Raw genomic sequence first — 60948 nt, forward strand, 5'->3', positions numbered from 1 at the left:
ATCATTTTTTTGTGTTTGAATTCTTAATTATATTGTTTCACATTTGAATTCAAGTATGTTGATGAGTGCCATCGGCATGTGTCATCCACTTATTCTCTTTTTTTAAAAAAAAAAAAAAAACAAATTAAGCCATTTATTTGTGCTATTTACATCCTCTATTTTTTATTTTCTCAACTGACTGTACGTTTTTCAATCCATATGGTTGCTTGGTTTGATTATTTCTCAAGTGGCATGACTTTGCTACCATGTCAGGTTTACTTACAGATGATGGCAGTGGTTAAATCCTGTAGAATTTGAGACTTGGCCGATGACGATAATTGGAGCCTCCATTGAAGTACAAATGTGTAAGAAACCTAATTTTTTATTATTATTTGAGAATGTGGATTGGTATGTTGTGATAGAAACTATACTTCGAGCTTTTTTTTTTTTCCCCCTTCTTTTTAAGACTCGATAACTCAAGCAGTGCTTAAAGCTCAAACAATTACATTTTTTCTAATTTGTTTTGTTATGCATGTGTTTCAGTTGAATTGGGATTTTAATGAATCAATTTGATTTTGGTAATGCTCTACATTTGAATGACGGGGTTTTTTTTTTTTTTTGTTTTGCTACTGTTAATCACTCCATTCATCTTTGTAACAAAATTATTATTTTTCTTTAGTTAGTGTTTTAGGTGTGATTTTTTCATTTTGAAAATGCTATACTTTGTAGAGTATGGACATCTATGTTGATTCTCTCTGATAATGAACTATGAAAGTGATTCGAGCCTTGACAGAGTCACCTAAGATGCCGTTATTTTCTTTTACTTACTCCATGTATAATGGACATCCATGTATATTTTCCCTTGCACTGTCTACAAACAATAATGATATTTTGATTAATTATTTTCTTTCCTTCGTTTCGATTGTTATATTTCTATAATGCAATTTCTAATATCTGATTTCCTCTTGCTGCAATTTAACAATTTTTTGATTTCTTTGATAATATTTTTCATTAAAGTTTTGATAAATATGTCATTTCCTTTCTACCTCTAATCGTTAGTTTTCTCCCAAGTTTTAGTTTGTTACTTTATGTTGTTTTCGTATTGTGCTATGTTTTTTGTTGGTGGTCATCAATTTTTAGGTTCTCGATATAATCAAAGGTATAAACCCTCTCACACAATTTTCTTTATTATATCTATTTCATTACTCATATAATTTTGATAAAAGTTAAATTTTTTGGTTTGTTATGTATTGGGTCTTCGGTGATTATTGGGTTTATAAAAAATTTCTCCCTCCCCCCATTTTGTAGTTATGTTTTAAACAAAGTTCTCTTTCCATTTGCATAAAAGATGGAAGCAAAATGGGACTAATGAGCAGTAAACCATGATAAAAAAATAGTATTGCTCAAACTTTTTGCTTTCATTTGCTTTTTCCACTATAGATTATTTTTCTCAATTTTTCTTTTCTTATGGAGCTTAGTAAAAGGGTGTTGTAGTAGTTTTTGTAGGTTTTCTGTGAGTGGTTTTGGTGAATGTAAAGTAGTGAAATGAAATAGAATGGATTGGTATGACCTATGAGTAACCTAATAATGGAGTGGTTTTGGAGCTTATTTGATTGACTCATGCACTGTACACTAGATTTCTTTTCTCGTCATAAGAAAATGTTGGCTTGGCCATTACACATTTTGGTGATTGTTGGGAGTATGTGTTGACGATTTAAACCAAAAAGAAAATGTGCATAATGAGGATTGAAAAAATTGAAAAAACAAAAAACAAAAAAAAGGGAAGATAAACATAGAGAAATCTCTTTTCTTTTTTCTTTTTTGGTGAACACAGATTAATCTTAGAAACAAAATAAATGCCTTGCTTAAGACAATATATGTTGGTAAATTTTGAGTTACTTTGGGAATAACTTTGTGCTAAGTTTTGGAATCCCCTAAGTTTGGAATTGCAGAGTACAGGTTGGTATACATTGTTTGATATTTAATTTTCAATTTAATTTGTTGAGATTGCAGAGCATTTGTTGGTGTGCTTTATGTGGTGTTCAGTAATTTTTTTTTCTTTTTATTATAGAACGTTAACGAGTATACAATAGCGCTGATTTTTTTATTTTGTTTAGGGGGAGTTGCTATTTTATTTGAGTTCTATACAGCGTGTGGTACAAGTAAAATTGTTACAAGTTCTTTAAGAAGAATAATATTTCTTTATATTTTCTTAGTATCTTTAACAAAAAATGACACAAATTTCCTAAATTTCAACATAATATGTATAAATTACAACTGCATTTTAATCTCAACATTATTTACACCGTGCCTTTAGACACGGACATACAATGTATATATATAGTGGTAAGTATTCTGGAATCAAACTTTTTGCACCAAAGCTAAGGGACAAAACCCTTGTCGTTATTTTATTTTTTTTTTTTTTGTCGAACACCATTTTCTTTCCTCCGTAAACTGAGAAAACGATGACCCAGATTTCAAACTCTTCCTTTATACAAACACTGTACCACGGCTTTGCTGCGTTTTTTTATACAAACCATGGAAACCCACCTCTTCTCTCTCTAGAAAAAGTGAAGACCCAAGAACCAAAGCCTTTTATTTATTTATTTATTTATTTATTTATTTTCATTCATTCGCCAAACCTCATAGAGCTCTGCTTTGTTTTCGCACCCAGTGAAGATCACCGCCGCCTCTTCTGTAAATCAAGAAAACAGAGGCCACGACGAAACTTTTTTTTTTTTTTTAAGAAAACAAGCATCAAACCAATGCATCAAACTAGTGCTTCGTCTATCTTTGTCGCCACCGAGGATCACTACCGTTTGCACCCCGCCCACCGCAGCAACTCTGAACATGCCGACCATAGTTCTAAATCGCGGTATCGGGTAACGTAACGGTATCGATCGCGGAGTATCGGTATCGGTATCGGTATCGGGCGTCGCGGCTGTGAAATTTCAAAAATCATTAGCAATCCATCTAAAACTCAATTTTATGCATTTTTTGACTCTTTTAGCCTTAATTTGTCACATTTTAATCAAAATTTTGATATGTAGAGGCACTTTCTTGACTCATTTTCAAGTAAATGATATGTATTTATTTTAGTCTCAACCTTTTATTTGGCATATATGTTAAACTTTTAATATAAAATTGATGTGAAAATATTTTTTTACTTATTTTCAACAATGAAATACTTCCACATGCACAACAAATTAATAAGAGAAAGAGGGATTTGGGTTTGATTGAGGAGTTGGGTTTGGTCCGATTGAGTTTTTCTTCACAGGTTTGTAACACATTTATGGTGTCCGTCCGTGAGTCTGTGTATGTATTATTGTCCGTGAGTCTGTGTATGTATTCCGTGAGTCCGTGAGTCTGAGTTTTTCTTCAAAGGTTTGGTCCTTTTGCTTTATTTTTGTAGGTACTTTGGTCCATTATTTTTTTTTTTTGCAGGTGCTTTTGCTTTATTTTTTCTTTTCCTCCAGGTGCTTTGCTTTGCTTTTCCTCCAGGTGATTTGTTTTGCTTTTCTCAATTGTTTTTGCAAGTCTTAAGGATACCGTGCTTTGCTTTGCTCAGTAGCCACACTCATACATACACAAGACACCGTGCTTTGCTCGTTTTTCAACCGTATTGGCATGTATCGGACAACAAATCGCTTACGTATCGGATTCAGCCCGATACATATCGGGAATCGGCCGCTATGAACGTGAAATTCAGTCTCGCCGGTATACCGGTGAGTATTCGACTCGGCCCTACCATTTTCCGGTACGAACCAGCCAGTACGGCACGTACCGACCGATATTTAGAACCTTAATGCCGACACTGCAACCCGAGTCGCTGCTTGCTCACACCGATGCCAGCTCTAGTCCATCTTCAGTGTCCTACTTCGACCTGGCGACACATTTTTCTCAAAGATTCAGACACACCCACTGAAGTCCACCATCGCTTGCACACCGCCTGCTGCCGCAGTTCTGTTAGAACACCAACCTTTCTAGTGTTTTCCAGTACCCCATCGCCCAAAATATTATCTGTAGATCTATCCATTCCACCCGTGAACCAAACGTGGACCGATCCTGTGCACGCGACCAGTCAACTCGCGCAGCCTGTGTGCTTTTCGTTCGTCACTTGCAGCCTCGCCACCACTTCTAGTCGCGCCTGGCCAGCGCCGACCAGCAACCCACTCAATGCAGCGTCGGTCTACCCAGCTGCTCTGCTCCCACACTAAAATGGCGAATCAACAACAAATATTGACTCGTCCATGGATCCTCGAAGCTGTACCTTTAATGGTAGTCGTTCTAATAGCCGCTCACATCTTGGCTCTGGTTTATTGGATTTACAGGTTAATACTGAGAAGCAGCCTCAGAGAAGAAAGGAGCACTAGATCCAGTTCAATTTTCAATAACAGAGAAGGGAATCATCAAGTCAACAGTAGTTCTGACGGTATAAATATATATTTGGAATCTATATTCTTGGCTTTTGGGCTGCATAGTCACTCCAACAAAATTAACCTTTTGCGGTATTATATTTACGGCATAAATGCATGTTATAGTTAATACATTCTATGACATATTTTATTTTTACAAGTTATTAATGTTTGTCAATAACAGCATATATATCATATAAGTTGTTAATTCATATATTTATAACATGCAAAAATATGCTGTAAAAAATATATGTTTTCATGACTTATGAAAATATGTCGTAAAGTATTTGCACTTAAGACGGCATATATTTCATATTATAAAATATGATAACTTTACACGACATATTAATGAATGTCGTGAAAACTTCTTAAAAAAAAAAAATTCAATCCAATTTTTTTATAGCATGCAAAAGTATGTTGTAAAAAACATATCAGCAATGATTGAGGGCCACAATTTTTGTGGCTCAAATGGCTCAAAATTGCTAAAACGACGTCGTTTTGAGTACAAAACAACTTCAAAATTGCCAAAACGACGTCGTTTTGGCAATTTTGAGCCATTTGAGCCACAAAAATTGTGGCCCTCAAACATTTTCCAAAACCTATATTGTCACGATATACAAGAATATGTTATAAAATATTTGTACTTAAGACAACATATATTTCATGTCGTAAAATATTAAATTTTATATTTTTTTTAATTTAGTGATTTTTTTTAGAAAATTAAAAAATATTTTCCTTCTAAGTAAATAAAAATTATTTGAATTTAAAAAGTAAAAAATAAAAATAAAAAAACTTACGCCACACTCCCTCTCATTTTAGATTCATATCTAGTTTTGTCTCAAATTCTCTCATTCTCTGGAGAAATTATATTTTAATTATAAATAATAAAAATAAAATTCTAGATGTTCTTAAATATTTATAAATTTTTAGTAGATATGAGAAATTTTTATTTTTATTTCCAATAAACTAGAAATTCTAGTTATAATCTAGATTTTTTTTAATACAAAAATAATTTATAAATTTATACTTAAATCTTTTTGTCTAAAATTTTCTACTCCAAATTTTTATTTATTTGTTAATATTATTAGAATTACACATTCTTTGGATCCCAGATTTTTTATTTATTAATATTGTCATTTGCTTTTTTGAACAGATTTATTAGCAATCTTTTTGTTTTTTTATTTATTAATCTTTTTTTTCAACATATTTAAGAAGACATATTCATATTCTTAGGGTGTGTTTGGTAACGTTTACGTTTTTAGTTTATATTTACAAAACTTTTATAAACTGATTTTTGTTTATTTTTTGAAAAACATAAACTAAAAACGCGTTTGGTAATTGACAAAATGTTTAAAACATTTTAAAAATATAAAAAAGAGTAAGAAATGGCAAGTGGCGGCGGAAGACGATGGTGGAAAGTGGTGACGGTGGGTGGTGGGTGGTGGTGGTGGTGGTGGTGATGGATAGGTGGGTGGGTGACGGTGGCGGGTGGTAGGCGGTAGCGGCAGGTGGGTAGCGGATGGCGGGTGGTGGTGGTGGCGGGTAGGTGGCGGGTGGTGGTGATGGGTGGGTGGGTAACGGTGGCGGGTGGTAGCGAGTGGGTGGTGGTGGCGGGTGGTGGTGGCAGGTGGGTGGCGGATGGCGAGTGGTGGTGGGTGGTGGGTGGTGATGGTGGGTAGTGATGGTGGGTGACGGTAGCGGGTGATGAGTGGTAGCGAGTGGGTGGTGGTGACTGGTGGGTGGCGGGTGGTGGTGGGTGGGTGGGTAACGGTGGCGGGTGGTCGGTGGTAGCTAGTGGGTGGTGGTGGTGGTAGTGGGTGGTGGGTGGTGGGTGGTAGTGGCAGATAGGTGGCGGGTGGGTGATGGGTGATGGTGGTGGTGGTGGGTGGTAGGTGGTGGATGGTAGTGGCGGGTGGTGGGTGGTGGTGGCAGGTGGGTGGTGAGTGGTGGTGGCAGGTGGTGGTGGGAGATGGGTGGTGGGTAGTGGTGGCGGAAGACTGTGGTGGAAAATGGTGACGGGTGATGGCTAGTGTTGGGTGGTAAAAAAAAAAAAAACTGAAAACTCAAAATGAAAACGCATTTTTTATGTTTTTATTTTTTGGCCAAATTTATAAACTAAGACCATTGATTTATAAATCAAAAATTTTATCAAACAAGTTTTTATTTAAATTTTTTAAATTTTAGTCAATATAAATAAAAAATTGAAAATATAAGTGTTACCAAACGGCAACCGTTACATGCTTTTTTAACAGATTTAAGAAGACATATTCTGGGCTTTTATATACGTCTCTCTCTCTCTCTCTCTCTCTCTCTCTCTCTCTCACTCAGACACACAAACACACGAGCACCGCCATCAGCCACTGCCCCCCCGATGATGTTAGTTACACGAGCAGCAATCTATTAATTCCGAGCCACAGTGATGTTAGTTACACGAGCACCAATCGATTGATTTCGAGATTGGCGATTCTGATTCTGAGCCCCTTCCACGGATTTGATTTTCTTTGTGAGTTTCTAACTTATTCAGTTTCCATTTGATTAATTCGGTATATATTGTTGCTTGCATATCTATTTTTTCTGGTTTCTATTCAATTAATTCTGTGAGAGCCTTGAATTGCATCCCTTATTCGATTAATTCAGTTTCTTCTCTCTCATCTCTCTTTGATTTTGATTTGATTTCTAGGGTTTTGATTTTGATTTCTAGGGTTTTGCATTTTCAATTCTCTTGAGATTAGACTTTGGATTGAGGATGAGTTTATAGCCATTGATTTTGTTGACATATTAAGAATCTATTTTACGTTGCTTGCCTAATCAACTAATCAAACGATGTTTGTTGTATCAAAATTGTCTTTTGGAAATTGTACGTAATTAAGTGTTCATTGTATCAATACACTGTATGTAATCGTCTTTTGGAACTATGTTACATGGACTCGCCACTTTGGGGCGAAGTACCCGTGTCGACACGACACGACACGGGTGCGGGTGTGGGATCTGTGTCGGATTCGTTTATTCTCTATCGGACACGGCTCACAGCAAAAGAAATGAAAGAGGTGAGAGCAAGAGATAACCTGGTCGAATGATCTAGTCGAAGCTCCATCCAGTCGAAGCTCCATCCGGTCGATCCAGTCGAAAATCGAAGCTCCGTCAGTCGATCGGACAGCCGAACCCCCCCAGACGACTCTCTCTCTCTCGCTTTCTCTCTCCCTCGCGATTGCAATCGCGATCGATCGATCGATTGCTTCCTTCTCTGCGCGCCTCTCTCGCGTCCTTGTCTCTCTCTCTCTCGTCCTTCGCTGATATTCCTTCACATCTATATTCGTATATATCTATATAAAATAATAATAGTTAATAACTATTATTATAATAAATATAATAATAACTATTGTCTATATCCATTCGTATATATCTATATAAAATAATAATGGTTAATAATTATTATTATAATAACTATAATAATAACAATTATTATATATTATATAATAATTATTGTATAACATATAATATATTTATAAGGTAGTATATACTTATATATATTAATAAAAATAAATAAACACATATATGTAAAATAATTATTTGTTATTTATATAATATAATTCATCTTAATAAATATATTTAAAATATATATATATATATATATTTAACGTATCCCCGTACCCGTATCTAAATTTGGATACATATCCACGTATCCTTAATTTTTAATTTTAAAGTGTCTGACCCCTAGATACGCACCCGCACCCGATCCTCGTACCCGCGTCCGTGTAACTTAGTTTTGGAATTAAGCATGTTTTGTAAGCGTCTTTTGGAATTAATATTTAAATATTAATCTAAATATTTAACATATTTTTACATCATAAAATTTGTCATTTAAATTCCATTTCCATTGTATATTTATTATTGTTAAGATGCATTTTTCCATTTTTATTAGGAGTTTTTGAATGAGAAGAATTTTCATGCCCTCTAGGAAGAGTTTTTTTTTTTTTTAATTTATTTCATTTGGTGATGTATGTGCAATTCAAGAAAAGTTTGCTGCATTTGGTGATGTATGTGCCTTGAAGAGAAAATAAGAATGGGTTATATTTGTTTTTCATTTACTTCTTGTTTTTCATTTGTAGAGACTTACATGATGCAATTGGGTGCCATGTTTTTACTTTAAGGAGAAATTGTGCCTATTTTTGGTGCTGTTCATTAATTATAAGGCATTAAGGTTTAGTGGATTAGGTGGATGATTTTAGGAAAAATATTTGGTAGGTTAAAAGACCTAAAATTATCATTGTAATAGTTGTAGTACAAGCCAAGGCATTTGCTTCAGGATCGTTTTTCTGACTAGGGTCAGCCATGGCCTAGAAACATCTTAACAGTTTTCTAACATGGATGCTTACACATACACCTTCCTACATAAGTATGATGTCTTTGACATTAAGGGTTTTTTTAATGATTATTGTGGAATAATATATTCCCAAAAATTCTATTGGTTTTTGTAAAAAAGAAAAGTAAAGTTGCCTATGATCTTTATCATGTTGGATAGGATGAGGTTTGAAAGGTTCCATAATTGTGGGGTTGTCCATTGTCTAGGGCTTAGAATTAGGAAAAAGTTGCAGAGATTATTTAGATGTAATCACTTTTTCTTTCATAATTGCTCTTCTGTTTTTACATTTATGTCCTGTCTACTTTCTTTTAGTAGACACTGTCTTCTGTCAGATAATTTGTGCTCTTTGCTTAAATCGTATGTTCTTTAAATGATGCTCCCATCCTCTTCCTTCTCCTTTACCTCTTCTAGTTTTAAAGAAATTACGTATAGAGTGGATTTGCTGAGTATAATGTTCCCCTCTAATGGAAAATGAAGATCAAATATGTCCCATGTAGCTCAGACCAGAGTTGGCCTTTTGCGCTTTGCTATTCCAAATCTAATACTTGTACCAATATCAAATTTTAACACTGCTAATTACACCATTGTGCTGCAGCATATCAGTAACTTTAGCATGGGGTGCTCAGAATTTTTTCTTATTTGTTTCCTATTAATATAAAATAGCTCCGATGGGTGGTCATATAGCTTTCCAAATACCTTCAAAGGGTTCTAATTGTTTCAGCAGATCTAGACATATTGGCTAGCAGTTCTACAAAATTTGATAAAGAACTTCCTCCAATATCCTTAGATGGAAAACTTATTGCATATTGGCTACTTTTCTGATAGTTACACTTTTGTTAAATGACATGATTAATAGTTATTAAAATTGTTTGGGTCCTTAACTTGTGATTACTTTAGATCCCTTCTCTGGGTTGGACCTGCACTTCTATTTTCAACTGCCACTGCCATCAGCGTGCTTGGGTGGGATGGAAAAGTGAGGACAATTCTTTCCATTAGTATGCCCAATGCAGGTATCACACGTTTCAGTTACTTAAAATGTTTACTTTCATATTTGAGGTTCCTCAGCATCATGTTATTTTCTCTACTCTTGTTTGATCTATATATCAACAATTGCAACACTGTACTATACCACTACTTTTCTGAGCCATCAAGATGAACTTCTGTACAGTGCTGGTTGGTGCATTGAATGATCGATTGTTGCTCACAAACCCAACAGAGATAAATCTGAAACAAAAAAAAGAGGTTGAGATAAAGAGCCGTCTTGTTGGGCTTCTCAAATAACATCCTGGTTTTCCTTTCCCCTACTAGTAGGCATGTTTGTTTTGTCACATATACAACTTCTTTGGATATTCAACACTTGTTGGATTCTGTTATCCTTTTCATTTCTATTGTTTGGCTTATAAAGATTATATGTAAAAAGCACTATCAATGTAGATTATTATTTCATTAAGAAGCATCCAGTAAACTGAAAGAAAATTAACAAAGGAAAATAACGATTTCGATGATAAGTTGAATGGCTTGTGATATGAAATTGGCTGCTCAAGGTTGCCATGGCTGCTCTGCTTCAAAGCTCTGTTTCTTGTTTCTCAGCTGAAATGGGTTAAGCAACCATGTAGATATGTTTTTAATTTTGTTGCCATAGCTATTTCTAGTTTTCAAGATAAGGTTCCTGTGCCTTTTGTTTTGATAAGGCCTTGTTTGGAGGGATTGTACAGACAGTGACATTATTGATGTTTCATTTTCTGGATTTTACAATGAAACTAAGACCAAGTGGGGAGGGTACCAATGACAACAGAGATGGCATCCGGCAACATTTTTTTGTTTTCTGTTTTTTTTATTTATCATTATTATTTACTTTTTTGTTTTCATTTTGCGAAATATAAAGAACTGTTGGACAATCTTCACTGTATTTAAAAAGATTAAATTTTGTTGTGTACAAAACAACAACAAGAATAAAAGAAATAGAGAAAATGAGAGAATTTGTTTGATTACAAAAATCAAACTCAAAATAAAAATAAATAAATAAAACCACAGATTTTATTTTGTTACAAAAACAAAAATAAAATCTGATTAAATAAACATAATAAAAACAGAATAAATTAAACAACTTACTTGGTTAATTTATTTGAATAACTTTTCTGATCAAGTCCAGTGTTTAACACTGTGTCCTTAAGACAGATTCGTCCTCTCCACGGTGCTTTCAGAATTTGGACGTCTATCTCCCAGGATGAAATGATCTTACCACAAACAATAGCAGCCCTACAAATTGTTTGCCTTACGAACACACTAAGTGTTTACACTCTTTCTTTCGGAAATAAAATGCAGCAAGATGAAGAATATAATTTGCAGAGGATGGAGTACGAAAATTGGAATTAAAATCCAAATGGGAGGCTAGTCTATTTATAGATGTAAAGGTGGCTTTTGGTTTTGAATTGAACAGGTATGAAACCTGTTAGATTCAAATTTAAACAGATTTGAATCTGTTTATTCAAACAGATAGAAACGGGAAGGGCTCTGTTTGGATGAGCAATAAATCCAAAACAGTTTAATTCTGTTTGAAAACGGGAAGGGCTCTGTTTGGATGAGCAATAAATCCAAAACAGTTTAATTCTGTTTGAAAACGGGAAGGGCCCTGTTTGGATGAACAATAATTCCAAACCAGTTTAATTTGAATTCTGGATTTTATTTTAATAAAAATAAAATTAAATTCAAATGTTTTTTGCCCAAAAAGATTAGAAGCCCAACCACACACCACGCACCCAAGCCCAGCCCAACCGGACGGACGGCGGCGGCGGCGCGCGTGTGGTGATTTTTGGGTCCAATGGGTCTAGCCCATAACCTCTCCCTCTAAAACACTTGGGTACCCCTTGGGGCACACCCCAAGTATCTCACCCTAAGCCTTGTAAACCCTTTCAAAACTTCCCACCAAATCAATGTGGGACAAGCCAATTTACCACCTTAAGGAATTTCCACCAAAACTCCATTTCCATGGAGCACACTTTGGCTTCAATTTCCCATTCACTCGGTAATGGTTTTGAGCAACCAAATATACCACGTGAATCACAACGCGGCATAGAACGCGTTACCACTTTGACCCGAGTAAATCGACACTCGGGGCCCACCTAAAAAATAGACCGAACTTAGGAAAAAATTCTGGTTTTATCCAGAATTTTATAACCATTTCCAACAAGAACACATAAACATAACACCCTGTCTATGAGGGGAATATTTGGGATTTTCTTAATTCAAACTCTTATTTTCTAAAACTATGAACATTAACATTGTGAAAGTACTTTTCTCTTACTATCTAAATGTAGTTGCATCTTTGCAGAACACACATTGGACACTGATCAGCCAAACCTTAAAAAGAAAAATTGCTGACCAGTTAGTATTGAAGAAAAAAAATGTTGTTTTGTTCCTACTTTTGTTGTGTTAAAGCATTTGTATGTCTATACATATTATGTATACAGTTTGGTACGAACTTAAGTTTTGTCGTTCTTTGTGATTTTCCAAAATTATCCCTCAAAACAAATCAAGATCAATGTAAATTTTGATCAGAAAATAAAGATAAGGAGACGACAGGCTACAAATTATATCCATACAGAAAGGTAAATGGAATTTTAGGTGCTCTCCTTGTTTCCTTGTTAAAGCAATTCTATTTTTTATGTCAAATTAGTTTTTAGTGAAGAACTGAGGGACTTATTAGAGATCCACTTGAATTAGAATGTCCATTTAATTTTTATAAATTCATCAGGTTGAGTAGACTCATAAGTGTGACCACCTCAAAATATGTATTCATCAAGTTGAAATTTTCTTTTCTGACATTGATGACATATATAAGTGAGTTCTTGAAGCTTTTTGACACTTTCATTTCCTTTGTTGAACTAATACTTGGTAAATGGGATGAATGTTATGTAGTATGCTTATATACTCTTAATTTTTGTAGGATCGAAATAATGGTGTGTTGAACTTAGAGAATGTCAAATGCAAGTTGTTGCATTGGGAGGGGACAAATTTGGTGGTTGCAGAAGGCCAAATTGGATCAAGGGATCCAAAGTCAAAGGTGCATCACGTGACTCGTGTTACGTTGGAAAGTATGGGTGAACCACGTAACAGTCAACATGTTGTTTTGTTCTACTCATGAAATGTATGATCTTCAAGATACAATAGGAAGTACAGTGGCATGGCCTAGTCAATTCATTCTTTTGGACTAAATATTAAACTAATTGATTTACGATTTGTAATTATACTTTTTGGATGTTTAAAGTTGTATTTTAGAGATTAGTGAATCTTATGATTGTGATACTTTTTTTTGTTTGTATGTTTGAGGTTGTTATTAGCTGATAGCTTGATATGATAGAAGTTGAGGATGAAAGTTAGTATGCAAGTTGTTTGGTGTATGGATATTAGATTTTTTTGCTTACCCCATAGTTGCTACTTCTGCTTGGTTTGTTAACAGGTTGCATTTTATAAGCTACTGTCTACATACTGTTAGGCAAGGTTATATTCTTGTATATATATTATATACTAAAAATAACATTCTACAGCATATAAAATTATGTCATGAAAGGTGTAATGATTTATGACATGCAAGAAAATGTCATAAAAGATTATATACAGCATACCAAGTATGTCATAAATATATTAAAAATGATATTTTACGGCATACAAAATTATGTCGTGAAAAGTGTGATGATTTGTGACATGCAAGAAAGTGTCGTAAAATATTATATACGACATACAAAGTATGTAATAAATATATTAAAAATAACCTTCTACGGCATGCAAAATTAGGTTATGGAAAGTATGATGATTTATGGCATGGCAAAAATATCGTAAAAAATCATATACAACATACAAAGCATATATCATTAATGTTTAATTTATTACTTTTTAAAACTTTATTTACATGCCATAAATAATGCTCAACTTTTTACGACATGTCATATAATAGCATTTGTGTGCATTCCGTGAAAGAGTTTTTATGACATTCATTGCAAGTCGTAAAAATTCAATTTTGTTATAGTGTATTGAGAATGACCTTAGTGATACACCTGGGAATGGGCCTTTTAGGGAGGTTGTGGTTAGTTTGGATGGTATTGTAGTTGGTGCCGTTTGGCCTTTTACTGTGATTTATACGGGAGGGATCAATCCCCTCCTATGGAGACCCATTACAGGGATTGGCTCTTTTGATCTCCCTTCTTATGATATTGAAATCACTCCGTTTTTAGGAACAATTCTAGATAGAAAGGTCCATGAGTTTGGATTTAGCGTAACGAATGCTTTGGATGTGTGGTACATAGATGCGAATTTGCACATTTGGTTGGACAAGAAGAATGTAAAAACTCAAGGACAGCTTCTGAGACACAAAAGCTCACCTGCTGTTGTTTCTTCGATATTAAATTTTACAGATCTAAATGGAAATTTTCTGACTAGTGCTAGTAGGTCCATATCGTCGACTGGTTGGGTGAAATCATCCCATGGGAAGATCACGACGAATTCAACTCAATCATTCACTTAACTTTATTGTGATGGGAGAAATGATAGGAATTTGCAGATTGTGAATCAGATAATCGATTTCAATGACAGTGTCAATATAACTATGCAATCTTCTTCTAGTGAGTTAATCGAATCATTTAAACGGTTTCCCCTTTATGCGTACTCTGATTATGTGGACCAAGGAGATGGAATTTATAGTGATGTGACGAATCTGAAATTGGGTCTTAATGAGAAGAGGGTTAAGGCTGATGATTTTGGATTCTTGGTTAGTTGTCTAAAAAATTTGCAGAATGCGCAGGGTGTCATGCTTGTAATAGAGAGCTCGGTAGTCAGTGGTATAAGGAGTATACAGCAAGCATACCAATATGATGGTAGTAAATTCTGCTATTTTAGAAATGTGACCAGCAAGAATTACACTATTCTTTATGATAAAGTGGGCAATACTTGCAGCAAAAAATATCAGCCTCATGAGGGTTTTGGGCTTGCCAAATGGTGGCCTTTTTCCTGCTCAGAGGGCCTTTTAGTGAGTAATGTCCCAATAAGTAAATGGCGTTGGATCATTCAGTTGGTTGATTCTTCAATTGCTTCACAAAGGACATCTCGTATTAGTGTTCTAGAGAATTTTGAAGAGTTGGTAGAGTGAATGACAAAGTGTGCTATAATCTTCAACTTTCGTGAATGTGAATCATGTTTTTTCATGTTGTTGTAAATTTCTAGTTATTTGTATGTAGATGCCCTCTGCTATCCTTCGAGTGGGCAATGAATTCTTTTCCTTTCTCCGTCTCCACGTACATCTTCACATTAAATTGTAAATGATGTGCTAGTTTCTAGTTGAAACTGACTTTTGGAAAATTGGGTATTGATACCAGTGCCATTTGTTCCATTGTTCTCACTCTCCCCTTTTTGTTGTTGTTGTTGCTGCTATTTTGACTACTAAGCATGGTGAAGCAACTACTTTCACTGTTGCTGTCATTGGGATATCTACCATAAAAGTTCTGCATCCCTTGAGGTTTTTGCAATCAGACGTAGTTTTCATATCTTCTGAATTCATACATTTTATTCTCTGTGATCCAAAATGATATGATATTAAAAATTTGCTATGTATAATGGAGTTTTGATCTCTAAAAAGCCTGGATGTGTGACTTTCTGAGGTTCTCCTAGGTGCTCAATTCGTATATGCTTTTAGTTTATTGTTTTTATTCAGCAGATTTGTCAATATATGCAAGAACTTGAATCCAATGTTTGGTCTCATAGTAAAATAAAAGTTGTTCCTACTATTCAAGCTAAAGCCTTTGAGCATTGTGCCAGGATTTTTTTTGGGTGAATATTTTTGTGCCAGGATGCATTGTAAAAGTAACTCATTACCTTCTAGAATTGCCATAACTCGAGTGTTCTTAGCAAGTATTGTTGCAAATGGATGCAGAAGTGGCTGCAGGAGGGGGGCCGAATGTAATAATCGTAAGAAATTCAAATGATCAGTGTTAGGTTTTTATTCTTGACAACCCCGTTTGACAAAACTCCTTTCAGTTGTATTTGTTTTTGCACTTTTTATTTTAGTAAGGCTATGAGTTTTTAGATGCGAATCCAACTCGAATTGTGCCTTGCAGATAAGTTTTGTGATGTTAATTCTTTCAAGATTGCCACTTCGCTAATTATGACGGGGATCGAGCTGCCCGGTCATCTCGTAAGGGTCCAGGGGCAGCGCCCCTTAGCGAGTTCGATGTAGCGCCTAAGCGGGGTCGAGGGGCAATGCCCCCGAAGCAAAATGCAAAAATACATTCAAAGTTGCCTGTCCGCTCGAGCGGACATTCTCCCACTCGACCAGAGAATGCTGAGTTCCATAAGTTTATTCGCTTGCAAAAATACTGGATGTTGTTTTTTCCCGCTCAAGCAGAACTTTCCGCGCTCGAGCGTAGATCACGGGACAGTTTTCTATAAATACGTGTTTCAGTCCAAATCTAGGGTAACGCCTCCAGATCTTCTTCTTGGGTTCTAGGGTTTATATCTGGGGTTATTTTGCTAGTTTTCTTTGATGTTTCATTGAGTATTCAACTCATGGTTTAAGAAGGATACATCAAAGGATTGTTTGTTTATTCTATACAAAAGAGAGAGTTGTTCTTCAGTGGATTCTGAAGAATTTAAGCCTGAAGCTTTGGTGGATTCTAGAATAGCTCATAGTGAAGATGATTCTGAGGTGAAGAAGGGCTGGAAGAGGCACATAGGGGTTGGTTCAATTCGGGCATGGATTCGCTCAGTAATTGAGAGTACACCTGTGTAATTCCTTTATGTCTTTTTAGTGGATTGTTTTGTGGTTTTTGCCCATGATTTTTTTTTATCACAATTGGAGGTGTCCAATTGTGGTTTTTTCATGTAAAATTGTTGTGTCGATTTGTCTTGATTGTTTGATTGAGATTGTTATATACTGCTTAAAATTGATACATCATCACAAATCAACATCTAGGGGGTTTTTAGATTTTTCAATTGGTACCAGAGCGGGTCGCTCTTTTGTTTTTTTAAAAACTTTTAAGTGAGATCTTGTTTGATTTGTGATAATGGATTCAACACGTGAGGGAAATTCTGTGGTTCGACCACCCCTACTTGACGGATCCAATTATTCTTTTTGGAAAGCTCGGATGAGATCGTTTTTGAAATCTATTGATGAAAAAGTTTGGTAATCTGTCATGTATGGGTGGACCGAACCAACAATTACCGTTGATAGAGTAACTTTTCCCAAACCAATTGATAAGTAGGACACAATTGATTACCAAAATAGTAGCTGGAATAGTAAAGTTATCAATCCTCTCTTTTGCGTTGTCACACCTGAAGAGTTTAGTCGAATTTGCAATTGTGAAGTCGCAAAAAAGGCTTGGGATATCTTACAAACTATTCATGAGGGCACTAATTCTGTTAAACGCTCAAAACTTCAAAGGCTCGCGTCTAGTTTCGAAAACCTTTCAATGAAAGATAATGAGACCTTTGATGAATTTTATGCGAAGTTGAGTGACATTGTAAATTCCAGCTTCAATTTAGGTGATAAAATACCGGGATCCAAGATTGTAGGAAAAATTTTGAGGTCCTTGCCCGATCGGTTCCAACTAAAAGTTACGGCTATTGAGGAGGCTCAAGATGTCGACAACCTCAAGCTGGATCATCTGGTTGGAAATTTCCAAACTTATGAGACACATAGGAATTTCAAAAAGAAACAAAAAGATACTATTGCTTTTAGTAGTGCTTATAGAGTTGGAGAGGATTCAGATAAGGATTGTGAGATAGATTCCAAGATTATGGCTGCTTTTGTTAAACAATTTAAAAAATCTTTTTCGAAAAAGAATCCTAATCTTTTGGAATCTACTCATACTCATAAATCTAAAGGCAAAGATAAACTCAAAATTAATTCTATAGCCAAGAAGGAGAAAGGAAAGATACAAGGGAACTCTAAAAGAGTCCAATGCTATGAATGCCAAGGATTTGGCCACTTTGCTTCAGAATGCCCCACTCGTTTGAAGAAGAAGAAAGCCCTCGCCATCACTTGGGATGATGAATCAGAATCTGATGAAGATAAAAGTGACAACAAAGATCAAGGCGAAGAGGGACATACACAATTCCTTGCTTTCACGGCGGCTTTCGAAATTGAAGGACAAACAGAGTATCCGAAGAGGTCGGTTGAGAATGCCACTGATGATGAATCCTCGGAGAGTGATGATGAAAAGCTTGAGCAAGCTTTATGAAAAGTTGTATAAGGAGTCTCTTAACTTATCCAAATTGAATGACAAGCTCACAACGAAACTCAAAGCATGTGAAAGTGAGAATGGAAAACTTAAGTAGGAGATTTCTGAGGTTAGGATTGATGCCATCAAGATAGTTGAAGATCGACAAGTTCTTTGTGCAAAACTCTTGACTTGTGAGACAGAGAGGAATGAGCTAGAGCAAATCTATGCAACGTATGAAGAAAAGATTGAATCTCTTGAGATGTCTCAAGTTGCTTTGGAAGAACTAATGATCAAGAAAGAGGAAGAGCTCAAGTGTGCTATGGCTACCATTGGTCTTTGGAACAAAGTATCAAAGACTTTGGAGGATATCATTAGGTCTCAACAAATGTGTTGTGACAAGAGTGGCATTGTATTTGGTGATAACAAAGAGCAAAAACAGAATGCATCCACATCTCATGATACAAGAACTCAAGGGCAAGGGGAGCACAAGATTCAACGAGAGGAAAGACTTCTCAATTTTCCTAAAGTTGGTAAGGTCAAAGAAAAGAATGTACACCCTGTACACCCTGTGTTTATTTGTTATTATTGTGATATGCACAGTCATCTTCGCCTTTATTGTTATAAGTTGCATGGGAGAGTGTCTTATAGAGATGGAAGAAATTCCAACATCTCATGGGGTAGTAGACACTTCATTGGTGGTAATGAGGTTAAGGGTCATATTAGACATCGTTATTTTGATGCGCTTGAGACCAAACATGGAGCGAGTTTGCATTTGCCTAGCTCTAGGAATAGGAAGTTGGAAACCATGTCAAGATGGGTTCTCATTGAAGTGGAAGGGAACCACAACGTCATGACACCACCCAAGAACCGCCATTCTCACAACTTTGTTCATACTAAAGCAGTTTGGGTGAGAAAATTTGACTTGTGTTAATTTGTTTAGTCGTTTTAGTTTTTGGATTTTTGTGTGTTTTTTTTCTTTTTGAGTCATTTGATATGTGCCTATTCGTTTTCTGTCTTGCTTTGTTTAAAAAAAAAAAATCCAAATAGATTTTCTTAGTATGGTTTTGCAAGCTTGAAATTTTTGAGTAGTCCTTGATGCATATTGGAATTGATGAGAACATCCATTACATGTTAATATATGTGTGCTTTCTATGGTCATTACTCATTTCGGAGTGTGTGTTCTTTGATTAGTATGTCTCATTTGTACACACTCTTGGATTAGCAAATTTTGGAGTCTTCCGGGTTAGTGATCATTTTTCGCTATGGACTTCTAGCATTATATCATTTGCTTTTCTAGAGGAATTGACCTATACTAGCACATCATGGGTGATGTTGAGTCTCTTAACCACCTTCCATCTTTTTGCATCTCCACGGCTTTCCCCTCTATTCTTTGGAGTCCAGCCATGAGGAAAAGGCTACCTCAAAGTCACCAACCAGGCTATCCTTATTATATCCATGCTTTTCTGGTTCGGTTTCCATACTCTTGAGCGTGTCAGCCGCCAATGAGTGTGAAAAAAAAAATGTGAAAAAGAAAGAAAAATGTGCAAAAGAAAGAAAAGAAAAAAAATGTGTGAAAAAGAAAGAAAAAAAAAGGATTCATTGATTGAGGGGGAGCCTCTGCTATTACTCAACAAATACCTCTTGATTCCTAGTGGTTTGACTTTCCTTCGTTGTGCTTAGATTCTCTTGTCAGAGGTCCAACTTTCATATCACTACTAGGATTTGAATCTAGTGTTTGTCGAACCCCAAGAGTCACGCACACGCTTTTTTCATGGGATCTATGTTTTTCACATAATGCCTCACTTTCTTTTATGAGGAATTTTCTAGAGGTTGTGCACATTGTGTTTTCAAGTAATTGTGCTTCTTGGATAATCTTGTGTGTTTCAAGGTACAAATCTGAAATTCCTTGCTTGCTCCACCATATTAGTTTTTGACGTTATCTTCTTTTTCATTGTTTTTAGTGAGGAGGAGTTTGGTTTTTCTTTACAAGAGTTTGTTAGCATGAACACTTTGATTTGTTTGAAAAGGAAGATTGGTTAGAGTTGTTTTGCATGTTGCTATGCACTGTTTGTTGATTATTTCCTCTTGCATGCTCCTGATATTTACATCATCATATCATTGCTTGTGTGGTTTATGATTTTGCTTTAGTTGATTGAGCTTCCTTTGTCAATTCGTGACAAAAAGGGACAGAAAGTTGTTTTTCATGTTTTCATGCTACATGTTCTTAAAATCTCTAATTTGCTTTTATTCATTTTGTTTCTCTCATGTTTCAAGATAATTTAGTCATATGTTTATTGCTTTTTCATATACTCTTGTGGCACTAATAGTTGTTTTGGAGATTGCGGCACTAATAACTGTTTTGGAGATTGTGGCACTAATAGCTGTTTTGCAGATCATGACCTTGAGAAAGAAGTTTACGTTTGTTGGCTGTATTGGGCTAGGGTGATTAGGATTTTATTTGTTAGGTGTGTTTTGTCACGGCATTGCCAAATGGAGAGATTGTTAGGTTTTTATTCTTGGCAACCTCGTTTGACAAAACTCCTTTCAGTTCTATTTGTTTTCGCACTTTTTATTTCAGTAAGGCTATGAGTTTTTATATGCGAATCCAACCCGAATTGTGCCCTGCAGAGAAATTTTGTGATGTTAATTCTTTCAAGATTGCCACTTCGCTGATTATGACGGGGATCGAGCTGCCCGGTCAGCTCGCGGGGATCGAGGGGGCAGCGTCCCTTGGCAGGTCCGGGGCAGTGCCCAGGCGGGGTCGAGGGGCAGCGCCCTCGAAGTAAAATGCAAAAATGCATTCAAAGTTGCCTGTCTGCTCGAGCGGACATTCCCCCACTCGAGCGGAGAATACTGAGTTCCAGAAGTTTATTTGCCTGCAAAATACTGGATGTTGTTTTTTCCCGCTCGAGCAGAACTTTCCGTGCTCGAGCGTAGGCCTGCTCGAGCGGCCAATCTGGCGCTCGAGCATAGATCACGGGACAGTTTTCTATAAATACGTGTTTCAGTCCAAATCTAGGATAATGGCTCCAGATCTTCTTCTTGGGTTCCAGGGTTTATATTTGGAGTTATTTTGCTAGTTTTCTTTGATGTTTCATTGAGTATTCAATTCATGGTTTAAAAAGGATACATTAAAGGATTGCTTGTTTATTCTATACAAAAGAGAGAGTTGTTTTTCGGTGGATTCTGAAGTATTCGAGCATGAAGCTTTGGTGGATTCTAGAGTGGCTCATAGTCAAGATGATTTTGAGGTGAAGACGGGGCTGGAAGAGGCACATAGGGGTTGGTCCAATTTGGACGTGGATTCGCCAGGTAATTGAGAGTATACTTGTGTAATTCCTTTATGTCTTTTTAGTAGATTGTTTTGTGGCTTTTGTTCGTGATTTTTTTTTATCACAATTGGAGGTGTCCAATTGTGATTTTTTCACGTATAATTGTTGTGTCGATTTGTCTTGATTGTTTGATTGAGATTATTATATACTGCTTAAAATTAATACATAATTATAAATCAACATGTAGGGGGTTTCTAGATTTTTCAATCAGAAAACCCAAGTTTTGTTGGATTCAAGACAGCTCTCGAGATCAATGTTCACTGCACTTGGATTGTCTCCAAGTCTTCACCAACTTTTTTTTTTTTTTTTTATATATTTTTTTAAACTATGGTTGATTTGGTTGAATGACTGCAATTCATGGCTTGGTTTGAGGAACATATATTGAAGGAAAGGAATGACTGTAAAAGATTTAAGAATTGCCACTAATTGAGTAGTGAATGAAATTGCAACAAATAAGAGCCCATCATGGTTACTCCCAGTGCCTACCCATAAAAAGGGTAGATGTAAGCTTTTCTAATTTTATAGAATTTTATCACAAAATTAGATACACTACTAAAGAAAGGGTCTTTTGAGTCGGTTTTTTGAGTCGGCAAATTTTACTGTCGCAAAAGGTAGCCTTTTTGAGACGGCACAGAGTTACCGACTCAAATACCAAACCTTTAGTGTCGGCACCGTTGGCCGACACAAAAAATTAATATTTGATAGTATTATTTGAGTCGGTTGAATTTACCGACGCAAAAGATAGACCTTTTGAGTCGGCATAGACCTTTTGCGTCGGTAAATTTGTGCCGACGCAAAAAATTAGACCTTTTGAGTCGGCATAGACCTTTTGCGTCGGCAAATTTGTGCCGACGCAAAAAATTAGACCTTTTTGTGTCGGCAACTGATGCCGTAGCAAAAAAAAAAAAATTATAACCAAGATATATATTTATTTACTTGATTATATTTAATAAATATATTTATTTATACATATACTTTTATATTAATATTGAGTGTATATACTATAAATAATATATATCTCGTTTAATATCTGAAAGAGGTGTGGTGGTGAAGTGGGTGTAGTGCGTTGACCTTGGGTCAACTTGTCCAAATGGGTGTGTGTTCGAACCTTGGGAGCCTCAGTGAGAAAATTATGAGTTAAATTTTTTAAAACATTTAACCACTTTTTGAGTCGGCAATCTACCGTCTCAAAAAATTAAAACTTTTTGCGTCGGCAGATTGCCGACTCAAAAACTTTTTGCGACCCCACCATTTTCGTCCCTTGAGTTGCCGTCGAAACGCCGTCGCAAAAAGTTTTTGCGTCGGCAAATCCGCTATTTGCGACGGCAAGCTGCCGACTCAAAAGCCCTGCTTTTTAGTAGTGATACAGTTATCTCATATTTGATGACCCAAGTTAGAGGCTTTTGTTCAATTGTGATCATATTTTGTGCACTTAGAATTTTCCTAGTAGATATACATATCATTGGATATTTTTAACAAATTCTTCACCTTTCTTTTCTCTCTTTCTTTTATTATTATTATTATTATTTGAAAAATTAAAAAAATTATTTGGCAAACTACTTCAAAAACTTTCTTTTTGAATTTTTTTAATAAAAATTAATCCAATTTTTAAAAAAGGGAAAAAAAATATTATCATAGAAAAATAAATATGATGAGAAAAAAAAAGTGTTTTTAATTTTTTTTTATTTTATTAAAAAAAAAAAACCCAAGAAAGTCCTAAATTTTCGCGGTGCTATGCAAAAACCAATTGATCAGGGTGCTGAGAGAGAGAGAGAGAGAGAGAGATAAGGAGAGAAAAGACCACGAACTTACGAGGAGATGCATAGCGGAAAAGATTCAAACGACCAACATGACACGTAAATTTGTATTATTAAAAAATAGGATAAATTACAAATAAATTTCTTAATATTTACTTAAAATATAAATTGTCTCATGTTATTTATGAAATCACATTCCATCTCTTGAAGTTTTTAACTTCATAAGCAATAGTGTATTTTGTTAATAAATCATTAAATTAATAAATAATTTTTAATGATACAAAAAATTTATTTTAATTAATAATTTAAATAATTTTATTATTATATAAAAAACAGTTATGAATATTATTTTTTAATTAATTATGTTAAATAAAAAATTATAACAAAGGAATATTGTAATTTTTTAAAATATAGGAGACGATTCTTATTTTAAGTACATATTTATAAAAAAAAAGAAGAAGTTAATATAGCATTTTATTTTCCTGAGCTTCCAAACACGGCATAAAGTTTCTCTCACAAGGTTGCATTTCTGAAGGAGAGCCAGCAGGGAGAAGGTGAAGAAGAGGTGAAGGAGCTGGCCGGAGAAGATGCAGGTCCAGCTGCCCCAAAGCTCGTTCGCCTGCTGTACTTCGTCGGCGCCGGATGTAATCTTCCTCTTCAATCTCATACCCACACAATATATATATATGTATAGATTTGATTTTAATGTATGTATATGTATTGTTAGGTTATATATTTATGTATGATTCGACAGTTGTGTGATCATCGACAACATTTGCGCCATTTTGTTTCAGTCATAAGCACTTTGGCTATCAACAAGTGGAGAGATCTTCAACGAAAGTCAATTCAACAACAGCAAGATCGATTATCGGATGCGGTACACAAAGCTGTCGAATAACAAATTATAACTTTGGGGTTTTAGGGCTTCATTCTAGAGCATTGTGAGTAATCTTCTCAAGTTTGATTTTGCTCTTTTACTCAGTTATTTGTATTGTGAAATTGAAATTCCAATTGGCTTTTAGCAGAAGTCTCTGAACGTTTTCGATACGCATATTTCTTTCTCAATTTTGGAAATTTCAATGTGGGAAGCCTTTTATATGTGAAGAAATTTGCTATTATATTGTGGGATTGTGCTCAATAGGGCTGTAAACAAGCTCAGTCGAGCCAAGTAATAGGTTGTTCAAGTTTGAGCTTCTAAAATGTGTTTAAGCTTGATTTGTTTATTTTTGGGGCAATGTCAAACAAGTTTTAATTGAGTTGAGCCAGACTAGTTTGCTTATTATTATTATTTTTTTTAGTATATATAGCATATCGAGCTGACTTCAAGTCAGTTTTAGAAAATTAAGGAAATTGTGGGATTATGGTTTGTTGGAGCTTTATAATCATAATTATAATATTCCCTGATTATTTGATGTAGGTTTGAAGCTCAGACTTGTAGTTGTAATCTAACAAGGTCATAGTCGTATGACGAAAAGAAAATACCTATTAAAAATTAACCAAAACAAACATTCAAATCACAAAATCTAGATCCATCTTAACAAATAGATTTGGTTTATATGTTATTGTTTTGTTTCTTTTTTTCTTGGGTTAGTTACATATTTGTGGTTTTTGTATGGGTAGAAATCATTCTAGTTGATAGATTTCTTTTGCTGGAATGCAGAAATGGATTCCTTGTTTCATTTGAGAGAAAAAAATGTGTACCCTACAATTTTTTGTGTCTATGGTACTTTTCTATAAAAATATAGAGTAGTTTGGGAAGCTTCTCCCACTCAACTGGACCACATATAAATCATTCATCTATGTAGATGCATGTATATGTATATTTGTATGTATTTACTGTACTAGCAACTCTCACTCACTTAATGATAACCCGAGAGGATAATTGGTTAGTTTGGAAATGGGGGTCTAGAATTTGAGAGATATTGAATGTGAATGTATTGGAATATGGAAATCATTTAAACCACAACCTTTGAGCAAGTAGCTGTACTTTAAAGAGAGAGAGAACCAATATACGGGTTAGACTAGAGTGCCTGTTTAGAAACAGAAATTTAATCTAGCTGAATAAGTAAAATACTAAAATCTGATCCTCTTAAAAGATTTTGAACATGGTACATAAATTCCATACTAAGTCTTGGAGAAACTCTAAATGAGTTGAGTCTAGCCTAATAGTAGGTATTCAAGTTTGGTTTGAAACTTAATAAAGTTCAAAAAAATGTTTAAGCTTGATTTGTTATTCTTTCGAGCCAATCTCAAATGAGTTTTAATTGAGCCAAGCTTGAGTAGCTTGGTTATTTATAGTGTATATAAGCTTATTGAGCCGAACTCAGAAAATTAATAAGTTTCAAATTGTGTTAAAACTTGGCTTGTTTATATAACGAGCCGATCTCAAACAACTTGTAATGAGTTCAACACGAGTTGAGCTTGAGTAGTTTGGTTCGTTTTACAACCCCACGGTGTTGAATCTCTTTGTTCTCTCTCTTTTTTAGAACTTGGCTTTTTTTTTTTTTTTTTTTTGCTTAGATTATAGTGGCACATACTAAGCTAACCCATAAGACAGAATTGCCACCATTTAGAAGAGGGAAAGAAAGAAAAGATCAGATCAGACCTGACCAGAAGCTGCTTTAATTGTCATGTTGCATTGAAACTATTGTGTTCCACTTTTACATGGCTCTGTAATACTCACAAAAAATGTCATCTCACGGTGTAGTTCTCGCTTCATATCATAGTTTGCTGCTGGCGCATTCTTGATCGAATGGGAGCTTTGTTTGTACCATACTAAATGGTTGAAATTTTTTCATTCCCTGTTGTTTGTTATTTGGACTTCAGAGTGGGGCTTTTTGTATGAGTGGGGTTTGTCCCCTGAATTTAGTTCAGTCAATTGCGTCCAAATCAATGCTTAGTAGTTAGTACATATAGAATTTGAGACTGTTCTAGATCTTCACTTTAAGATGTTTTGATATTTGTTGAAATTAAGTCCATCTTATATTTTACAGAGGATTTTGATTACCCTTCTTTTAATTCTCTTCTACCAATTGGAAAAATTAAAAAATAAATAAAATAAAAATGATACGCATAATTTTTTGGGGGATAAGTCATTCTTTGTTGGAGGAGATTTTCTTGAAAATACTGCTGGACTTTGGGGTTCATCACAGACTAACCTGGATATATGATTTTGTAACTGTACAATGTATGAATCAAACAAAAGGTAGTGTGCGTTGAAGGCAGCGATTAATAGGTTTGATGTTGCAACTAGATTATTAGGTGATAGATAGAGAGATGTCAGAAAGTTGCAACTCATTTTTTATTACTGTTTTACTATTATTGGGAAAAGGCCTGCTTGTCTCAGTTCCTTATTATGAGATTTGGACAAGTCAAATTCCGAGATCAACAAGGAACACGATGAAGCTTGATACCGGTCCGGTGCTGGATAAGTACTCTACTCTTACCTTGAGATTTTTGACAACTATAATAAATAAATAAACTCATAATTTTCGAAAGAAAAATTTTATGTAAATAAACAAATTATATAAAATTTTCTTATTAACTATGTGGCATGCAATAAATTCAAAACACAGTCAACTTTAATAATCACTGTTACATTATTTTAAATAATATATTATCAAAAAATTTTAACAATTTTATTTTATTTTATTTTATTTATTATTCTTTTTTTAGAACGAAACAGCCACATAATATTAATATTGCTACTTGCAAATAGTTACAGGATTTGCCAATTCATGCGCCGAGTGGACTATATTTCTGCCTACTTTAGTGATACAAATATAGTTTAAGTGCTTCGCATAGTTTATAATATCATGCAAAATAGTACCAATCTGCCAATATAATAGTTTATGCTAAGTCAACATATAAAATAACATTTATTATATAAATATGTAAATAAACAAAAAAAAATATAGCATAACATAACATAAATATTGATGATACTGCTGATCGCTAGAGGGCGAGTCGGGTAGGCCTGCGGTCCCTGCACCGTTCACCAGTCACTGAGCTCACTGGAATACTTGCAAAAATTTCCAACGGGGAACGGGAGTTCCCCAGCGGACCCTCCGACGATCGAGTTAAAAGAGAGAGGGATTGATGGTGTGTAAAGAGAGAGAGATTGAGAATAGGGAACTTAACATTTTGTGTGCCTTGGAAGCCTCCTTATATCCTTTATTCATCATTTCCTTATCCACCCTGACCTGCCATGTTGGCTGAAAGCCTATACTCTAGCTTGCCTTGTTCATGGTGAGGCTGCCCGTTCTGACGTGAAGGGATTATCGCATTTAATGCTGCAGGAGTCTCATTAATGGCTGATGTGTGGTGCAATAATTCTGCAAGATCTTTGTCTGCTTACATACTAGTTCTCCTCTTGACAAGTGTTTAGATGCCATTGGTTCCTGGTGCAGCGTTGGGTTTTCAATGGTGTTGGGCTTTAGTGCTTGAACCGTGAATTGAGCTCTAAATGGTGGGCCAAAAGCTTCTGTAGGCCAATCGATGTCAGTAGTCCCCCATTCCTAAGTGCAATTTCAGTTCAATGAAGGGAATAAGAAAGAAGACGGGAAGCGTGTGGGGCCGAGTGAGAGGAGGGCCGACCGCAAAGAAAGGAGGGAACCGAGCGAGAAGCCCGACCAAGAGGAGGGCGGACCGCAAAAGGAGGAATCAAATGAGAAAACCGACCGAGAGGAGAGTCGACCAAGAAAGGGAGACCGATGGAGAAGACCGACAGGAAGGAAGGCCGACTACGAAAGAGGAGACTAAGCGAGAAGACCGATCGAGATGAGGGCCGACCGCGGAAAGAGGGGCCGAGCGAGAAGTGGCGGCGACGCGCGGGGCTCGAGAAGCGACGGGGCACGTGATAATGTGAAGTGGAATAGATAGAGAAGGGTTAAGGGTAGTGAGTCGTGGTTGTACACGTGGCATGATACAGTGATGAGGGAGGTGATGCGTTAGCAAGAAGCGAAGGGTTAGGACTAAGATAGGACGTGGAAAAGGCAGGGGTGGAAACTTTCGAAAATTTTAAATTGGTGAAATTTAATCTCGATCCTTGGAATATAGGCAAACCGTGGGCATTTGGAGTTATTCGTTTTACATACCTTTTTGCGAAAAACCAACACATCCTAGAGTTGAGCTCATTTGTTTCGTGTGACACGCCTCTCCAACACTTTGCGAACTTCCTTGCGCCAGCATCCGAAGCAATACACAGAAACATAGAAGAGATGGCTCGAGACGAAGCGCCAACCATGAGGCTAGAGGCATTGGGTGAAGACGATGCGGTGGAGTTGGCGAAGCAATATAGGACAGAGAGGCGGAAGGAAAGAGGGGCGGAGCAAGCGGTGCGATCTCGTCCGTCTACCATGATCGTGGCCGCAAAGCCGATTAGCCAAGTGAAACCTGACAACTGGCACACTAAGGCTGACAAGTCGACGTTTACGGCAGAGGAGTTGGAGGAGGTACGTAGGAAGTACCAGATTCCAGCGGAGATAGAGTTAAAGTTGCCTACGTCTAAGGAGAGGGCATCGAATGCACGTCCGATGGAATTTACACTATATGAAGAGGCATTGCAGGGGGGTCTGAGGCTGTCGCTCCCGCAAATAGTGGTGGATGTATTGAACCAATTGAAGGTGGCGCCAGGGCAGCTGATACCCAACACATGGAAAATACTATTGGCCTGCATGATCGCATGGTCACAGGCGGCCGGGGGGGCAACGATGACAGTAGAGGAATTCTTTTCTTGCTACAAGGCCTCCGGTCAACAAGAAACATGGGTGACCTTACAGGCAGTGGCGGGCAGAGGATTAGTGGCGGGTTTACCATCATCGGTGAGGGGGTGGAGACCGAGGTGGTTCTATGTATCAGCAAATGGTGAGAGGGGGGTGTGTACAACATGGAAAGTTCCCACGAAATCGGCAGAGCCAAGGTTGGAAGCAGAGGTCGAAAATAGGGTGAAATGGGTGAAGGAGTGGAGGGAGAAGGAGGGTGTAAAGTGGAATGACCTGATCCGACCTTCGTCATTGTTCACCTTAAGTCTGGGGCTATAGCCGACCGAAAAGGATCCTACGCTAGAAGAGTTGGAGACGAGGAGAAAGGTGCAAGAGGCAGAAGAGCAGAAAACATTTGCCAAGGCCGACAAATATAAAGAATCGCGGTTAGGCCCTGCTCCAAAGTTGGTCATGAAGGAGCAAGTTCGACCACGCCCCAAGCCTCTGGGAGATAAAGATTTGACTGACTTTGCATCGCTGCCACCTCTAGTGGATCCGTTGAAGAAGAAGAAGAGCAAAACAAGAGGTGGATACGGTGTTGAAGAAGAATAAGAAAAAGAGGGGGGCTACGGAGGAGAGTGAGGGGGGGCCAGTTGTGAAGAGGATGAAGGAGGGGACGACGGAGGCAGCCCTAGAAGTAGAAGTGAGAAAGACAATGATGGAGGTAGGATAAACCATGGGCCCAGATGCCAAAATGGTGGCTAGCGTGACTGAGCCAAAGATTGGCCGTGCGCCATAAGTGTCTCTAAGTCCTGGGGAAGGAAAATGGGGAGTAAGGAAAGCAGAGATGGGTGCCATGTCGAAGACCGCCATGTACCATGTTCGCTCAGTGGCCAGTCGATTGGCAGAAGAAGGGGGTGAAGCCAGGGTCGTCGTCGAGGGGTAGTATAAGATGCGGTCGTGCGGTCGATGACACGATTCACGAAGGCCGACCTCTTGAGAGGGTTCTCCTCAGCATAGATGGAGACGACGACCTTAGCAGCGACCCTACTGAGTGAAGCAGCATGAGCGAAGGTGGAGGCAAAAGCCGCTAAAAACCCAGTTAGAAGAGGTGAAAACGCAGTTACAAAACCTAAGGGTCGAGACAGCGGATTGAAGGAAAGTCGCGCAGAGTACCTGTGCAAAAGGCATAGAGTATGCTCAGAGGGCGAAGAAGATGGAAGTACTGGCGGTGGTGCAGAGCTACTTGGCAGAACGTGCTACCTCCAAGCTCGTCGTAGCCAAATCAAAGCTTGAAGCGGTGCGCCACAAAGTGGTGTCGCTGAAGTTTGAGCTGGCGGGTGAGTAGAGGAAAGTAGGCAAACTCTAAGAAGTCTATACCACTGCCAATGAAAGGTTGGAAGAGGCCCTTGCCAACAACGAAGATTTGCGCGACCAAACGCTTAAAGACAACGAAGAAGCGGATGGGCGCATTGCAGAATTTGAGAAGAAGTTAGGGGAAGAGAGGGCCAAAATAGCCTCTGAGAGGACGACGTACCTCGACCTATGTGTGGCGGCAGTGGAGCAATTTAAGGGGTCTGCCGAATTCCAGATGGCTATTGACGCTATGGTCGCGAGGAGCTTGGCTAAGGAGGGGGAATGAGGTGCTGGGCCGTCGGGAGTGGCCGCTGGAGGTAGGATTAAAGAAGAAGTGATTCAAAGCTTCCAGCGGTCAGACTTCTACAACCACAAGATGAGCTAGTACTGGGACAGTGGCTGGATAAGCTTCACGTATAAGGTGCAAGAGTTGTTCCCAGATGTGAACTTCAATCTGGTAAAGGTCAGGGAAGATGACGTTGCCTAGACTCCCTTGGACGAGGGGGTAGAAGAGGAATATCTCGCGTCAAGCGACAAGGATTAAGGGCATGGTGTTTTGGTTCTGTTGTTTTGTTCTTTTTTTTCCTTTTTTTTTTTTGAAGTAAATGTAATTTATGTAATAAAGTATATAATGGTGCAAATTGTTAATAAAACTATGAGTTCTATTATTGTTGTTGTTGTTGTCGTTGTTGTTATTGTTTTTTTTTTTTTTTTAAATGGTAAAGTTCAAATGGTAAAAATGGATAAGTAAAATGGACAAGTGAAGTTTTTGAATGTGAAATTGGGCAAGTAACCTAACTTGCATAAATGGTAAAAAATGGGCAAGGATGAACTAAGATTGAAACCAGTCTGTCTAAGACTAATGCTTTGTCTGGATGAGACTAGTGTTGACTTAGTCTGGCCGAGCTCTTCATACTCAATCTGGCTGAGCTCTTCATGCTCGGTCTAGCTGAGGCTTGGAGGACTCAGTCGGACTGAGGCTTTGGTTAACTCAGTCTAGTTAAGCTCTTCATGCTCAATTTGGCTGAGGCTTGGAGGGCTCAGTTGAGCAGAGGCTTTGGTTTACTCAGTCTGACTGAGCTCTTCATGCTTAGTCTAGTTGAGGCTTAGAGGACTCAGTCGGACTGAGGCTTTGGTTAACTCAGTCTGGCTGAGCTCTTCATGCTCAGTCTGGCTGAGGCTTGGAGGACTCAGTCGGACTGAGGCTTTGGTTAACTCAGTCTAGTTAAGCTCTTCATGCTTAGTCTGGCTAAGGCTTGGAGGACTTAGTCGGACTGAGGCTTTGGTTAACTTAGTCTGGCTGAGCTCTTCGTGCTCAATCTGGCTGAAGGTTTGAGGGTTCAGTTGGGCTGAGGCTTTGGTTAACTCAGTCTGGCTGAGCTCTTCATGCTCAGTATGGTTGAGTTCTTCATACTTAGTCTGGCTGAGGCTTGGAAAACTCAGTTGGATTAAGGTTTTGGTTAACTCAGTCTGGTTGAGCTTTTCATGCTCAGTCTGCCTGAGACTTGGAGGGCTTAGTCGGGCTGAGGCTTTGGTTAACTCAGCCTGGCTGAACTCTTCATTCTCAATCTGGTTGAGACCTAGAGGACTCAGTCGGGCTGAGGCTCGGTTTACTCAGTCTGGCTGAACTCTTCATGCTAAGTTTGGCTGGGGCTTGGAGGACTCAATCAGACAGAGGCTTTGGTTAACTTAGTTTGGTTTAGCTCTTCATGCTCAGTCTGGCTGAGACTTGGAGGGCTCAGTTTGGCTGAGGCTTTGGTTAACTCAGCCTGGCTGAACTCTTCATGCTCAGTCTAGTTGAGACTTGGAGGACTTAGTCGGGCTGAGGCTCGGTCTAAAACTTGCAATTGAAACTCAACACGGATAAATGGAGATATGAAATTTTTGTCATTAAGGCATAATTTGTCGATCACAAATTTACATCGTGTATGGAAAGGGCAAAAATGAACAAGTGTGCAGATCGGCCAAAGAGAACAGACAACAATCGAATGATACAAAAACAGAGGACGCCATTACTAGAAATAACGTTTCAAGTGCTCGGCATTCCATGGATGGAGAAGGTCTTTGCCCTCCATATCTTGGAGACGGTAAGTCCCTAGGTGGGGTTTGCCATTAACAATATACGGTTCTTCCCATTTTGCTGCTAGCTTGGCCTCAGTCAGATTTTTAGTGGCAAGGGTTGCTTCGTGCAATACTAGATCTCCCACTGTGAACTCGCAAGGTTGAACTTTGCGGTTATAATGTGTTCTCATTTTCTGCTGATATGACGCCTGTCTGATAGCAGTTGCCTCTCGGAGCTCCTCAATCAGATCCAAGTCAGCTCGACGCAACTCCTCATTTAGTTCTGGATTCGAGTACAAAACCTGAGGGGTCAGTAGGCCGATTTCCATTGGGATGACTACCTTGACACCGTATGTTAGGCGAAAAGGGGTCTCTCCAGTAGGGGTTCGGTCGGTCGTCCGATAAGCCCAGAGTATGTTCGGTAATTCCTCAGCCCAGAGTCTTTTAGCGGCTTCCAACTTAGTATTGATGATCTTCAGGAGGGAGCGATTGGTGACTTTGACTTGCCCATTAGCTTGGGGGTGGCTCGGGAAAGAGAAGCATGGTCTAATGTTGAGCTCTTCATAGAATTTCCTAAATTTGGCGTTGTCGAATTGTTTGCCATTGTCCGAAACAATGGCCTGGGGGATTCCGAATTGGCATACGATCGATTGCCCATTGTCCGAAACAATAGCCTGGGGAATTCCGAATCGACATACGATCGATTGCCAGATAAACCTGGTGGTGTTTCGCTCAGTGATTGTAGCAAGGGGTTTTGCTTCCATCCATTTGGTGAAGTAGTCAATGGCAACCACAACGAACTTGGTTTGGCCCCTACTAGTGGGCAAAGGACCAACTAAGTCGATGCCCCACTTAGCGAAGGGGTAGGGACTGCTGAGTGTAATCAGTTCTGTTGGTGGAACATGGAGGATGTTGGCAAAGCGCTAGCATTTATCACATTTAAGCACAAATTCGCTAGCATCTTGATTGAGAGTAGGCCAGAAGTAGCCAATGCGGAGGATTTTGCAGGCCAGAGATCTTCCAGTCGAATAATTACTGCAAATGCCCTAGTGGACTTCTCTCATCACATAGGTTGCTTAATCGGGACTGAGACACCTGAGGTATGGGCGTGAGAATCCTCATTTGTACAGTAAGTCGTTGATGAGGATGTAAATAGACGATCGGGCTCTGACTTTGGTGGCCTGCAGTTTATCGTTTGGCAACTCCCCTCATGTCAAGAGCGGAAGAATGTCTGTATCCCATGGGATAGGTTCGTTTTGGAGGAAGTGAACCTCCTGTTGGTTTGGCGAAGTAGCTGGATGGATCAGGTATTTAATGTGAATGCCATGGCTGAGGTCTGACTGGTCGGTCGAGGCTAACTGGGCCATTTCGTCCGCCTTGGAGTTTTCTGACCTAGGGATGTGTCTAATATGGAAAGTATTGAAAAGGCGAACAAGAGGAAAGACAATGTCCCTATATGCCCGCATCGTGTCTTTCTTTGTGTCGAATTGCCCAGTAATCTGCCCGACGATCAATTAGGAATCACTGAATGCTTGGATATGGCTTACACCAATGTCTCTGGCCAGTCAAAGACCTGCTATCAAGGCCTCATATTCGGCCTCATTATTGCTCACATCGAATAAGAAACGGAGGGCACACTTGAAATACTCACCCTTTGGGGTGGTGAGGATGAGACCGGCCCCACAACCTTCTTTGCGAGATGAACCATCAACACTAAGGGTCCAGGAATTGAGGTCTTCTGTAATAGTGTTGAAGTGCGTTGGCGTAGGGGGGTACGTTCGGAGTGAGATTGGTGAATTCCAAGATAAAATTGGCGACGACTTGTCCTTTGATCGCTGTTCGAGGTCGGTAAGAGATTTCAAATTGACTTAGCTCGACGGATCATTGCATAAGTCTACCTGACAACTCTGGTTGTTGCATGACCTTTTCAGAGGCTGGTCAGTGAGAACCACTATGGAGTGAGCTTGGAAATAAGGTCAGAGGCGACTGGAGGCTATGACGAAGGCGAAGGCGAAGGCCATTTTTTCCAGTAAAGGATAGTTCTATTCTGTCCCCCTGAGAGCGCGACTAATGTAGTAGACTGGACGTTGTACTGAGCCGTCTTCTCTGATGAGGGCAGCACTGACCACAATGTTTGATACAGCTAAGTAGAGGAAAAAGGTTTCCACGGAAGTGCTTGAGAGAGGAGGGGAGGGTTGGCCATGCACTGCTTCAGTTGTTGAAAAGCCTCCTTAGATTCGGTGCTCCACTTAAACGCTTGTCGGAGGACTTTAAATAATGGAAGACACTTGTCTGTCATCCGGGAAATGAAACAGTTAAGGGTGGTAACTCTGGCCGTGAGCCGTTGAACCTCCATGACCATTCTAGGAGACCGCATTTCTATTAAGGCCTTGATCTTTTTGGGGTTAGCCTCAATGCCCCGTTGGCTGACCATGAAACCCAAGAACTTCCCAGATCTTATGCCGAAGGCGCACTTCTCCGGATTCAGCTTCATCTGATATTTGCGTAAGGTTTCAAAGGTCTCTCGCAAGTCTACCAAATGATCGGAGGAGAGTTTACTTTTGACTAACATGTCATCGACGTAGACTTTCGTGTTCCATCCTATCTGGTGTTGAAAGACGACATTAACCAATTATTGGTAAGTTGCTCCAGCATTTTTCAAGCCGAACGGCATAACACAATAGTGATAAGTTCCTCTGTTTGTGATGAAAGAGGTGTGTTCTTGGTCGGCCGGGTGTATCAGGATTTGATTGTAGCCAGAGAAGGCATCCATGAAACTAAGCATCTGATGTCCGGCAGTTGCATCGACTAGCAGATCTATCCGAGGAAGGGGATAACTATCTTTGGGGCAAGCCCGATTGAGGTCAGAATAGTCGACGCAGAGTTGCCATTTACCATTGTTTTTGTAGACCAAGACTACATTGGACAGCCACCTGGGGTAGTCCAAGTTATTTATGAACTACGCCTTCACTAGTTTGTCTACCTCAGAGGCGATGAGGGTATTGCGTTCCAGGTGAAAGATACGCTGCCTCTGGCGGAAAGGTCGAAAGTGGGGCTCAATACTGAGACGATGGGTCATGAAAGAGGGATCGATGTCCGGCATGTCTAAATGGGTCCAGGCGAACACATTGTTGTGCTCGGCTAAGAGAGCTGTGAGATCGGCCTTGGCCTGAGAGGATAACTGGCTGCCAATCCTAGCTATTTTGGCTGAGTTGGTAGGATTGATAGGGACGAGTTCCTCCACTAGTTCCCCGCTGACTAACTCTTCTTCATCTTTGACGTTGAATCCTTCGATGATCATAGCCTCCTTCAGCTTGACCTTGTTTAGTGAGGCGACGTAGCATTCTCTAGCCATCATCTGCTCGCCCCTTACGGTGCCGACCTTAAGGTCGGTCGAAAATTTCATGGCTAGATAGTATATGGAGGTGATAGCTTGGAAAGCATTAAGAGCTGTGCGTCCAAGGATTATGTTATAAGTAGAAAGACAGTTGACGACAAGGAAAGTGAGTAGCTTGGTGGTCTGCCGTGGATACTCTCCGATGGTGATGGAAAGATTGATGGAGCCGATGGAGGTCACTCGATCGGCAGTGAAGCTGACTAGCGGGGTCTAGAGAGGGGACAATTTTTCTTCTCCGACCTTGAGCTGGCGATAGGCGTTCAGGAAGATGATGTCTAAAGAGCTGCCATTGTCGACAAGCACCCTTCTGACCTTGTAATTGGATAGGAGAGCAGAGATGACGATGGAGTCGTCGTAAGGGTAACGGATGCCTGTGCAGTCGGCCTTCGTAAATGTGATGGGTTCAGTCCACTGTTTGGGGTGTTTGAAGGGGCGATCCAATGTCATGACTTCTTTATTGGAGCCTTGTCTGATTTTTCTGAGTTTGGCTCGTTTGGCCGAACGAGATAGATCTCTGCAGGCAAGCCCGCCAGCGATGACTCTGATCTCTCCGACCGGGGGGGCAGGATTGCTTTGTGCTCGGGGTTGTGATGGGGGCCGATCATTGTCTCACTTAGGTAGTGCCGGTTGTCGGGGAGGGATATGTTGGCGATGGCCCCCTAGCGGGTCGGTCCTTGGTCGCTGCTGGGGACGGGTTGCCGTGAACCGACTGAGGCAACCCTGGCGTATCAAATCCTCTACCTGGTCTTTAAGGTTAACACATTCCTCAGTGTTGTAGCCGTGGTCCCGATGGAAACGACAGTACTTGGATTGATCTTGCCGGTTAGAGGGAGACCATGATGGTTGGGGCCATTTCAGGTTATAATCTCATTGGATCTGGTTCAAGACTTGTTCCATGGGGGAATTCAGGGAGGTGTATCGCTCGAACCGACCGGGCGGTCGGGTAGGTGTCGGTCGGTCGGCTCGGGCTAGTTAGTCAGTATATTGAGAGGTTTATTATGTCTATTGGGAGGGTCTGGTTTCGGATTCCTTTCTTTTCTCCCTAGGGGTTGGATTTTTAGTTGTAGTATCTTGGCGGGCTGCCAAAGAGTCTTTGGCATTCATATATTTTTGGGCTTTGGAGAAGAGGGTAACCATGGTGGTTGGAGGATTTTTAGAAAGGGAGAAAAGGAAATCGGATGGTCGTAAACCGGCCATAAAGGCTATGAGGATGACCTTGTCGTCGTTTTTCGTCACCTGTAGGGCTTCGGTGTTGAAACGGGTGACAAAACTACGTAATGACTCCCTTTCCATCTAACGGATATTAAGCAGTTGAGTTGTTGGGTGCCACTGGCGCTGAGCACCAATGAAATGGCTCAGAAAGGAATCACTTAGATGTTGAAAAGTGGAGACAGAGTCTGGTGGCAGCTGACTGAATCATAGTCGAGCCGACCCCTTAAGCGTCATAGGGAAAGCACAACACATGATCTCGTCAGGAAAAGCATGGAGGATCATGAGGGTCCTATAAGTGTCCAAATGGTCAACCGGATCCATTGTGCCGTCGAATGAGTTGATCAAGGGCATTTTGAACTTGGGGGGTAAGGGTTTGTTTTTGATAGAGGAGACAAACGGGGAGTTGGCTGTTGTGAAGGGTTTATTCCGTATGTTCTGCATGACTTTTTGAACCTAGAGTTTCATGGTTTGGAGTTTCTACATCCCAAATAGAAACATTGTCACCTCCAGAGTGCAGTGGGGGTTGAACACTACTAGCCTCTTCTTCAGGAGCAGGTATTTGAATTGACAAATGTAAACCCCGAGGTGGCGGGTTCATGTCTTGAGGTGGGGCTTACAGACCCTCTAAGTTGGAGAGGTGGGCTTGTTGGAAAGGATAGCTCGGGATTCGTTCTCGATTGGGAGGGATATCTTGTAGTGGTGGAGGAGGTATATGGAGGTTTCGCTAGAGCAAGGCATTGATCAAGGCCTGGTTTTGCTCTGCCAAGCAGTTGATACTGTTGGTGAGTTCTATGAAGTACTGGGGTGGATTGTTTGGGTTGAGAGGGTCAGCTTGGGGGTCGACGACGTTGTGTTGAAAAGCCATGGATCTCGTTTGTGACCATCCACCTTGATGGTCGGTGATGAGGAATTATCGAGAACGGGTCTCCGGCAACAATGAGCACAACTGTTACCCAATGTGGCGTTCCCACAGACGGCGCCAACAAATGATACTGCTGATCCCTAGAGGGTGAGTCAGGTAAGCCCGTGGTGCCTGCACCGTTCACCAGTCACTGAGCTCACTAGAATACCTGCAAAAATGTCCAACGGGGAACGAGAGTCCCCCAACGGACCCTCCGACGATCGAGTTAGAAGAGAGAGGGATTGATGGTGTGTAGAGAGAGAGAATGAGAATAGGGAACTTAACTTTTTTATGTGTCTTAGAAGCATCCTTATATCCTTTGTTCATCATTTCCTTATCCACTCCGGCCTGTCATGTTGGCCGAAAGTCTATGTTCTAACTTGCCTTGTTCACGGTGAGGTTGGCCGTTCTGATGTGAAGGGGTTATCGCATTTAATGCTGCAAGAGCCTCATTAATGGTTGATGTGTTGTGTAATAACTCTGCAGGATCTTTGTCTGCTTACGTGCTGGTTCTCTTCTTAACGAGTGTTTAGATGCCATTGGTTCCGGGTGCAGCGTTGGGTTTTCAATGGTGTTGGGCTTTAGTGCTTGAATCGTAAATTAGGCTCTAAATGGTGGGCCAAAAACTTCTATGGACCTACCGATGTCAAATACGATCATAAATAACATTCCACAAATTTTATTAATCAATATTATAGAATATCATACGCCTAAATTCTAAAATTACTCTGGTTTATAATTGGAAAGAAACTCAACTGTCCGAGTCCAGATCCCCTCCTTGAGCCCCTCCTTCATTCCCTCCTTGCAGGGGCCTTCGGGTCCACTTTGAGGCCCAGTTTTGATAATCCGAACCGTTCATATTTTTAGATTTATTCAGTATATTATACCTGTAAAAAATCAAGTTGATCGGATATCAGAAAGTATGCGTTCAGAAAATTGGGACTACAAACTATTTTTTAATAAACAGTTTTCCGAACACATACTTTATGATATTCGATCAACTTGATTTTTTACAGGTATGATATACTGAATAAATCTAAAAATATGAACGGTTCGGATTATCAAAACTGAGCCTCAAAGTGGACCCGAAGGCCCCTACAAGGAGGGAATGAAGGAGGGGCCTCAAGGGGAGGATCCCAATTCCAACTATCCACTCATGTTCTCCGAACCAACCAGTATCACTTGTCGTTTCTCATTAATCGGCTGCAGAACAAAAATAGCCAGTCAGGATCTTGGTGTTTATGCACGACACACACACACATACACATACAGAGAGAGAGAGAGAGAGAGAGAGAGACTTGAGCAAGTTGAGACTGAGTTTCTTATCCATCATAGCTTGCATGATGGCTTTCTTCAGTTAAGGTAAGTAAAATTTAAAAAAATTAATTATTGATTAATACTAAAGTTCATCATTTTATATTTGAATATTCATAAAGTTTATTATTAATCCGTAAATATTTTTTTAAATATATACTAACATGTAATTTTCTTTATAATGTAAGTTGTGACTATATTGATATAATATTTTTTCTTGAGATTAATTGTAAATTCAAATGTGTTTATGGATTTTTCTTCGACTATTTTAGACATTTTTTCATGATTTATTTATTATTTAGGAATTTTTGTGTAATTTCTCTCTCTCTCTCTCTCTCTCTCTCTCTCTCTCTCTCAACATATATATAGGTTTTGTTTGGCTAAGATTTTAAAGCTAACTTATTAACCCTTTTTTGTTAAAAAAAAGTCATAATTTATTTGATAATTTTACTTTTACTGGTATAAAAATTTCACTTTAACCACTTCTAAAAATATATATATATATATATATACTAAACAAATTATTTTTTTAAGACATTATTTTTAAATAAATTTATTTACAAGAAATTATTGCAATAATAAAAAAAATAGAATTTGATTCTAATAATAAAATAAATTAATTTTATTAATTTAAACTGTAAATTTTTTATTTAGTTTCAATATAAATAATTTATCTATTTTAGTTAATCAATAGAAAAATATATGTTTTAATTATTAAACTTAATAAAAAAATATTTTAGACATTTTATGTATATTTACATTGAGTTTTATAATTAAAATATTATTTTTGTGTCAATTTATATTGAAAATAAATTAATAAATTTAAATTTAAATTAATAAAATTTAAAATTTATTTAGTTACAAAGATTAAGTTATATATATATTTTTAATTTTAATTATTTTTAGGATAAATTACACTGACACCCCCAGAGAAATCTCCCCTCACATTTGACAAATTACATTTTCCTCCTTGAGGTTTGTAATTTCATTGCAAATTGTCCCTAAATTGCTAATATCATCTCATAAAATTTTCTAAATGATTATCTTGCCATTTTCTCTACCATTTCTTTTTTCCTGTCATTTTGATTACATTCTATAACTTTTCATCATTAAATTATACCTGAACATATTCTTATTGAGTGATGATATACAAACGTAAATTTTATATAAAATTTTCAAACACAATGATATAATTTAGTGGTGACCTTTCACTTTAAAACAAAACACCCATAAACATGATTCACAACATTTTTATGATTTTTTTATACATTTTTATATATCAATAGAATTTTTTTTTTTATATTTCCACTATTATATCTAGATTAGATCAATTTAATCTAGATATATTTAAAAGTATAAAATTTGTACAAAAAATTATAAAAAAAAAATCCATTGAATACAACAAAATAAGATAATGTATTGAAATTTTGTAATTTTATATTTTTTTTGTATTTGATAATTTTTTTTTTTTTTTTTACAAAATATTATACTTCTTAAGTATATCTAGATTAGGTGTATTTAACAAAAAAAAAAAAAAATACTTAAAATATTAAAAAAAATTTAGTCAAAATAAAAAAAAAAAACCAAAAATAAGTTTTTAAAAAAAATTTTTAATTTTTTGTGTGAGTTAAACCAAAGAAGATGATTGTTATTTCTCTTGAAATGACATGAATAAAATATCTGTATTATTTTATTATTTTATATATATAAAAGCTAAGGGACAAATATGTTATTTTAATCTGACGGAAGGGTAAGTGTAATTTTTCAAATGTGAGAAAGGGATCCGTATTAAATTGAAATCTCAAAGAATGTCAGTGTAATTTATCCTATTTTTTAATAAAGAATCTACCTTTTTACTTAACTCCCAAACATACCTTAGACGATCTCCAATGCTTACTTCTTTTTAAAAAAAAAAAAAAAAAAAATCAAATTTGAATAAATTTATTATTTGATATTGAGTATTCCAATAAAAAAATTTCATTTTTTTATCAAATCACTGGTCGACTAGGAGGATGTCTGGTCAGTTGATTGGTTAGTGTAAATTTACTAGAAGTCTGAAACAAGGAAGAACAATCGGACAATCGGCTGGTCGTTCGGTATATGGTTCCAATGACTATCTACAGTAATTTGATGAAATGTTCTAAACATTCTTAATTTAATGAAAAACTAAAAAAAATTCTCAATTTAATATTGGATTAATATTAACGTTGGAGTATCAAAACAAAATTTCTTTCATCAAATTTTAATTTGATAGAAGAAAAGGATAAAACATTCGATATGCTCATATAAGACAATCTCCAACTTTTTACCCATTGTTTCATCAAATTTAAATTTGATGAAAAAGACCTATTTTGTTACTCTAATCATTTCATCAGATCAGTATCAAATTGAGAATATGTTAAATCTTTCACTAAATTGAGAATGATTGGGAACTTTCATCAATTCACTGTTCATAACAGTTATATTTCTATCACCGGATGACTGCTCAAATATCTAGCCGATTGACCCCCAAATAACTACTTTCTTGTAAAAATTTATAAGAAAATTATACTAGCTGATCGTTCACACGATCAACTAGAATTTTGATAAAAGTTCAAAATCTAATGGAGCATGTAATATAAGATGTAATTTTCACTCATATTTTATTTTATTTTTTTAAAAAGGCAACGTTGAATAATATGGGAAATTTTATTTCCGCACACCTTATTAGCTTAGGGCACACACTTAATGAAATTTTAATTTAATGATAATTATGTCCTAAATAAAAATGACCATAATAGACATCCAGTAACCCCTATAATATTATGTAGAAAAATTCTTTGCACACATCTTCTAAGAACAAAAAAAAAAAATCTCAATATACACCTTTTGAGTTAAAAAAAAATAAACCCTAGTTTTTTCATTATTTGCTTTACTCTCTAAGTTTCAGTAAACCAGTCCCAAAACATGTTATTTTTTTTTGGATATCAACTGCCGAAATTATTAATTTTATTCAAAAATCAAGTTCCGAATTTGGATTTGGAACTCAACTTTCGTATTTAAGAATTTATTTCAGAAACCAAGTTCTGAATTTTTTTACATGTTTCGGAAGTTAAAATTCGAATAAACCTTTTTTATTCGGATAACCAGTGCCGAATAAGCAAAATCGAATTGTTTCCAGAAAAAAAACGAGTATGAAAAATAAGAGATAGATGAGTTTTATGTCTTCAATAGAGTTTGATACAAAACAATATTGTTTCAAGATCTATGTTGATACTGGTCAATATTAATTAATGACTTTTTCGATGTTGACTAAATTATTGATTGAAGGAATCAGTTTAATGATATAACTAAAAATCAAAGGAGGTAGCAGTATAATCTGAAGATTCATAGAGTGATTTGCTAAAGGATTTTTGTGAAAGATGTGTTTTCAAGGTGGTGTAATAAAAAATGTCCCTACACCACTAATTCTCTGTAGAATAAATGATTTCAGTGTTATGTGTGCAAAAATATTAATTTAAAGTATAATTAGAACATATAAGATGCGGAATGAGAACAAAAATATAAAATCAATTTCATAAAATTCTGCATTAAAAATTTATGTACTGACAGATAAAAGAGAGTGGAAAATAATACCCCCATTGCAATTCATCAGTTGCATCTTTTCGTTTCCTTATCCCCACCTTCGTTCCCCTGTTTTCTCACAAATCTGTGTACACTCCAATCCCCAACTCTCTCCATCAATCTCAGTCATGCCCTAAACCCTAAAATGGCTCGACATTGCCACACCACCGAGCTTGGCTCCACAGCCTGCGACGACCTCACCGAACTGGGTTCGGTCAAGGAAGGCTGGCTCTCCGACAGCCTTCACATCCTCACCGCCGTCGAGACCCACTCTCTCGCCCTCGCCAACCGCTCTCTCATCCTCATCCTCGACTTGTCCCATGGCACCGACCCGGCTAGTCTCCGGGTCAAGATCCGGCCCACATTGTCGTCGATCGAGGCCGAGTACGTGTCTGCGATTGAGTGGTTGGTGTTTGATGCTTTTCGAGTGATTGCTCTCGGGACCTCATGTGGGTTTTTGTTGATTTACTCTCTTCAAGGCGATCTAATTCATAAGCACGTTGATAAAATCATCACCTTTGATTATAAAATGTAGAAAAGTAGTGAAATTCATTGTGGGATGTGAATGGAATTGTTAATTGTGTAATTTTAAGTGTTGTTATTGGGTTTGATGGTTTTCTGGGAATTGGGTTAGAAAGATGATGGAGAAAAGGAAAGAAATTGGAATTTAGAGATACATAGTTTAGGATACTAGTTGGGTGTGAAAATTTGTGGGGAAACAAGAAAGAAATTTGAGATTCTGAAATATCAGATTCGTTCTCAGATAGTGTGATTTTCTGTTTTGTCTTGTGGAAAAAACTTTAGTAAATTAAAGGAATTACAAACTTGCATCGAAATTTGGTGTGGTTTTTTTGGATCATCTTTGGTTTGAGAGTGATATGATGTTTTCGATATTGGGACCAAAACTTTCATAGAACCAAATTGGATGTTCGCAATTGCTGGCTTTACTTTTGAAGTTTTGAAAAACTTTAAGATATCGTACGCCAAGCAAATTAGTTAATCTATGTCCACTGACAATGAATCCTTCTTTGAATTGTTTAAATGTTAGGTCGTTTCCCTCAAGTGACGCATTACGCCTGCTCCGAGTGTTTCGAAAAGTGAGTAAGGGGCGTCGTATCGATGCCTGGGTGCGGTGAAAAATGGGCAAAGGTTCCTGCGTTTTTCTGGACGAGCGCTGGTAAAGAAGGTAATCCAAGATTACAGGTTTAGGGTAGTTACTTGGAATATAGGAACTTTAACTGGTAAGATGATAGAATTGGTAGATGTTATGATTAGGAGAAGAGTTAGTATAGCTTGCGTACAAAAAAGTAAGTAGACGGGTGAGAAAGTTAGGGAAATTGAAGATTCTGGTTTTAAACTATATTATAGTGGTAAGAATAGACGTAGGAATGTGATAGGAATCATAATTGCCAAGGGTCTTGTGGAGAATGTAGTGGCGGTCATTAAGAAAGGAGATAGTATTATGTTAGTTAAACTAGTCATTGGAGGGAATATAGTGAACGTCATTAGTGCATCCGCCCCTCAAGTAGGATTAGATGATCAGACTAAAAGGGATTTTTTGGAGCAAATGGAGGAGATCTTACAGGAGATACCCGTAGGAGAGAACTTGGTTATCGGCGAAGATTTTAATAGCCATGTAGGAATAGATAAACTAGGCTATGAAAGGGTGCATGGTGGATACGGTTTTAGTGACAGAAATGAGGCTGGAGAGAGTATCTTAGATTTTGCGTCAGCTTCTGACCTGGTGATGGCCAATGCTATATATAAGAAGAGAGAAAAGTATTTGATAACCTTTAAGAGTGGGTCAGTTAAGAGCCAAATAGATTACTTCTTAGTGAGAAAAGTGGACCGCCTAAAATGCAATGATTGTAAGGTGATTCCTGAAGAGAGCCTGGTCTCTCAACATAGGATGGTGGACATTGTAAGACTAGATGGTGGGATCTAAAAGGGGATAAACTAGAAATATTTAAGAATAGAATGGATAAGGAAAGTTGCTGGGACTTGGAAGATGATACTATCACTCTGTAGAACTCGATGGCCAATTGTATGAGGAGAATCTCAAGGGAAGTGCTTGGAGAGTCGAAAGGGACGGGACCCAGCTCTAGGGAAACTTGGTGGTGGAGGCAAAATGTTCAAGTGGTAGTTAAGATAAAAAAAAAGAGTGCTTTAAAAAGTGACAAAATGATAGAACTGAGGAAAACCTGAAGAGCTATAGATTGGCTAATAAAGAGATCAAAAAAATAGTAAGAGAGGCTAAGTTGAAAACTTATGATGATCTATACACTAGACTAGATAGTAAGGAGAGAGAGAAGAGGGTATACAAACTTGCCAAGATACAGGAGCGGAAAATAAGAAATTTTAATTAAGTTAAGTGCATCAAGAGTGAGGATTCTAAGGTATTGGTGAAAGATGAAGAGATAAGGAAAGATGGAAGAACTATTTTAAGAAACTATTAAATGAGGAACATAGAGGTATAACAATAGAGGAAGAAATATCCGGTAATATGATAAACCAAGACTATAGGTTCTATCGCAGGATTAGGAACTTTGAAGTGGAGATTGCACTTAAGAAGATGAAATCAAATAAGACTTTAGGACCCGATGGTATCCCTATTGAAGCTTGGAAGTGTTTGGGTAAAAAGGGGGTTGTTGGTTGATTAGGTTGTTTAGCAAAACTTTGTTGACTAAGAACATGCCAGATGAGTGGAGGAAGAATATTTTAGTACCAATCTATAAGAATAAAAGAGATGTCTAGAATTGTAACAACTATAGATCAATCAAGCTAATGTGTCATATAATGAAAGTGTGGGAGAGGATGATGGAACACCGATTGCGAGATATAACAGAGGTGTCAGAGAATCAATTTGGGTTTATGCTTGGCAGGTCAACAATGGAAGCGATTTATCCTTTGAGGAGAGTAATAGAAAAGTATAGAGAAAAGAAAAAAGATATTCATATGGTATTTATTGACCTTGAGAAAGCATATAATAGAGTGCCTTGAGATCAAGGTTTAAAAATGCGGTGTTACGTACCGGTATCGGCCATTACGTAACGGTTTCGGCGGTGGGCACCATGCGTTACCCCTAATTTTGCGGTGTGATTGAAATTCACAGGTGTATCGGCCGTTACGGCCGACGTAGCGGTCGTAACGGTGGCGTAACGGCCGTAACGGCCCGTTACACCCGTTACAGGGCTTTTTTCGCTGATTATTTTCAAAAAAAAAGACAAAAGAAAAGGCTGAAGATGTGGTACACACCTTTATTATAATTGAGTTTTTCTCTTTTATCTTTACAACACATGAACCACTTCAAGGTGAGATTCCATCACAAATTTTCAGATCTGAAATATGGATAAGAGAGAAATAGAGAGAGAGAAGAGAGAAGAGAGAAGAGGGAAAAGGGAGGAGATGAACCTGTGTTGAATCTTCAAGGTTGCCTCTGCTCTGTGTTGAAACCAGTGACTCTCTGGCTGCGCCTTTGTGTTGAAGACGAAGTAAGTGCTGCCTCTGATATATTTTCTTTTTTCTTTTTTTATTTTGTTTGTTCAGCTTCCTGGGGAAGGTACACAACATTTGTTGACCTTGGGAAGGTATATAATATTGCATTTGTTTTTTTTGTGTGTGGATCGTGGTCTCCAACTGGCAAATTTTATTTTATTTTATTATTTTTTTTTAACAATGATTTTCGGGCTTTAAATTTTGTAAAGCTTACAAAATTTGTGTGATATATTTAGTAATTTTAATTTAAATATATATATATATATGGAGCTATGCATTTATTTTTAGTATTTTATATATAATAATTAGTGATTGATTTTTTTTTTATAATATCTAAAAATCATAACACCTATAATAATATTAATACATTTTATATATGTCAGTTTTTATTGAATTTTTTTTTTCTTGCAGGTTATTCAAAAAGATAACAAATACTCAAGTGATTGAAGCCCAAAAAACAACTATGTATGGATTTTTTTTCTTTATAATTTATTTTTTAATTTTTATATGATTACATTAGCATGTAAACTCTAAATGTATAAATAGTGGTTGCAATTTTTTTTATAATCATTTCATTTAATATTTATTATAAATATTTTTTATTTTGTTATTGTAATGTGTTGTGACAACAATGTTGAAGTCACTATTTTTTTTTTTAAATATCTTTTCAAAAGAAAAAAAAAATCAATACCTCAAAAAAAATTCTTTATAATTTATTTTTTAATTTTTATATGATTATATTAGCATGTAAATTTCAAATGTATAAATAGTGGTTGTATTTTTTTTTATAATCATTTCATTTGATATTTAATTATAAATATTTTTTATTTTGTTATTACAACACTGTAAAAGGCACAATTTTATTTTAAAAATATTTAAAAAAAAATCAATACCTCAAAAAAAAATTCTTCATAATTCATTTTTTTATTTTTATATGATTACATTAGCATGTTAAATCGAAATGTATAAATAGTGGTTGCATTTTTTTATAACTATTTTATTTAGTATTTAAATTGAAATATTTTTTTTTAAAATTTTGTTATTGTAATGTGTTGTGACAACAATTTTGATGGCACAAATTTATTTATTTTTTTAAAAAATGTCTTTCTATAAAATAAAAAAATAAAAATAAAAACAATAGCTCAAACAATGCCATGAAAAATGTCTTTATTCCTAATTACATTAGCATGTAAAATCGAAATGTATATATAATGGTTGAATTTTTTTTTATAATCATTTCATTTAACATTTAATTATAAATATTTTTTTATTTTGTTATTGTAATGTGTTGTGATAACAATTTTTTTTTTAATGAAAAAATTTGTTGTGACAACAATTTTTATGGCAAAAATCTCTTTTTTTAAAAATATCTTTATAATTTATTTTTTAATTTTTATATGATTACATTGGCATGTAAAATCCAAATGTATAAATAGTGGTTGCATTTTTTTATAATTATTTTATTTAGTATTTAATTTTAAATATTTTTTTACAATCATTTCATTTAAAAATATTATTGCATTTTATAAATTTTTATAAATAATTTTAAATATTATTGCATTTTTTTTTACAATTATTTCATTTAATAAATGTAAATATTGTTTATTTAGTTAGTTCAAGTTTTGCTGAAAAATAATTTTGTAAACATTTAAAATAAATTAAAAAAATGTATCAATGATGCAGAATTCAAATTAAAAAATGCCATGACAAAAGGGTGCCAATGATGAACTCCCAAGTGATGATATTGGTTGGAAATTTGGAACTCAAGTTGAAGGTACTAGGCATCATATTATTTGCAAATTTTGTGGACATTACATTGAAGGTGGGATTACGCGTTTCAAACAACATTTAGCATATCAAACGGGACAAGTGCATTCTTGTCCTAATGTTAGTAGAGACGTGATGCAAGAAATGATGAAACATTTACAAAATAAGAAAATGAGTAAAGCAGACAAACAAAAGAGAAAAACTGAATTGGAAGCACATATTAGGGGAGATGATCTCTATGATGCAGATGAAGGGGGAGATTTTCTAGATCTTCGAGATGATGACTCTGACTCTGATCCAGAGATGACCAGGGCTAGACAAGCAAGTATTCGTTCACAACAACAATGGGAGGAAAGGAAACAATTTAGACGAGGTGTTGCAGGTCATGGATCACAATACGATGCAGGTGATAGTTTTGGTGGAGGGGGTAGTGGTCAAAGAATGCCAAAAGGGTCAGGTATTGCTAATGTTTTTCGTCAATCATAATCCGTGCGTGAAACTGGTGGGAGTGGACGTAATTGGATTAAGCCCAATGCTCCTGAAGCAAGGTTGAGGGCAATGGATGTAGAACTCCAAAAGAGCAACAGTACAAAGCAGCGAAAAATCTCTACAATGAATTTACATAAGTTAAAAGAGAGATTGAGACGGGCAGTGTCCAAGTTTATACTCTATAATCGTATTCCATTCAATGCAGTTGATTCAGAGTATACACAACCCATGCTTGATGTTGCTGCTGAAGTAGGGCCAGGAGTAAAGGGTCCTAATGCTTATGAAGTTTCTGAAGTATATTTGGGCATGGAGCATGATGAAATGAAAGAATGAATAGGATCATTCAAGGGAATTTGGGCAGAGAGAGGTGTGTCCATCATGTGTGATGGTTGGAGCAGTCTAACTCGGCAACACATCATCAACTTCTTAGCGTACTGCAATAGAGGTACTATATTTCACAAATCAATTGATGCCTCTAATATTATTAGTAGGACTGCTGAATATTATTTTGGGTTGTTAGATAAAGTTTTTGATGAAATTGGAGAACAATATGTTGTTCAAGTGGTAACTGATAATGAACCTGCATTGAAAGCTTCCAGTAAAATGTTAATGAGAAAAAGGAAACATTTATATTGGACAGCTTATTCAGCACATTGTATCGATCTCATGCTAAAACACATAGCCAATAAGAAAAGTGTAGCAAAGGTGCTTGAAGATGGTAAAACCATCACCAATTTCATTTATAATAGTGGATGGGTGTTGGATTTAATGAGAAAATTCACTGGAGATAGAGAATTGATTCGACCTTCCACCAATCGATTTGCTACAAATTTTATTGCCATTGAGAGTATTGTTAGATATAAACAATACTTGAGAGCTATGTTTAATAGTGATGAGTGGAAGAATTCTAGATGGGGGAAGGCAAAGACTGGGCAGCCTTACAATGTGAAAAAAATTATTTTGGAAAAGGAGTTTTGGCAGAAAGCAACAGAGCTTTGTAAAGTTCATCAGCCCCTAGTCAGAGCATTGAGGTTCGTTGATGGGGATGAGAAGCCAATAATGGGTTTCATATATGAAGCTATAGATAGAGCAAAGTTGGCAATTAAAAGAGATTGTCGCTACTACACCGAGTATTGAAAAATTATTGATACTCGATGGTCTTTTTAGTTACATCAAGATTTAAATACGGCTGGTAAGTGTTACGATTTTAATTATTAAATGTATATTTATTTACAGTTATTAATTGTCTTCTTATTTTTGAAGGATATTTTTAAATCCTCAATTCCAATATGGTGTCACCTCATCTAATGAAATGATAAGAGAAGTGATGGATGGACTTAAAAAAGTAATTACCAGACTGGAGCCTAATATGGATGCTCAAGTGAAAGCAACAAATCAAGTACGTACCAATTATTTAAATTTTAATAGTAATAATCTACTTTTGCAAATGTTACTTGTAATGATTGTCCAAATTGTAGTTGTTACTGTTTCGAGATAAACAGGAAACTTTTGGTACTCCTTGAGCACAAAGAGCATGGAAACAATCAAATCCAGGTTTTATTTTCAAAATTACAAATTTAAAATATATAAATACTTAAATAATTTTTTATCATATTTTGACTTATGTCTAATGTAATGTAATTTTGTGCGGCTGGGTGGTGGATTATTCATGGCAGTTGTGCTCCTGAACTTCAAAAAAATAGCTGTGAAAGTATTAAGTCAAACCACCACATCATCTCACTGTGAACGTAATTGGAGTAATTTTAGTCTCATCCATACGAAGACGAGGAATAGATTGAAATATAAGAAAATTCAAAGATTAGTCTTCATCACCTACAACATGAGATTAAAATTGAGACACGTTAGAAGAAGCAACCAAGAGGAGATTGATAGGAGTTTTAATCCTATTAACTTGGATTACATATTTGAAGAAGATGATCCAATAAGTCCATGGATAGAAGAAATGGAAAATCCTTTACTAGATGGTGTGGATAATTCTGAATGGCTAGATTTGGTCTCCGATGATGATGGTGGTGGTGGCAACAACAGCAATGGCGATGGCGGCGATGGAAATGATGGCGGTGGCACCCATAGATATCAAACTCAACGCGCTTCTCAAAGCTCAACTCTTACTCCAACTCAAAGTGATAATAATGGTGGTTTAACACCATCTGATGGAGGAGGTGATGATGGTGATGGTGAAGGCACTTCTCACGGTGACGGTGGTGGTGGTGGTGGCGGCGGCGGCGACAATGGTGGTGATGGCGGTGATGGTACTAGTTTTGGTGCAGGAAGTGAAGATTTTATTGGAGGATTTGGATTATGTGATGTTGGGGAACATTATGATATTGGAGAACCTGTTGCACCTTTACCCCAACTACCTAGGAGGTTTCGTGGTAGTGATACATGTAGGGATGAAAGAAGAATAAGAAATAGAGAACAATAGCTTGATTCATCTGATAGTAGCCATAGTTATCCATATCACCCTTACCCATTCTATAGCAGTGATAGCCAAAGCTATCCTTACCCACCTCAACAAAATTATTCTTGGCCCCCTCAACAACATGGTCCTCTAGGATACGGTTTGCCAAATTATCAACAAGCCCAACAAGAGTATGTTGATCCTTTTCAGCCAAGGTATCCATTTTCTCTCCCAATGCACAAAACAGAAAGAGATGATATGATGAGCACATTTACTTATATATTTCCTACTGGATGGGGTGAAGGTAGTAGCAATCAAACTCAACAATCTGATTCCCAAGATGCACCACGTCACTCATTTTGGTGGGGTGAAGGTAGCAGCAACAATCAAGCTCAACAATCTGAATCTAAACATGCACCACGTCACTCATTTTGGTGGTGACATTATGTAATTTTAGTAGTAACATTATGTAAAATGTACTCTCTGTTATTTGTGATTTATGCTATGATGTTATGTACTTTGTTAGATTCTTCCATTAAGGATGTATACTTTTTTAAAACTATTTGAGTTAAAATGTACATATACTTCCACAAGTATAATAATTAAAAATAATTTTATACATCTAAGTCCAATAAAAGAAAATTTTGCCACAAGTGTAATATGGATTCATGACATATAAAGTCATTAATTATTGAAATAAAATGTAAAAAAATTCATTTTCTAGTGATTTAAAAATATGAAATATATTAGATCATACTTAAAAATTATGAAAAATTTATCAAAATTTATTTTAAAACCCAATAAATATGATTCTAAAAAAAAATATGCGTATCGGTAAGTTTTTTGCAAATTGTGCGAAAAATAAAAAAATTCACAATTCCGGTAATCGTAACCGTTACGCTGCGGCCTTTACACCCCACAACCGCAACCGCAACCGCGCCACCGCCACCGTTACGGCGACCGCAACCGCTTTTCAGAACCTTGCTTGAGATATAATATGGTGGGTGTTAGAAAAGATAGGGGTGACAAAAGGTTACATTGATGTTATTAGGGACACATATGAAGGGGTGGTGACCACTATTAGATCGCTTGTTGGGGAGACAAATGAATTTACTATCACTGTAGGGTCACACCAAGGGTTTACCTTAAGTTCTTATCTTTTTGCTTTAGTTATGGATGAGTTGACGAGAAATATTCAAGATGACGTGGTATGGTGTATACTTTTTGCAGACGATATCGTGCTAGTGGATGAAACTGGAGAAGGAGTTAATACAAAGTTGGAGATTTGGAGAAAAACTCTTGAATCTAAAAGATTCCGGATAAGCAAAACTAAGACAAAGTACATGGAGTGTAAATTTAGTAGCAGAAACAATGAAAGCAGAGGAGAAGTGAAGATTGAGAACCAAGAACTGCCTAAGAGTGAACATTTTCGTTATTTAGGGTCAATTTTTACAACATCAGGGGAGATTGATGCGGATGTGGTCTATAGAATTAAGGCGGGATGGTGTAAGTAGAGAAGTGCTTCTGGGGTACTGTGCGATAAACGAATACCCACTAGACTACAAGGCAAGTTCTATAGAACGGCTATTAGACCAACGATGTTGTATGGGACGAAATGTTGGGCAAGACAAGACAGAATTAGGAATGAGTGTATTCGGAAATTGGTAGGAATAACACCGATAGAAGATAAGTTGAGAGAGAATCGATTGAGATGGTTTGGTCACATTCAACGAAGACCAACAGAGGCAGTAGTGAAGAAATGCGATACTGTAACGGTAGATGGGAGTGTTAGGGGACGGGGTAGGCCTAGATTAACGTTGGCTAGCGTTGTAAATAGAGATATGAATCTACTTAATTTGACTAACGAAATGGCCTTTGATAAGGCCGCGTGGATAAGAAGAATTCATGTAACCGACCCCATTTGATGAGACTTAAGGCTTGGTTTGGTTTAGTTTGGTTTATGTCTACTGACAATTTGATAATGAGGCGAATTCATGTTAATTAGTGTTTGTATGTGTAAGCACGATGGAGAAATCAGTCAATCATCTTCTTCTTATTTTTCATTGTAGGGTGGCAAGAGATATGTGGTTCTTATTTATCACAATATATATATATATATATACGAAGAAGAAAAAGAAAAAAAAAAAGAAAGAGATACGTCGTCCTTGATTTATTGTATGTTTGTCTTAGGGTGGGTATTTCGTAGGAATTTGATAGATTTCTTTCCATTATTTGAAGGGGTTTTAGAACGAGGAAGAGAAGGAAAAAGACTTGATTTTTTTTTGGGCATGCTTTTGAATTGACGTGGATCATTTGGGGAGAGGAAATCAAAAGACTTTTGATGGGTTGGAAGAACCTATTTTTAAGTTGAAAATTAGATATTTTTATTTTATTCTATATAGTTAGTCCTTTGGTAGAGTTGTACATCAATTTTTGGGCTTTGTAGCTTTTTTGAGTAAAGTTTCAATGTACAGAGGATGTTAGCCTTTTTGTTTATTTCTTCTATAGTGTTATATGGGTGGCACTCCCTTGGTGCTTTTTTTTATAATATCTTTACTTATCCAAAAAAACAAAATGTTGTTTTGAGGTTTGTAAGCAACTAATTAATGAATTGCATGTGTGTACTTAAGTGACTTTATAAGTTGGGATTAATATGCTATAAGTTGATTGAGTACTTGCTCATCTTATTTGTTTATGCTAGATATATTTTCTCCTTCTTCTTCTCAGCTGAAACGGGCAGTATGAATGGGATTTCTGTTTATGGATGCGGTTTTATGAGTCTTATCTTCTTTTTGTGCCAATGATACAAAGATTGCGGAACCTGTTAGTTAAATTTTTGCTGACAGATTGTATATCCTGCTCGAATTCTTCGTCTAAGAGTCCATTGCACCAAGAAAGATATCATGCAAGATACATCATCTGAGGAGATTTGTGTTGCAATGCCCAGTCTGATTGCTCATTTTGATGGATCTGAGATCCAGGTATTTGATATTCTCGGTTGCAAAGCGCTGAAAGTTTTGTATCAGCTATTGGCTAGCATTTTTGTGTCTGAATTGTGATGCTCTAAGATCTTAGTGAATCAGGTTACCATTTTTGGGATAATTTTTTTCTTAACATCAAAAAATTTTTGTGGTCAGGCTCTTTGCATTTACTTCACTTTTTAAGGGTTTAACATTTTGGGATCGTAAGTTCATTATGGACTAACATGTTTTTTTCTTTCTTGAAACGTAGAGCATGCTTCAGCGATGGTTTCAAGAAACAAGCTCTCAGTTCTGGGATGAAAAGACAGATGCAGATGATTCTGGGAGTTCCCATGGAAGACTGCCTTACCAGCTATGGAACGTTCACAAGTATGGGTCATGTGCTGATGCAGTAATAACTGGCGTAATGCCTACCCCACTGTTGGAACAGCAGGTGATAACATATGCTGCTCAATCTTAACAGATCTATATTTAAAGCATTAGTGACATGCTTTAATTCCAATAAAGACACTGTTAAATTGTTCAATGCCTTATGGAAGCTTTCTGAAGTTATTCTGGCATTTGAATTCAGCTGGTTTTATTGTTGGGCAGTCAAGTCAACGTTATTATTGTGCAGTTACCATTGGAGATGATGCTGCAATTTCAGCATTCAGGTTAGCATAGTGGGATTTCACATTATAAAAACCCACTCATTGTTTTCTGTAAAATGATTTTTGATTATCTTGTTAATGCATTTGTATAATCATTTTGATATTTTCCTGTGTGTTTCAATTTTTGTTTGATTCTACAAAAGACTATCAGAGGACTGCAGCAGGTCTTTGGTAGGAGCTATTCTGTCAAAAGTCGTGCCAGCAACATTTTCAACAATAGCCTCTTTTTCAAAAATGATATGGCGGAGTGAACAAAAATCAACCAAAAAGCGCGAAGCAAAGCCCCAACCATTTGCTCAAGGTGATAATGATTTCCTTCATGTTTGAACTTGTACTTTTATTATTTTTTTTTTTATTACTGTAATAAAAACTTTATGCAAGCTTTTGTGAATATATAAGATGGAAATAAATCACCTGAGCAGTATGGATTGAGAACTGGTTTTCTATCATGTATCAATTTTGAACATTTTGTGTGCTACACGCAAGGATGCAATTCGTGCATTCAGATATTCACCTTGAAAGATGAAAATTAAGTATGGGTGATACTAATTTTTGTAATTTATTATGAACTCATAGTTGTATTTTAAATGTCAGCATGTGACATGACAGTTTATGTATATCCCACTTATCAGTTTCTTTCTGCTGTCAACAAAAATTCTATGCTATGTTATTATGATTTTTGGCAGCTTCTCCTTTTACGTGTTTGAAGGATTACCCAAGGAAGGGTGAGAAGCTCACCTTATCACCTAGTGGTACATTGGCAGCAATAACGGATTCACTCAGCCGTATACTACTTTTGGACACCCAGGCACTCGTTGTGGTGCGATTATGGAAGGTTTTGTCTTTTCTCTTTTCTCTCAACAAGCGCTGAATTAAATGCCTTTTTTCTGACATCTTTTGGTAGTATTTCTTTTCCTCTGCTATCCCAGGAGTTTAGCTTCACTTTTTTCACAGGGATATCGTGAAACTAATTGCCTGTTTATGGAAATGCTAGTCAATAAAAATACAAGAACATCAAGTTCCGATTATTATGAACATGTGACGAGTGATTATTGCCTGTGCTTGGCCATTCATGCACCTCGAAAAGGGATTATTGAGGTACTATTTTCTTGCATTAGCAAATTAATTTTGATTTATGATCTCTAATTTGCAGTGTCAAAACTGGCAGGGAACTCTCTCATTGCATGTTCCACCGGAGCTACCACAATACAATTCAGCTATTAATGTTTGGAAGATTTGGCAGTCATTCTCAATGTCTTGGCAATTGAATTCAATTTTCAAAATTATTTCCATTAAAGGAGTGTGCTTCTCTTAGCAATTCAATTTTTCTCCATGCAGGTTTGGCAGATGAGGACTGGACCCCGACTTCTCGTCATTCCATGTACAAGAGGGAGCAAAATACTGCAACCCATCTACAGATTTGGGTCGTCATCCATGTCAGCTTCATCTGATGTTCCTTTGGAGGTTTTTTTGATGAATGGTGACTCTGGTCAATTCTCAGTTTTAAATCGATCTCTTAATTGAAATTATGTTCTTTTTTCTCTCCCATTAATTGAATTAGGTTAGAAGTCAATTTTTTTTTTTGTGACTATTTTTGAAAAAAAAACGTGTAAAAAAGTAGAGAGGTGATTTAATCTAAAAGACTCAAAAAGTCAAAAAATTGGTTTTTAATCTAGTTGACAAAATAGGTTGATGTATAATTTGCTAGAAATTTCTTAACCTATGCTATAAGGACGTATATTGACCAGACTTCTAAAAAAATGTTACTTTCTTTTTATGAAAGTAAAATGTTTTTCATTTAATAAATCAAATATTGATTAGTTATTTAATTAATAATTATTTAACAATATATATATATACAAAGATTGTTTTTTTTTTTTTTTTTTTTTGGGTTGTTTGCAATATGTTAAATTAGTTCAAAAGTCAAAATTTTATTGCCATTCTTTTTTACTTTTTGATTTTTTTTTGTAGCTTTTCTGTAAAATGGTCAAAATACTAATACTAAATATTTTAATTTTTTTCACTTTATATTTTTAATCAAAAATTTAAAAACTAGATATGCCACCTGATTGAGGGACAACCTCTTCACGTGCCCTGATTGCACACACTGATAGCAGGTAGGCGACTGCCCTCTCCCGTGACTCTGGCTCTGAGAAAGAGCCGTAGACAGTGCAGACTGTTACCCTCCTCCCTTCTGCGGCAAACTAAAGACTTGTGGCCCAACTGACCACACTGAAAGCAAGTGATCCCATTCTGACCACCTCTCCATGACCCAAATGTGTTCCCTAAGACTGCTGTGGGATGGAACTCCTCTGCCTCTTACTCTCTCGAATCTTCCCCTGAACCTCCTAACACCTTTGCCTAGAGCCTCCCTTATCCATTCCTCCTTCGACTGAACCACGGTCTCAAGATGAGCCATCACCTCTACAAGGCATTTGTAGTCCCTAATCATAGACCCAGCTACCTTGAAAAGGAGTCTGATCCTCAATCTCTTCTCGAACTCAATACAACGGCGTTCTTCCGTCGCCATGAGTTCCGGTGCAAACTTCGACAAATAAGTAAAGGCAACCTCAAACTTGGCCACCAGTGTCTTAAGCTTCGTGAGCTTCATAAACTGCTCTCTTAACATCTCCCTAGCGGTGGGAGGCAAAAATTTATCATTGAAAGCATTGACAGAGGTCTCGCAAGTCACTCCAATGCACCCACGAGCATACTTCTAGCACTAACTCACATCTCCCTTCAGCTGAAAAGATGTCAAGGTTACTCTCAGCCCATCGTCCTCGATGCCAAGCATCTCGAATGTCTTCACCATCTATTCTAACCATTCATCCGCCATCAGTGGCTCTTTTAGATCCTCTAAAAACTTATCCAGATTTGACCAGAAGAACTCCCCCTTAAGAAAAGAAGACCTTATCTCAGCAACATGGGCCTGGACTTGATTCTTAGCTCTGAGAATGTCCATGGATTCTCACAAAACTCCGGCCATCTCACGGGCTAAAGCACCAATGGCCTGCTGATCACCAACTAGTTCGGCCACATTGGCCTGACTAACCCATTCTTCTTGTATTGGACTATCATCCGGCAACAGCGCCTCCTGCCGTCTAGTCCTGGCATGCCTACCACTGCCACCTCCATGTCCTGACATCTTAATGAAGGTAACATAAGAGATTAGCACATTTACAAATGTGTCGAAGCTAACTCACTCGCATCCTAATGCGGTGGACAACAATTAATTTATTCCACATAAACACGTAATCACATAAACACATACGAACTTTCTTTCCAGATAATGATCGTCCCGTGACATTACCAGAGTTCCAATTAGAAATAGCAATGTGTAGACACCCAATTTTTTACGGCCATTATGACTTGGACACCATTGCATGCACACCCAATGATGAGTTTATATGCTCGCCAAGTGCTCAAGGTCCTCAGCGGAATGCCACAACTTTGAACCTTTCAAACCTTGCACCCTTGTTGCCTCATTCTTGGACCAAGCCTTGGTTCTTCAAGCTTGTAGCCTCTGGTGGCCTGCCAGCCACCCATTTTGGGTTGCTGACCACCAGTGTCTTTTGCAGATATTTTGTGACAGTTATGCCAGCTGTTTGCACAGATGCATGTATCTGCTGCCATGTGTAGGGCTAGATGTTCTTGAGGGGAATTTATGTTTTCTATATATAGAGGGCCTCCCTCTCATGTTTTAAGGTTAGAAAATTTTGAGATCAAAATTTTTCCTCTCTACAATTCTCTCTCTCTAGCAAGTTTCTACACTTTAGCCTATATACTCTCAACTTTTGCCTGTACACCCTTAACCAAATCTCTCCATATTTGAGCTGAGGCGTCTTTGAGCCTTGTTAGAGCTCTTGAGGGTGTTGTTTGCTTAGTTTTGTTGCTTGGACTTCATTTCCTCTTCAAGAGGTATAAGGCTTTGTCTACTTGCTTGCTTCTTCTACTATTTTACTTGCTGTTTTCCAACTGTTTTGGGGCTGTAAAACCTATGTATTTTGGGGCTGAAACTTGGGTTTTAAGGCCATTAAAGGTTGAGGGGTTGATAGCCCTTCTTTATACCTTATTTCGAAGGCCTTTGCCCTTGTGTTTCCCACCCTTGCATCATCTTTTTTTAAACCACCACTCCATTCAAGCAACTTTGAGAGCCTTCTCAGAGCTTTGGAGGCACCCTTCCTCAAGCCAAAAGGCTGTTAAAGCTTGGTCTACAAGGGTAAGCTCTATTTCCCTCTTTTTGGTCCATATTTTGCATCCTTTCTAAGCCATACTTGCTTGCTGTTTTAGGCTCCGACCTTAACTAGAACTAGGCTTATTTTGAGCTATTTTTCATGTTTGTTTAAGGGCCTCTCACTGTTTGAGGTCTCCTTGTTGCACTTGCTTCATTATCTCCCTTGTGTGCCATTTTCTCGTGTAGTATTTTTGGCCTATGTATAAACTGTTTTGAGCTCTGTCATGAACTGAGAAGTGGCTTATTTTGAGCCCTTCTTCAACATTGTTGAAAGTCTTATTCCTGTTTGAGGCTTCTATTTATCACTTACCATTATATCTCTCTTTTGGCCATATTTTTGCATGATTTGTTAGCCCCTTGTGCTTCTGTTTTTGGACTCTAGTCCGAACTAAAAATGGCCTTATTTTGACCCCCTATTCATATTTAATTAAGGGTATTTTACTATTTGAGGCATCCTTTTTGTACTTTGTGTTATAGCTCTCTTTTTGGCTTTGTTTTGCATAGTATTTTGAGCATGCTTGTGTACTGTTTTTGGCTCAGTCATAAACTGTAAAAGGTAATATTTTGGGCCCCTCTTCAACATTGTTGAAGGGACCTCATCTGTTTGGGGCCAGAAGCTGTGACTTGCTTCGTTATCCCTCTTTCGGGGCCATTTTTGCATGCTAGTTTAGCCTCATTTATGTTCATTGTTTGGCCTTTCTTAAAACTGTAAACATACTTTTTTTAGGGCTGCCTTGAATCTGTCTTCACATGTTATGATCAAATAATGCATGCTTGATGTAGCTACAAGTCATTTCATGTGCTTAATCTTGCATTTCGGGACCATTCCTTGCATCGGGTGCCAGGTTTTCATGATTCGGGGCTGTTTTGTGTAGTATTTCAGTGATGAAATGTGTTCATTCACATATCATGTTTCATACCTTGCCATGCTTTGTTAGAGTGGCATTTGTGCCTTAGGTTCGGTCCTCGGTTTGCGTGCACGTGTGCACGCATCTCGAGTGTCTCATTTTCATCTGATGGCCTCTTACGTGAGTGTGGCTGAGGTCCACTTATGTTAGTGTAAGTCCATTTATGCATTGTGTATGCCATTTCATTTCATAGCATTGCGTATGCTAGGTTGTGTGTTAGCGCATTGTGTATGCCATGTTACCTCGTGCATCGTGTATGCCATTTCATAGCATTGTGTATGTTAGGTTGTATCTTAGTTGTATTTCATGCATATCATGTATATTGCATTGTGCTTGGGATAGGAGTTAGCCCGAGCACGGGAAACGAGGTACGTTTCGTACTCCGAGTGACGGAACGTGTCTCAATTCTCAGTCGCCGACACTCCGAATTATCCATGATGGAGTCCGGGTTTTGTTTTTTTTTCATGTGCATTCATTCTATATTGAGTTGCACAATTTGACTCCTCGGCCATCATGCATTGAGATGCGTGATTGGTGGCACGAGGATCGAGGCATGCATACATTTGTGAAAATACATTGCCATGCCCTTTTCCTGCTCTCTGTTGCAGCAAATCAAGAATCGACAGTCTTCCGGGGCTTGGCACGCTTTTCAAGAAATCATTGCAAAACAGAGGCTAATTGGGGCATCGCAGTGGATTTCCGTGCAAAGGCAACCTGAGCATGCATCATCCATCATCCGGAGAAGAGTCAAGGCAGTCCCTGGCTTGCATGCCAGTTTATTGTTTTCCTAGTTAATTTGGTAATTAATTTGGGTTTTGTACATATTTGGACTGTAATATTTATTCAGGACTGTATATTATTTATTCGGACCCTCTGCGCGAGGGCACAACTGTAATAAGTGTGCGTGTGTGTGATGTATGTCTTCCAACCCTACGTCTTTCTCCCTTTTATTTACCCGCTTATGATGGTTAGATTAGGGCATGTTTCAATTAGCATACAGTATAATAGCATGTTTGTATTCATTCATCTGTTTTGCATGCACCTGCATCGTATTTTCAATTCCAAGTTGAATACATGCTGGCTGTAGCATTTCATATGCCATGTTTAGAATAGTCGAGCCTGTTATAGTTGCATTTTTGCATGTGTTGCATTAGGCTTTTCTGTATAGTTAGGATCATGCATGGATTTCTAACCTAGCTTCTGTTTTGGCTTGGAGTACTCGGTAAGTTTTATGCTTTAGCATCCTTGCATGTGTGTGAGTGACTGCCATGATAGCATGCTTACCATGAGGCTAATTGCTTATGTGATATAACTGCCTGAATGCCTGTGGGTGAAGGTTGGGTTATTTGGATTGGAACAATTCATTCACTGTGCGTTTTAAGCCCACTAGATAGTGGCAAA

General features: G+C 37.3%; 1 protein-coding gene, 1 long non-coding RNA gene and 1 pseudogene across 3 annotated transcripts; all 3 read left to right on the top strand.

Annotated features, from left to right (window-relative positions):
- The first annotated feature begins 12025 nt into the window (after positions 1-12025).
- Positions 12026-15335, top strand: LOC114263140 (peptide-N4-(N-acetyl-beta-glucosaminyl)asparagine amidase A-like; annotated as a pseudogene).
- An 8191-nt stretch (positions 15336-23526) lies between these two features.
- LOC114289705 (uncharacterized) lies at positions 23527-26061 on the top strand. 2 transcript variants are annotated; one of them, XR_014340643.1, is made up of 3 exons: positions 23527-23699; positions 23850-23996; positions 25763-26061. It is a non-coding gene; the product is annotated as an uncharacterized LOC114289705 (long non-coding RNA). The 2 variants fall into 2 exon arrangements; XR_014340644.1 differs by having other exon boundaries at positions 23548-23699; positions 23783-23996.
- Positions 26062-42571: 16510 nt separating this feature from the next.
- LOC114263141 (uncharacterized) lies at positions 42572-55929 on the top strand. The gene is made up of 8 exons (XM_082888085.1): positions 42572-43100; positions 53621-53755; positions 54006-54188; positions 54347-54408; positions 54549-54706; positions 55092-55240; positions 55360-55503; positions 55744-55929. Exons 1-8 carry the CDS (start codon positions 42747-42749, stop codon positions 55927-55929), a joined length of 1371 nt encoding a protein of 456 aa, XP_082744211.1. The 5' UTR covers positions 42572-42746.
- Positions 55930-60948: the final 5019 nt, after the last annotated feature.

The sequence above is a fragment of the Camellia sinensis genome, chromosome 9, assembly GCF_055761805.1.
Source record: "Camellia sinensis isolate YWXY chromosome 9, ASM5576180v1, whole genome shotgun sequence".
Taxonomy (NCBI): domain Eukaryota; kingdom Viridiplantae; phylum Streptophyta; class Magnoliopsida; order Ericales; family Theaceae; genus Camellia; species Camellia sinensis.

What these genes read in the sequence shown, in the direction of transcription:
- LOC114263141 (XM_082888085.1), top strand. Translation starts at nt 42,747, where the DNA reads ATGGCTCGACATTGCCACACCACCGAGCTTGGCTCCACAGCCTGCGAC. An exon ending in GCGATCTAATTCATAAGCAC is followed by an intron (nt 43,101 to 53,620) that starts GTTGATAAAATC and finishes TTTTGCTGACAG; the next exon opens with ATTGTATATCCTGCTCGAAT. An exon ending in CTCGAAAAGGGATTATTGAG is followed by an intron (nt 55,504 to 55,743) that starts GTACTATTTTCT and finishes TTCTCCATGCAG; the next exon opens with GTTTGGCAGATGAGGACTGG.